At 38.6% G+C, this 71,376-nt stretch overlaps 5 protein-coding genes and 1 pseudogene across 12 annotated transcripts; 2 read left to right on the forward strand and 4 right to left on the reverse strand.

The window, feature by feature from the left end:
• Positions 1-506: 506 nt before the first annotated feature.
• On the reverse strand, positions 507-8,400 carry LOC120108040 (diacylglycerol lipase-alpha-like). Its single transcript, XM_039121575.1, has 5 exons — positions 6,277-8,400; positions 5,121-5,179; positions 3,692-3,820; positions 1,988-2,123; positions 507-608 (listed from the first exon to the last, which is right to left on the reverse strand). The coding sequence occupies exons 1-5, from the start codon at positions 6,979-6,981 to the stop codon at positions 507-509; spliced, it is 1,131 nt and encodes a 376-aa protein (XP_038977503.1). The 5' UTR covers positions 6,982-8,400.
• Positions 8,401-10,745: 2,345 nt separating this feature from the next.
• On the reverse strand, positions 10,746-18,244 carry LOC103717418 (cactin-like). 4 transcript variants are annotated; one of them, XM_008805794.4, is made up of 4 exons: positions 16,822-18,244; positions 16,392-16,531; positions 12,697-12,827; positions 10,746-10,927 (listed from the first exon to the last, which is right to left on the reverse strand). In XM_008805794.4, the coding sequence occupies exons 1-2, from the start codon at positions 18,071-18,073 to the stop codon at positions 16,482-16,484; spliced, it is 1,302 nt and encodes a 433-aa protein (XP_008804016.1). In that variant the 5' UTR covers positions 18,074-18,244; the 3' UTR covers positions 10,746-10,927; positions 12,697-12,827; positions 16,392-16,481. The 4 variants fall into 4 exon arrangements, with proteins under 4 accessions (XP_008804016.1, XP_026664357.1, XP_026664358.1 ...); XM_026808556.2 differs by having other exon boundaries at positions 16,392-16,522; positions 16,822-18,243; XM_026808557.2 differs by having other exon boundaries at positions 16,392-16,510; positions 16,822-18,240.
• Positions 18,245-18,665: 421 nt separating this feature from the next.
• On the reverse strand, positions 18,666-31,066 carry LOC103717419. 3 transcript variants are annotated; one of them, XM_008805795.3, is made up of 10 exons: positions 30,641-31,066; positions 27,859-27,945; positions 26,374-27,569; positions 22,478-22,566; positions 21,821-21,924; positions 21,600-21,699; positions 21,439-21,514; positions 21,222-21,336; positions 20,606-21,137; positions 18,666-19,449 (listed from the first exon to the last, which is right to left on the reverse strand). In XM_008805795.3, the coding sequence occupies exons 1-10, from the start codon at positions 30,906-30,908 to the stop codon at positions 18,876-18,878; spliced, it is 3,141 nt and encodes a 1,046-aa protein (XP_008804017.2). In that variant the 5' UTR covers positions 30,909-31,066; the 3' UTR covers positions 18,666-18,875. The 3 variants fall into 3 exon arrangements, with proteins under 3 accessions (XP_008804017.2, XP_008804019.2, XP_008804018.2); XM_008805797.4 differs by having other exon boundaries at positions 27,859-27,956; positions 30,641-30,866; XM_008805796.4 differs by having other exon boundaries at positions 27,859-27,959; positions 30,641-30,866.
• A 4,992-nt stretch (positions 31,067-36,058) lies between these two features.
• LOC120108038 (receptor-like protein EIX2) lies at positions 36,059-38,614 on the forward strand. The gene is made up of 2 exons (XM_039121570.1): positions 36,059-36,778; positions 37,865-38,614. The coding sequence occupies exons 1-2, from the start codon at positions 36,059-36,061 to the stop codon at positions 38,612-38,614; spliced, it is 1,470 nt and encodes a 489-aa protein (XP_038977498.1).
• Positions 38,615-55,821: 17,207 nt separating this feature from the next.
• On the reverse strand, positions 55,822-58,649 carry LOC120108039 (annotated as a pseudogene).
• A 1,569-nt stretch (positions 58,650-60,218) lies between these two features.
• On the forward strand, positions 60,219-68,361 carry LOC103718653 (S-adenosylmethionine carrier 1, chloroplastic/mitochondrial-like). Of its 3 annotated transcripts, XM_039121571.1 has the most exons (10): positions 60,226-60,631; positions 61,310-62,071; positions 62,505-62,582; positions 62,681-62,799; positions 62,895-63,019; positions 63,633-63,732; positions 63,896-63,973; positions 65,007-65,090; positions 66,923-67,008; positions 67,223-67,817. In XM_039121571.1, exons 2-10 carry the CDS (start codon positions 61,366-61,368, stop codon positions 67,398-67,400), a joined length of 1,554 nt encoding a protein of 517 aa, XP_038977499.1. In that variant the 5' UTR covers positions 60,226-60,631; positions 61,310-61,365; the 3' UTR covers positions 67,401-67,817. The 3 variants fall into 3 exon arrangements, with proteins under 3 accessions (XP_038977500.1, XP_038977499.1, XP_038977501.1); XM_039121572.1 differs by lacking the exon at positions 66,923-67,008 and having other exon boundaries at positions 60,219-60,631; positions 67,223-68,361; XM_039121573.1 differs by lacking the exon at positions 60,226-60,631 and having other exon boundaries at positions 61,712-61,796; positions 61,883-62,582.
• Positions 68,362-71,376: the final 3,015 nt, after the last annotated feature.

A 71,376-nucleotide genomic window follows, 5' to 3' on the forward strand; every position in this document is an offset into this window, starting at 1 on the left:
GTTTTATGAGGATACAAAAATAAATATAAATTTAAGAGAATATTCACACAAATTTAAATTTAGAAGGGTATTTATATAAAAAAAAACCTTAGATTTTTTATCTATAAATGTAACTAAAATAACTGTCGTATAAATTATTTTTTTATTTCTATTTGGAGTATGGACCCCAGCTGCTCATGAATAGCTTATCTGTTGAATAGCCCTGATGTACACTTCTTTTTCTATTTGCTCAACAGCAGCAAAACCATAACAAGAATAAGACATTCAACAGAATAATCTTACAAAAGACAATGGTGTAACTCATCTGCGAGGCACCATTTGTCAGACTCATCCCTCTCGAAGACCTTTCGATCACCGATCCCAGCTTTAGCCTGCGTCGGGTCGCTGCTAGTTGAGACTGGGAGACTCCTCAGCCATGCTGGTAGAGTTCTTCTTGTCAAAGGTAACCATATGGTGATGGTGTGTAAGCATCTGGACCTCATACGTACGGCTCGTTGAGTGCAGCCTCATGCTCCTTGTTGTGCTCTTTGCAAGCGTCCTTTGCCGCTCCATCCTCTGCTGTGTGGGAATCTCCATGCTCCGCTCCCTCCCTCAGCAATCAACTGCAGCTAGCAAAAAAACAATGCTGGGTCTTATCAAACGATGCACACAGAATCAATCTTTAGTGGATTTATCTGATTGCTGTGATTTCATATAAGGAGATAATGAGCTATGAAGAACTAAAAAGTTTTTGATGAATGAAGTTCATCAGTTCCAAATCAGAGTTGGATAGAATGAATAGCAAGTTCCAAACAACATGATATTGGAATACAATGGAAACTGACAGTTTAAACTTAAAATGCGCCGATATGGATTTAATGCTGATGCTATGGGACTGTTTGGAGCCTTGTAGTTTAAAATTGCATGGCAACATAATTTCTATTGCAACTTAAAATTGCGGTTAGTTTACTTACAAGGAAGCTCACAAGGAGAATTTTGAGGAAAAAAGAGGACCTCTGACAAGCATCCGTCAAGCACCTTTCAAGCAAAATGCCTGGTCGGGGCACTCAAACTTACAAGAAGATAAGGGTGCTACAGACGAAGAGATTGGTGTTGAAGTCGTCAATGGCAAGGGTCTGGGCATGGACCTAGGTACCCATGGGGAGGGGAGTGACAATTGGTGCAAGCTTTGAGGAAGGTGGAGAAGTTGAATGAGAAGGACGGTAAGATGGACCCATGGCAGTGTTAGAAATAGAGGAGGTGGTCGGTAGTAGAGGAGTGGAGGAGAGGGCAAGGGAAGATAGAAATGCCTTTTTTTTTTCTTAATTAAAATAGCATCAAGTGGCTGCAACTCATTCTGTGGCCATTTTGACTATGAGTCAACCTTACCACACGATAATCTTGAGTTGCAGCCCAACGAGCAACTCAACTTACTGCACAATTTGAGCTACAGGCTTCCAAACTAGTGGACTGACCTGCACCTAAAACTTGAGCTGCATGCCGCTCCACATACAGCACTCCAAACAGCTCCTATGAGAAAGTCCAATTTACAGGTTTGGAGTAGACTTGAAAGTTATGGCTAAGACTCAAGCATCATCAAAAAAATTTTATTATGAAGGCTGGCAATATTTAAAAATTAGCTAGGTATAGACACGATGACATCTCGAAAAGTTAGATCCTGACATTATGTGTTGTACTCAGCATGCACAATGCAATAGAGATACGCTATGTAATAATATTGTGCGTCTCGCACACGATATTGTGTTTACAATGTAATACTAAGATACGCTAGGAACACATTAACTACAGTCCTGATTGCTAATCCTCTAGAACTGTAGCTTAATTGCAAAGTCCCTGCTGTCTTAACAGAATCGTTGAACTCATTATATTGGCTTTAAGAATTTTATTTATTTATTTATAGTATTCTATAGCGAAGGGATTTGTGCTTTCTGACTTATTGGAAGAAAAGAAAATTTCATGAGCAGAAGAGGAGCAGTTCAGGACTTACATCCAAGGCCCTTTGGGATTCTCTCTCTATCCAAATGATGGCATGGTCAGTAGTGGCATTGCAGGAAAGAACAATGTGCTCGAACCTCCCATCCACTGGCACCGCAGTTCTAACGACTGGCGGAAATCTTCCACACCTGTGATCAGCGACCAACAAAAGATTATTCTTTTAGAGGAACAAAGTCCCGAATCTCTAAGCAGAACCAAACTGAAAACGCCTACTCTATTGCAGACCTAATTATTTTAAATTTTCTTTTTTTTCCCACTTCTGAGAAGAATATCTTGAGAAATATAGACATGCATAGGGACCAGCCACCAGAGTATTATGCAGGTGAGTTTCCAATTAAAAAGGCACACGAAGCAGCATTGATCCTAAGGCCTAAGCTTTTCACTTGGTGAGCTGGCTGCTGGTATTCAGGAGAAGGACATTGATTTAGCTTATCTGATGAAATGTTCTGTTTATTTACAAGACTTGGACCAGGAAAGAGAAGAGAAGATTCCCAAAAGAGGGGGGAAAAAAGAAGCGAAATAGAACAGCAAATATAATGAAACTTCCATGAAAAGCCATTCAAACTGGGCTAGGATTACCTACTCTTGTTTAAGATGTCAGGAGTTAACCACGAGATACGCAAGGATGATTGACTATATTAGAAGCAAATATGTGGAATCCTCTCCTTCCAAACACTCATCCCCTCTGGATATTTTTCTTTTTTTTCTCTTTTTTTTTTTCTTTTCAAGAAGCAACTTGATCTCTCCTGGGAATTCCAGGCATCATTTTTACAATTTCCTACAAAGAATAGCCATTTTGTTAATCCATCCATCCAATAACATTCAGTTGTCCTCAAAGATCACCCAAATTCTCACCAGTCCACGAATATTCTCCATTTTTATCAGTTTCATGACACAGTCTTCAAGATGATTTTGATGATTGGTTGATTTCTAAAGAGGTAAAAGACAACCAATCAAAGCTAGATCACTATCACTGATAGAGAAATATCCAAAACCAACTCGACACAGCTCATCATGGACTGGACCATGGTTCATCGGTAGTTTTATTTTCCCAAGTTTCAATAATTAGCCTTCCAACATGTTTGGATTGACTTGATGAAATTGAGTGCTCTTGTGGGAACTAAACGAAATGAGAATCAATGGAACTTACGTAACATTAAGGCTGCCAACGTGACAAGGGTCAAAATGTTGGATAATCTACAAGGTGTGCTGTTAAATGCATGTTATAGAGATAGGAAGAGTAGCAGAAACTAAAGGAGGGATAAGTACGTCAAAAGATGTGACAACAGAGGTCAAAATGATGTTATGTAATGAAGACTAAAGGAGGCCCCTGTAAGATAAGGGATACTGATTTATGCAGTAAGGCCAAAACAGATAGCCAAGAAATATTGTAGTGGCTTGGTCTGCTTAAATTACTTGTGGGTTTAGCTACTGATAGCAAGAAATGATTTAAAGGAAAAATACAGTGAAAATTAGGATAAGGCATGTAAGGAATGACATTCCTCTAATAATGGTCATGTGTTGTATTTGTATATAATTATTTTTCTTTAACTTCCAGCTTTTGACACCTTTAGATGCCATCTTTTTCTTCCTTTTCTTTCCCTGAATGATTCACACCTTTTCCCTCATTTTCATATTGTCAAAGATGCTGTAAATCATTTGCAGGTAGAATAGAAGTGAATGGACAAACTCATACCTGAAGGGCTTCCTCTCAACAATGTGATAGAGCCGACCTGGTGCGTAGAGCCGCCTGGGATCTCTTAACTTGACATACTCAGGTATGCAGGTGTCTTTCATGCATCTTAGACATAGCTGGCATGGCAAACTGTTAACAGAAGATTACATCAGCCACTCTGAAAGCATATTAGGAATTGTCAATCTGTAAGTTGAACTCGAATAAAAATAAGTACAAAGTTCTAGTAGTTGGTTTCTACAAAAAGAACCTGTATTTTGCTATGACATCATTGTGTGGAAAATAAGATACAAACACTCTGAAGAACAAACAGAAAAGGCAATAATCATGTAGCATATGACAGTGTGTCATGTATCTGGAGAAGTGCAAGGGTTGTCAACTTCTCATGAATCTTGAATTCTTGATGATCATATCTGAATCTTACCCCTCACCCTTTGTCAGAATCCAAATTCCTATGTTTGACTTAAGGTCTTTCTAATCCAAACCTAAGAATCTAATTCGTACAATATAAAATTGTTTGTGAGGTATATATTTAAACAGATCATTTTAGGAATCAATCATAATATTAGCACTTAGCCCTTGTTTCAGCCATATCAAGTCAGATTCATGAGAATCACAAGTCATTACTATCAAGGGTCACCACGGTATTACTTGAAGTTTTCGAGCCATTTTTCTCTAATTCCATCCTTGTTAGCTTGGGTCTCTCCATCCTCTTTCTAGACCCCTCAACACATATTTTTTACTAGCCTTTCTCAAATATTTGATGCACATACCGTACCATTCCAGTTGGTTTCTACACCACCAACGCCAATTCCAAGCCCATATTACAAAGGTCAATGGTTTAATAATAGACTGACAGTAACTTGTATAAAGATGCTTGAACTTGAAATTAATTTTGATCCGGTTCATACTTTAGGGATAGTCATGATGCAAATAACTATTCATATTGATAACCAATTTACAGTCCCAACTGGATATGAACCTGGGTCCAGATACAGCAATCTGTATGTGGTTTTGATTTGGATACTGATTCTAAAAAACATATCAGACATTTATGATCAAACTGGAATTTGAGCTGATTAAAGATTTATGAATAGCAAGCTTCTTCAACAATCAAGCATGTAAACAATTAAAACTGTATAGAAGTTATTACAACTGAGAATAGTGGGAATTTTTACTGAAGACCTTCAGTATTGAAGTATCATAATTTCTGAAATTTCACATTAGACTTCCCAAACAAGTATATCTTAATTATGAAAATGAGAAAGCAGTTGAGAATCTTCTCAGGGATAAAACCTACTATGCAGGTCAGCAAGAGTTTGAGTCTAAAAACTTTGTTCATTTCTACTTCAACACCAACTATGCTTTCCAGTGGAATCAACATTCACAAAGAGTGGTCTTATGAAAAAAAAAGATTAGTCCTCCACTTTACCAGAAGAGTGATTTGAAAATATCCTCCAAAGGAGTAGCTGTCCGAGGCAAAAAATCATCCTGCAAACATAATAATCATGAACAGTAACACAACAATACAACTGAAGAAACATTTCTGGTAGATAAGAAGACAGCATAGTTTCAACAAACTCATTACAACTATCATGAGCAAACATGGAATTTAGTTTAAGGATATTGCAAAATTGACAAGGATTACCTTGCTATTATTTACTCTTCCATGAAATAAAAGCCCAGCACCCTAGTAGATATTTTACAATTTTAAGAACGTATAATAGCATATAAGGCTACTACATAATTGCCAATGTGCTTGCGTCAATTATGCTTGCCATATGAATTCATATAATATTGATCATCCAGTTGTTCGTGTCATGAAGATAGTTGTCAATTGTCACAGAAAACCACATCCTCATGGATCCCAAATCTCTTGGCTCATTGTATAACTCAAATTAGTACTACTTATAATTTAGCACACATGTTCTAATTCCCCTGGCATCCATTATTGTATATATATGGTTACGATGTCATGAAACATTTTCAATTTAAATGCATAGATAAGCAGAAGTAAAGAAATACACAAATAATAAAATCAGAAAATTTATGAAAAAAGGTAAAGTTTAGAATATGGACATTGTGTTTTGTATTTGATAATCACCAAACTTCGGTAAGAGCAAACAACAACATTGAGCAAATCAAGGTGAAAACATCTACTATAACTCAATGTCACCATATTGTTTGTGTGAAGCATAAACTGCATGATGCAATAGTTTGATGTACGTTATATTGGTCTCTTAATCTACGCATGACATTGTCAGTGAAACATTAAATACAAAATCATCTCCTCATTCCAATGTTGGTGAAAACAAAGAAAGACCATTCTAAATGCCTTTCATCAAAAGCATAACCTATATGCATGAGATATCATGTCATGAGCATCTTCAAGTGATTGCCTCCCACCGTCCCTCATTTTATATAGCCTCACTGTGTGCCTCAAAGCAATTTTGCAGAGCTTGCCCTCGAGACATAAGGCAATTTGAGCATCAAATAAGCCTTTTTACACAATTCTCCACTTTCCTAGGATGTACATAACAGAGCAATAGCCAATAACAAGGAAGTTTTATAAAGAAAGCAAATCTTGCCTGAAGAACAACCGAGTTGATAACATCTGCATATCTAACAGCCAAGTTAAGTGACATGCACCTCGCAGGTGCAATTGCGAAACACCTGATCCTCTTCCTCTCCACATTTCCCAGCCTTTCCCTGTTCTGAACTGCAACCATAGCGAGCATTGCAGCCACACCAGAACCCAAAGAATGCCCTGTCAACGTAAGAGCATAATTTGGATTCTTTTCCAACAAATCCCTCAGAAAATCGCATTCGGCATCAAACAGCCACTCTGCAGCCTCCAATAGCCCATTATGAACATAGCCACCATCAAATTTCCTCTTCCCGAGCCTATTATCCAACAGCATCGCATAATCGCTCTCCTTAGCCATGTGTAGGCCTCTTATAGCAAGGGTAACTTCAGCATGGTCGTGATCGAGGTATATCAAGTAAGTCGGCGCGCGGCCATGGGTGTCCTCATAGGTCTTGCGGTGAACGACCCACCGGGGATTGATGCCATAGCCACCTGGAGGGGCCCATTGAGGGTGATCAAGATCATCCTCATACACAGCAAGGATGAGGCGGCAGAGCCGAGGCACAGGCTCAAATTCATCAGCAGATGCCAGTCCCCAGGTCTCGCTGTCATGGCCAGCGCTGTAGAGGCAGCGTTGCCACGCCCAGCGAGCACAAGCAAGGCAGTACACACACTCAAGCACAGGGATGCAGCAAGCAAGCGACATTGGAGGGCGAGACTAGGAATGGCGGCGCATTGTGATAGCAACTGGAAATTAGGTGGTGACACTGCATTGGCTGGGAACAGAAGGGAATGCGACTAGGTGGGCCATTTAAGAGGTACTTCTCAATGGGGTCTTCAGGAAAATATAGGACTTCTTTTCTGATGAAAGAAGGAATTTGGAAAGATTATAATTGAAGACATAAAATAGAGGGGGAGTTCCTTCCCGGGTACAATTGCGCCTTTGAGCAAAAATCAAAAAGTTGGGATTTTTCTAAAGAAAAGTGCGTGTAAAGAGTTTTGAGTAGGATTGGAACTAGAAGGGAGGATATTAACTATTCAGAGAACTGGGAGTAGCAGGATTTGGTTTTGGGATGGCAGATGAGGGCCTGATGATGTAAAAGAGCAAGAAATCAAAGTTTTCCCAAACAGGGAAGAATCTGATAAAAAGCTGCAGGCTGGGCTCTGAGAGACCGAAGCTGAAACAACATAGAAATAAATCGGCCCTCTTTAGATTGGAGTACAAGGTCATGGAACCTGGAGTATACGAAGAGAGGGCAGGATGAGACTTACAGATGAGAGTTCTTTGAGGTAAGGAGAGAGCCAGTGCAAACTTCAAGCGCCAGGATATCTCCGTAGAAGACCACTAAACTCTATCTCTTCGATCCACTCGGAGTGAAAAGATGAAGACTTTCCAGCAAAAGAGGCAGGATTGGACGCAGAAAGAGACGCGAAGAGAAAGAAATTGTAGTAAGAGATCAGAATATATCGATTGAGGTCGGTAGATGTTTTGATTTCTCCGGGACTCTCAGATAGAAGTAAGGAAGGAGAACTCCAGGAGCTAGCTGGCAACGGAGGGTTCGGGGCAGGAGAGCAATGGAATTGGACTCCGCGAGGGAAGAAAAAGAAACACGAGGTCAAGAAGAAAGCCACCTACAAGTCAGAGAACAAGGCGGACAGCCTTATTGGGTCGGGTCTGCTGAGAATCTAAGCTAGATTCTAGGAGCATGGAGTTCGGCCGAGGACGGCCCCTGGTCACCCGATTGAGATATCGGGCTGTAGGTTTCATGTCTAGGTGGATCCAATTGGAAACCACATCCTGAATTATGGACTCAAATAATAGGTGGGGCGGCAGACATTTGGCTCATGTTTTGTTAAAATTGAGCATAGAATCTGGATCAAGACCTTTGATATTAAGGTCTAATGGCTCATTACTGTAGAATTAGAGTGGGATGGGTCGAGCTCTTGTTGTAATGAGGTGACCTAGAATGTTGTCCTAGTTTACCAGTCTTGACCTGTTTAATAGGTTTAGTAGGCTGGTTGCATTTTATATAAGGTAAAATTTCCATATTTAAGATTAAGTTTCTAGCTTATAAGAGTTTGGCAAGTGCATCGCATGCGAGAAATACCAAAGACGGCTGCGGTATTTATGTAACCTAATAAATGCAATATCCAACTTAGGTTCGCTTCTATTGCATCTTTTACTTCGTAACAATTGAAGTAGGATATGCTAATTTAAGATGGGAGGGACCTCAACAACAAAGAGATGACCACTAGACAAAGAATCGTGAAGGCAGAACTCCGAAATTTGGTTTTAATATTAGAATAAATTTGGAGGTCAAGGAAGAGAGATTAAGCAGGCTGATGAAGGTTTGCGCGTAGAAGAGCTTTTATCCACTAATCTACTCTGAAACCAAATCAAAATATATGTTTTGGGTATAAAAAACAAACTCAAGAAGCTATTAGGTTGGGTTTGTTCTTCTTGGGTTTGTTTTCAACATTAGATCCGTAGCATACTATGCGGGGTTTGAATTTAGATAGATCCATACCTGAAAGCGCCAAACCTAATTCAATATATAGAAAAATTTACATACATATTCAGATGGATAAATATATACAAATATACTTGCATAATGTCTGTATCTGTCAATTTTTCTTTTTAATTATATAAAAAAAACAAGAGAAAGTCGTGGAACCATGATCTATCTTGTTCTACCAGATTCTAATCCATATCATTTATGGTAGTGCTTTTTCCTTTTAGATAACTTCTCTTAGATATATATATATATATATATATATATATATATATATATATATTACGTCATTATTTTTTTGTGTTTCACAACTTATGGGATAGCAGTTTAGATGTGTTAAATAATTTAGAAAATATTTCAAAAAGTATACTTGTGAATACTGTTTTCTATTTGAAAGTTGGTTCAGTCCCTAATCTTTTTGCATCCAAAATATTCGTTATGGACGTATAGTTTTTATTGGATTTAGGCTTGGGTTCGGATCTGATAAATTTTGAGGTTGGGTATGGATATGGCCTATTTCTCACCCCAACAGCTGACACGGCTATGTTGGACTTTGCTGTTCTATGGCGAGATTCCTCTTCAATTATACAGTGACAATGAGATATAGAGCAGTTTCGCTAGCACTACCATCTAAACATAAAGAACCCTTCACTACAATAATAACAACATTACTTCTTTAAGTTATAATTTTCTAAATATGAAAATATTTTTGCTAGAATTTGAAAAATATTGCTTTATGAAGATAAACTTTAAAAATATTACAGTTAGATTATTTGCTGTTATTTAGTCTATAGCTTAAAGGAAGGAGTTTGAAACCATTCTAATGGCCTTCGTTAAAACCTTAACCAGAACTGCTGATTCCTAAGCTATAAACAATATAATCATCTTAACATGCTCATTGTACGATGGTTAGAACAGGAAAAGTGCCCCACAAGGCACAATGCAGACCACTGGGCTAGCTCTGGACTCATCTCATCGTCAAAACAACTGGTAGTTACCATATTAACTAATTGGTTGGTTATCAAACGGTTCGATCAGAGACAGCATTGCTTTCTAACAACTAATCTTGTCGAATAGTTTGATAACTATCATATAGCTATTAGATTTGCTGGTAGCAACATGTTGACTCATTATTTTATGTCTAAGAGTTCCAAGCTCAGTCTGCTTGCTACTTTAAAGGGCAGCCATCTACAATTTGAGTTTCCAACATCCCCCACATCTGATGCAGGTCTGCAGAAAGCATGGATGGTTTCTACAATTATACTCTTCCATCCAATTAAAAATTTTCTGCTATCGTTAATGTAACTTAATATATTAACCTGTTTCCTCACTGCTTCTCTATTTTTCTAGTGTGCTCATTTAAATGGGGAGGTTCCAAGGGAAGTTTATGTAAAGAAGGCAATAAAAAGTTAAGCAGCACCTGGACAAACTACCCACCATAGGAATAGCAATTTATGATTTGACCCATCAGTTCAATCTGGCCCACTAGACTTATTTCTAGACTTATTTATTAAATAGATTGAATTCAGATTTTGATCATTGATTCGTTTAATAATTAGGTTGGATAATAACTCGATCCATTTAACCTATTTAAAATCTATTTAACTTATTTCTAATCTCTTTTAACCCGATTCGCTTAACATATTTAACCTATTTAAATCTATTTAATCCGTTAAAAACCTATTTAACCCGTTTCACCTGACTTGACATGTTTAATAAATAGATTATGGATCGGGCTGGATTATCTGTTTAATAAATAAGTTGAATTTAGATCTAAAATTTTAATTAGTGTAATAAATATGTCGGATTCGGGTTGATGAATTTTTGACCCGATCTGTATCTAACACGACCCGTATTTGACCCTGCCCAACCTCATTTCCACCCCTACCATTATTCACCAACACCAACCCATTTCCCACAACTGCTGAAAGGACCGTAAAACTGCCATGAGTCGATCTTTTCAAACCATGTACTAAAAACCCCTTAAAAAAGATTTGCTTATATCAGTTATCTAATGAACAAGAAAAATTAACCAACAAATGGCATCTAAAACTGAATTAACAACTCAAATTGCATCATCACTAACATGAGTTTGAGTCGCTAGGTTTTACATTTTCTTTTCTCCAGCACCAAGCAGCCCTGCATACAAAAACAGTTTGTGAACTTGCATAAAGAACCAGTTTGTTTTCCCATCAAAAAATAAAGAGAAAGAGGCCAGATATCATTAGCCAGGTTATAAAGATTTCAATTGAAACAAACTGGTAAACTAAAAGTCATAACTTCCTATGTATTTCCTCAAAACTCCTTGATGTATCCAGTTTAACTGATCTCAACTTGATGAATTACAGCAGAAAAGAAAATATTATATCATTCAAGGGGTGAAACCAATGTGAAAGTACATAACTGACCAATTTAAAAATCATCAACATTTCTCCAAAAAGAAAAAAAGTCAATGCTAAAAGCCAAGAGTCCAGATTGAGAGCAGGATTAGTCTAGTCAGCTAAAATACAGCCATGAGAACTTGCCATCACTAGTTGCTAAGCATGCCAATGTAATATAGAATTTAGGGTAATTAATGAAAATAAATAACAAAAACTATCACATAGCACTTTCCTTATTTAGAAGAACTCAAGCTACCTAGTTGGACAAGCCAGCTTGATTACTTGAGCAAAATTACAATACTTTGAACTTCATTAACTTCCTAAATCATGGTTTCATCTGGGTCAAGATCCTGATATGTACTGGTATAAGCACCCATCAATATGATTTATGAAGACATCACCTGATATTTAACCGATATATCCTGACATATCTGATAGTACGAAAATAATATACTGACCCATACTATATCATCTCTCTTAAAATGAATGTATACAACAAGACTTAAATCTTGTTGAACTATATTGGCTGATATTGATATTTTGGTCATTAGGATGCTGCAAAAACAAATTATATGTGCAGAAGCACCCTATAATGACAGAAATTGAGGAGCATAGAGGTATCCGAAGGAGAATTTGAGGAGTCCACAAAAGACTGCCAACACTGACTATCCCGAAAACTAGGATGATTAACTTGAGTCCAAAGGTGATTTAACTTATCCCTAAAATTTAAGGATAATTGGTTCTGCAACCTCCTTCCATTGCTGAAAACACTAAAAGTTGACCCGTCCTGCCCTCAAATTCCTCTCCCTTCAATTTATTCTCTCACTGGATGTAGCTTACACTCTCATAACCAAGTCATGGTTCCAAACAGGGCCAAAATATTAGCTGATGTGTCTGGATATCTTGATAATGTTAAAAATTTTCCAGCCTTTCATCTTGACTGATAAAAACCACTAATTGTTTCATCTTGGTATCATTTACCCACTTGGATTACCAAGTTATCATAGTACCTAACTTTCAGAACCCAGCTGAATACACAGGCAAATACACCATCAGCTAGGTAGAATAAAGAGAAGATTCTTAGCAATAGACGTATCAAAGAACAGCCCATAAACTTAACAGACATATAGCAGGTTATAGTGGTAGCTAACCAAAGAAAGATGAACCGGAGACCGGGTCGGTTCGGCGGTAGAAAACGGTTCCGGCCAATCGACCGGAACCAGCCAGACGGAATCGGATAGTTCCATCCAGTTTGACTCGGTTCAAACCGGTACTGAACGGTATGGGTGTCGGTACCGGTTCGGCGAACCTTATAGCTAACGGCTTTTCTTTGGTACAAGATTAGTGAACATATACCCTTGTGCATAAATATAAAGGCAAGCAAGCATGCACTTAACACACGTGCATGAAGATGTGCACTTGGATGCATAGACTAGGAATTAGAAAGAAACAGACAACCAAATTCATGAGAAATGCTATTTGGACAAAACATGACATCTAGAAAAGGAAGTGATTCATTAAATATACCTTGTGTTTTTTTCTTGAGAAATAATTTTTGTGGGCCCACCATCCTTTGATGATGTTATTCCGGCCAGAGAGAACATGCCATACATGCTGTCCCATATATATGTTCACTGAGAAGCATTCGACTCATTAACCTGATAGAGAGAAAGATAGCTGCCTTGTCAGAAAGGATATGCACATGATAGAAAATATTTCTACTGTTCCCATAGTTGTGTTTCCAAAAGCAAAAATGGTTTCAAAACATGCCCGTAGGAAACAATTACATGTTCCACTAAAGAATATTTAATGTTAAAAAAGATAAATCTCAGAATCCATTTCTGCTTCTTAAACAGCAAGGACAGGGGTTTAGAAGCTACCTGAATGATGTTATTAATAGTCAAAGGCATCGCAAGACTGCTAACAGAAATAGGTTAATGAACAATCTTGTAAACTTCATTAAATTACAGTTATTTACTTCATATTTTTTCCCTTCTTTTTGATGAAAAGAAGAAGCATGATGTGATATTAATTATATATCCAACAGAAGAAGAAAACATTTCGTATTTGGAGATACAATTTACAATCATATAACATGAAACAACAGCGGAACCAAAAGGAAATGTCACATAATTGGAATGTTGGTCTTCAGACATCATAATACATGCAAGATTTAGTGTCAAACAAAACTATGATGTGATATCTTTTGCAAATTCCACAAGACAAAATAAGTAATTCAACAAACATAACATAATCTATTAACAGAAGATTCTTCAGAGAGAAAGAGTGAAACTTCTATACAGACACATATGACCACATATCATTGCATGAATATATTTTGTATAACTCACAAGACAAAGCAAAATAGTTGACATGTAGGACATCACCCATATATTATGTATGACTCACAAGACAAAGCAAAATAGTTGACATGTAAGACATCACCCATGTTGATGTCGTAATGCAACCCAACATAGCATCAAACAGAATAACAAATTTTGAAGGTCAGATGCTCCACATTGCAGAGTGATTCAGTCCCCCATATAGCCACAAGCCAATATGTCTCTGCTACTACATGACATATCACATTGATAAGGCATTTAATTTGTACAGAAATGTGGATTCATTGCACAGTGACTAGATAAAATTTATTCATTGCTTCTAATGCTATTAATTTGTAAATGCTAATCAACAAAGTTTTTAATTTATTATCAAAAGTTTTAAGGCTTATAATTTGTAATAATATGTCTACCTTCTGTACCAGCAAGTTTTATAAAACATTTATCTCTCTCCTGCTTAATCAGTATAACCAGTTGTTAAAAAAAACATTTGTCAAACAAATAGCTACGATTTATCATACGGTTATTAACAATTATTTAATTGAATCACAAAAATAGGGTACAAAGATGTACTCTTTTCTACAACAACACCCATCTTGATACTCATTGCCTAAATCCTATTTTGTAATGGCGCACACAAACTTATTGACTTTGGAGAAATAATGGTCAAAAATCTAATTTCAAACATCACTTTTTTTTTTTGAAACGACTCTTGCCACCAAATGTGATAGTGGCATGCCCTTTAGACCAAACTGCAACGACAACAGAAGATGAAGAGAGCTGTCATCATGGAGTACATGAGTTAAGGAATTAGTGTAGAGGATGAACGAGTAAGGAGACAAGACACATCCCAACAGCAGCCCAAGCATGGACATGAACCAAGATGTGGATCTACCATTAACAAGGATAAAGAAGCTTGGTTGTTCAATGCATCCCAGAACCAACACCAACACATCCATTACTTGGGAAAATGCTTCTCGCAAAGAACAGCCACCACATGGTATAGTCACTGCATGAACAATCATAGGCACACCCGATATACAACTTAATGGCCATGAATGGACCCCTATTTGGGCCTCATAAGCAATCAGCAGATTGTCAGTGCTTAGGTGATTAGCCACAAAAGCCTGCTATTCCAGAGAAACTAGAGGATGAAGATGGCGCTTCAACTGGTTGACAAGAAGCTCAGCGATGAGATTATATGTGACATTGCACAGACTTATCGGCTAATAATGGGAAGGTTCAAAAGGATCTTGATGCTCTGGGAGGAGAACAAAGTAGGTGGCCTTCTAGTCGGAAGGAATGTAGCTAGTATGGAAGTGGCTACTGCATGACAAATATCCTTACTAACAATAGACCAAAAAGCTCTGTAGAACATGACCTGAAACCCATCAGGTCTTGGTGCCCAATTAGGTGCCATGCTCCATGAAGTATCTCGAATCTCATCATCAATGACCAGTTAATTGAGCAATGGACATTATCCTCCCTGAGAATCTAATCATCAAACGGCAGGTAGATCGTATTCAACCCCGAAGTTGAAGTCCTTTAACACTAGTTCAGTTTAACTGGAGTTAGCCCTCTCACTCTGGTTAAATCAAATTAGGGTTAGTCCTTTGAACGTTCTCAAATCTAAGCAAGGATAGTCCCTTGACCTTGGTTAAGTCAAAACTGGAATCACTCTCTAACCTGATTTAAACAAATTAGACTTAGTTCTTAACCCCTTCTCAAATCCAACTAGGTTTGGTCATCTAACCTGAGTCAACTCCAAACTACAGTTAGTCCTCTAACTTTGATCAAATCCAAAAAAACGGTTAGCCCTCTGACCTTCATAAACTAATGTAAGGGTTAGGCCTCTAACCCTAGTTCAAATTCACGTAGCTTTAGCAATGCAGCGGAAAAGGGAGAAGGGGGGATTTGATCGTTGAGATTGCACTTCAAAAATTAACACTCAAATAGAAGCAAACTGGATTGAAGAACTCTTTATTTGGTGAAAGAAATTCTCTCTAAAAAATTTTATTAATACGTCAAGAGTCCCCATACAATGCATTAGATGCATATATATAGGACATAATCCCCTAACCCTAATTCAGGCATTAAACCTGCTAACGAATCGTACTTGAAATAAGACTCAACAACAAGAAAACATGCTAGAATTATTCTACTATAAATATAGAAATAAATCAAATATCGATTAATATCTGTTGACTCCTACAAAGCTTGGCATGGTCCAATTGTTCATAGTACCTTCTGGCTGTATCCTGTGCTGCATCAGTTAGTCCTCTGGCCCTCCCTAAATTCAATCTATAGTTAGTCTTCGAGCTCCAGCTAAATTCAACTTTCAACAAATCCAAGTCGAACTTATATCACCAAGCCAGACAAGTTCAGTTCAAGATGTTGATGGACCCCTATATCCCTAAACTAAATTCCATATATCTTTCACTATTGTCCACCTTTGATTTTACTTAAAGCCAAATGTAATCATATTTACTTTTATATTATTTTACTCATCGATGTAAACTTGGAGTGCTCCCCTAGTTAAAGCCAAATTTAGACACAAGTTTTATGTTATGTTATCTTCTTTTCAAAAGTTATAGATAAGGCTTGCGATCAGAGATTTGTCAACACATCTTTACTTTTGTCATGAAGGTGCTTGCCTTATCTTTCTTAATGTACTCATTTTAAATTTCAATAAAAACATTCAAATATCTATCCGATAAAATTCCCCAAAAAAGCAATAGCAATGCATCTTGATCCAAGGAATATCTAAAAATTCACCATCTTTCGTCTGTAACATATTTTAGCAAACAAGCCTAATAAATAACCTGATCAGCTAAAATGTTATAGCAAAACTAATAATGCAACATTAGAGAGGTTTACGCTTACCTAATTGGCAGAACTCAGTGAACACAAAGGGTTTGTGACAAGTTACGACCTCAATATTGTTGTTAAAGTAATGTTGCTTTCTACAGAACATCACGATGGTCCAATGATCTGATCATATCCTGCATGCAAACCTACAACCACTGCTTCACAATTAATGAGTAGAAACCTTCAAAAATGAAAACCAAGCCAAACATTTTACACAAATAAAGACAAAAAGAAGCAACCTATAGTTACCAATACAATGAACTATGATAACCTGCAAACTGCATTACTATAAATTGCAGTCCATGTATCGATCAAATGTTTACAAATATATTAACCATAAAAACTTGAAAAGGCAATTATAGAAAAGATAACATGACCATGCAACTGAAAGTTCATCATTGACAATAAGGGAATCGTTTAAAGTTGAAGTGAAGCTGCAAGATACCATGATCAAAAGTAGACTTGAATCCCCTTCTCCGTGTATAGTCCCATTCCTTGTTTATTATTCGAAATGCAACATCCTGATAAGGCGTCCTAGCATGAAACCTAAGGAGGCAAGTCTCAGTGCTGCTCCCGTCCTTTTCCACGATGTACTGTGGAGCCTTCCCAACTAACTCTGGGTAATAAATGTCAAACTTGTAGCCTTGTACGGCCTTCGGAGGAGGATGATCATGATCATAATGGACTCGGTTGTACTTGTTCCACTCATATCCACAGTGTACCCGAGCAACATACTTGGGCTTTTTCCATTGTACTGATGAATCGGGATTTACCTCTTCCATGGCTCCCACTTCTTCAGACTCTACATGATCATCAGCCAAATCATCAATATTCTCTTTTTCTGCTTCAGAAGAACCCAATCTCTTCTCTTTAGGCTTCATGCGAGAAATGTAAAACTCCTCCAGGTATCTCGTTGCTTTGTGGATCTTAATAAGCTCGGCAACAGCCTCCCAGTATTCAATCACCTCAGCTTCACCAGAACGCATCCGTGATTCGACCTCCAGCTGCATTGAATTCAATTCATCAAAGGTTTTCTTTTGCAGGAGACTCTTCACATCAACCTCCACACACGAATAAAAGCAGCAGCGATCATCTTCCTTAGTGCGAGCTTCAGTGATTTTCCAATCGCAGACCACCTGTACTGCCTCCCAGAACCGCGTATGTTCTCTGTCGATATCCAGGCGACATTCAATGTCTTCTCGAAGCTCTTCCAACTCCTTCACTGGTAGATCCTCGAAGACCGAGCTAGCATCATCAATTTCGACATCAAGATCCTCCCAACCATCGAGAATTTTACAGAGGATGTCGATGGGTTTCGGACGCCCTTCACGCAACCGAATCTCCGACCTAATCTTGCTCTGATTGAGAACAAACTCTGCCTCTTTCTTCCGCAAATCTTCGAACTCGGCATCCGAAAGCGCTCTAGCTGCGATTCTCCGTTCCCCTTCGCGCCGCGCGTTATCGGCGGCTCGATCGATCCTTGTTTTCTTGAGCTTTTCGATCTCTTGGAGTCTTTCTAAGCATCTCTTCTTCTCGGATTTCAGAGATAGGTTTAGGGTTCGGCGACCTCGAGCGAGGTCTAGATCGATTTTTTTTCTCCAGACGAACGTATGGAAGCCCTGGGATTCCAGCTTCTTGGCCACCGTGAGAGCTTTCCTCAGCACCTGCTTCTCCTCGGCAACCGCTTCCTTCGCCATCAGAGAGAGAGAGAGAGATTCACAAAGCGAATGTTTGGGCTTCGCTCCTTCCGAATCCCCTTTCCAGGCGGCGGGAGATATTATATATGATTTTTTGGAGGCGTGCTTGACTAAGTTTGCTTGGGAATCCGGATATGGACCAGGTCGGTGACCAATAAACAGTGGCTTCTCTCCTACGAGGTTTTAAAATCCTGAGCTACCGAGGTGCCATTTTAGAAAGAATTTAGGTACCCCAAAATCTTATCTGATAAATAATTTTGGGGCTAAATACCTAAAAAATTAAGCAAGAAGATCGGAAAAATTATTAAATGATCAGATACACCATAGATCTAGAATAAAATTATTTTAGGTGAATTTATTTCATCCTAAAATAAAATTATTAAATGATTCATTTTATAGGCCTAATAATTTTTCAAGGGAGAAATGGAATAACTAAACCGAGATTACTCCAAGCTGGTAATTATTATGGCCTTTAATTACTTCCAATGCTAGCAACCGTAAACATAGCTAAAAAAAATCAAATTAGCTTTTGGATTTCTGGATTGGTAATACTGGTATGCTTCTTGAAAATAGGCATACACAATGTACTGTCAAGTGAAAGTACCATGGAATTCTCATACTTTTTTATTTCCATTCACTAAATATGATGATGTTAAAGTAACAATGTTGTCAAATTTATTCAGAACCCCATATTTTTCTGGGGCATCTCTGGCTTAACACAGGTAGGCTTCCTGAAAAGGAACTAAACAACCTGAACCCTCGGCTGTTACAACAAATCCAAAAACAAAAGGGGAAGATACTCTCATGTCTTGAACTTTTGTGTGATTTTCTCAACACTTCCTTTGCAATCTTCAACAACCTTTCTTGCCCTGTCACCAATGGTTGAGCTGAACTCAGAGGCATTTATTTTCTCGACACCTTTTCTGCAATCTTCAACAACCCTTCTTGCGCTGTCGCCAACAGTTGAGCTGAACGTGGAGGCATTTTCCTGGAGCTCATCTATTGAGTTTCTAACCTTCGAGATTGCATTGTTTTGGAGCTCTGAAGCATGCTTGGAAGCCTCAGATGCTCGATGCTTCAAAGCCGAAATTAGAAAGACTATCTTTTGTATTATTTTCTCGATAACAGCTGTAGACCTAACTTTTATTTCAGCAGCCGCTGCCTTGAGCTTCTCCACCAGGCTCTCTGCTCTGGTAATTGTTTCATCACTTGGAGGCTGCTTCCCAGCAGTAAGCCATGTAATTCCAGCAGAAGCATCATCTTGGAGATCTTCATCAACTACTACTTTGATGCCATGCCGCTCCCAGCGCTCTCTGGCCTCCTCAAGAGCTCTGGCCTGCTCCCGAGCCTTTCTTGCTTCCTCCTCCGCCCATGCCCTGGTGAACAAAGATGAATTAAAACGTTTGCTCATGATGGTGGTTTCCCCAAAACAAACAAAAAAAAAAATTTCTAGCTCTTGAAAAGCTTTAAAAAAAAAAAGGCTAGAGTAGGACAAACATAGCTCAACCTCCCACCAATTAATCCTGAAGCTTTATTCCTGGAAAATGCTCTATTCATGCTTTTGCAATGCAAGAGCTAAAAAAATGCCAGTGATTAGGGGGGGAATAACAAAAAGTAGAAAGAAATAGAAATAGAAAAGAATACAGATGTTACATAAAGGAAAATGTGTAAGCTTCATGATGTCATTTCTTGCTAACAAGGACTCTCAGAAAATAGATGCAGCAAGTACTTCACCATCCATCGCGCTTATAACCCGCAAGGTCTAGACTCTTTAGTCTACACCATGTTCATTATTTTTTAATATACTATACACTCTCAGGGCAAGGAAGTGAACCAACTACAAATCAGTCACTTTTGCACCTCAAGGCCCCTTAAGCGAGATGAAGGGAACTGATTTGATAGATGTTTTCCTCTTTGGCCTGTGTCTGTAAGAATAAAAATTATTTTCTCGAGAGGTTCCAACAACTGCCACATTTTGTATCCATCAAGTGCTCTTTTCGGGGGATACTCCACATAAGTATTCATTCAAGTATTTTGCATCTTTGGTGATTTTGGCACTTCAAAAATTTGTCTCCACATGAATATTTATATCATTAAATGACACAATCGCCTCCCCTTCACCATATATTTGTTAAAGTTTCCAAATCATGTGCAGGCTATAATGCATATTTGCCAGTCTATGTGCTCGTCTCGATCATCACGTGTACAGGAAATAACTATAACCACCAACAGTTGTATAGGACTAAATTTATTCAAGAATCAGCTTCTGCATGAGAATTTCAACAAACCTAGATTTGTCATAGGGGAACAAATAAGCATTCAAAAACATGTAAAGAATACCAGACTAAAACCCATTACAAAATCTGTCATACATTCAAAAAAATGTAAACAAGGAAACTATCTAATAAACAGAAACATTAAGCAGTAATGGATTACTTCAAAAAAAAGAGAACTTAACAGAGCAAAAAAGTCATAAGATTATCATTTGACATAAAGAAAATATAACTTAACTTTTAAAATAAACATCCTTACCTGGCCATGGACAAAGCCTTTCTCTCAACTTCCAGCTCATACTGCAACTGGACAATAACCTGGTTCTCGCTTTCTGCTTCCATCCGGAGTTTGGTTATCCTATCCCTCTCGAAAGATATCTCCAGCTTGTTACTCATAAGGCTCTGTAACTGCTCCTCCACTTCATGTCTTAGCCTTGAAAGCACTTCCATTTCAGATTCAACAACAGTACGCCCTCTTATCAAAGCATTATTTTCTTCCACTCTTTCACTTCTAAGTCTTTCCAATTCGAGCCTTGCTTCTTCAGCTAATTTTTCCACAGCCTCTATCTTCTCCCTTTCCTTAGCAAGCTCCTTCTCAAAGCTTGCATGCAGATCTTGCTCGACCTGAGCAACTAAAGCAGTATGTGCATTGACAGCACTTTCCGCCAAGGATTCTGCTTCAATGCGAGCGAGTTCTTCGCTGACAACCTCAGCAGCATCACCAGTTGCAAGCGCAATAGCAGCTTGTGCTTTTGTGACAGGTTTATCAGGTTGAAAAAGTCTAATATAACCTAAGTGCACAAGGAGGCCACAAATTAGTTTATTCTTTCTTGGATTAAATGATATGAAAAACATTAGTGATGTAAAAAGATTACCAAAGGCAAGGGTAATAATGCTCTGTTCTCCAGCAGACAAGTCAGCTGCCAACGCAGGCCAAGCATCTGGGTTTATTTTATCAATGTCTATGTAGCCAGAGCACTGGTAAAGATGCTGACAATAAAAAGATATCAGGATACTGGTGCTAAAGCAATGTCAAACTAGATTCAAGAAAAATAAAGTACAAATAAACTAATAAACACTATTTCTTATTACCTTTCTGTCAACTTCTGGAAGTTGCTTCTTTTCTAAAGCCATCTTCCAACTCACAAGATCTTGGCGTGATAGAGGGCTGAAGCATAAAAATCATTTAGCCAGAAGGTCTAAAATATTTTTCAAAAAAAAAAAAAAGCTGCAGCAGGATCCATCATTATCACCTGTCAGGAGAGAAGATAACAGAATCCTGCTTTCCACTGACAGAGCCATTCAAATCAGATCTTGAAAGCTTGCTAGAGATAAGTCCAGCTTCTGCCAAGCCTGCAGCATGCAACACGACAAGAAAAACAATAACTTTTAGGAGACCAAATGGAAGAGCCTTTCCCCTGCATACAATCCTGGGATCTAATGCATTCAATAAGCACCGAGAGCAAATTCATACCTTGAATATATGGGAAATCAGGATCTTCAGGAGTGATATCATCAAATGCAAGTTCAGACACGTTCTCTATGTACATTGCAGGATAAACTTTTGAAAGTGTGTTCCTATGTAGACAACCAATAAGTTAACAACTTTCGTGACAAAAAAAAAAGAATGCTTCTTTCACCTACAATATCTGTCACGTATATAAATGTAAGATATCTTAAACAAAAAACCTCATTTCATTTATACGAGATCAGATTGGTAATCAAAATATGATCCAACAAAATTTAAAAATGTTTTATGAGAGGTTTTCAAATTGATGTCAACACTGTTGTGATTGGTCTCATATTCTTGGCCTAGTCTACTTTGGGCAAGAGAGAAGCCTACCAAGATACCTACTACACCTATTGGCTTGTAGGTACGCCACCATTGTTTGCTACACAATTTTCACCAAACCTAGCAGCAACCCTGCAACGTTCCCCTAGACTTCGAAAGAATCATAATGAAGAGTGAAAAGTACAAGGTCTCAATAAAACTGATTTCATCTAACTACAGGCTAGGAGTTAATTTGAAACAAAATATTCAGCCCAAACATGACGCATTGCAAATTAGACCTACAAAAATCATTTCTTTGTCAAAAAGTTCTACATGACTAAGAGAGGAGGGAAGATATACCTTGAAAGAGCACTGCTTGCAGATACCAACCAACGAGCATACTCACGACGAGTACACAACTCACCTGGTTGAACATCAACCTCAATAACCTGCAACAATAAAATATATTATATAAAGATAATTTCAACATACTACGTTTAAAGTGAACAAACAAGTTGATCCTTCCAGATACATCAGTATACTACAGAGAAAGGTTTCAATCTTTCAGATTTTATGCCCCTTCTTTTTAGTGTCAAAAGTATTTTCTCATTCCACTTAAAACTAAGAAAAGGTTTTAAGGATAGTTGCAAGATAGGAATAAGGTTTGATACAGTGGAACTGCCCTGAATGCAATAGAAGACTATTAGTAAGATACTAGGATTGAACCATGTATTGCAAGAGACCAGGATGAATTCATGTCCTTTAGAAATTCAACCGTGTAAATTTCTTCAAGGGATGATGGGATCAGTATAACATTTTTCTCATGAAATACTGGCAAAGGCAGCAAATAGAGGAGCTTTATTGCGAAGAAATGTAGAAATTGAAATAGCAATTTTATATATCTTTTCCAACTTCATAGTATCTATTTTAATCAAAGTAAATAACACATTGGCATATATTGGAAAAGAAAATCATTAAATTATTCTGCCCAAATTGATGATAAGATTCTGGTCTTTGGATTTACAAAAGAAAAATATGAATACACAGAAGCTGGATTTCTTTTAAGAATTGTTCTCTCTTTCCATATATACATACATAATGTTCCTGATGCATAAGTTTGTTACACCCTTTACATATCTTAAAACATATGTAGATAGAAAGTGGAATGGTCTGAATAATATCAAATCATATGTCCAAACAAATATTAGTTTTAGAAACTATTAATTTAGTAATCCTGTCAAAATTTGATTGCAAGCTTTCGGAAAACTCAGAATCTTGGTTTGAGGCATTTATGACATCATAAATCACAATAAACAGCATGGCTCATATATTTGGACGTTCAATTATGCACACCACAGAGCATAAGTAAATGCCCTATGAACAGTGAAGTCATCCCATATGTATGTGGCGAGGAAGGGAAGAGGGGGGGGGGAGGGAGAGAAAGAGAGAGAGCATAGGAGTGTTTGACCCCAAATGCTTGCATGCCGAATCAATTAAAATACCTTCAAATTGAAACCCATGCTGTTGATAATGACCTCAAATGTCTTAATATATTATTAATTAAACATTAACTTATTTTGGAGATCTCTTTATATTCCAGCATTATTCCAAGCATGAAAAAGGAACAAGCTTAGGTTTTTGCAAATAGAAAGTAGTGCTTGCAGAAGTTACAGATGTGTATATTGTAACTCAATGAATGAATGAGAAATCACTTTGGGTCAAGTGGACCCAACAAAACGGACCAAAACAAACCAAAGAAAGCACAAACAGAGTGCAATGGCCAATTAATGGGCTGTAAATGCAGGTCTGGGCCTAGTCATTATGGTGGTGGGCCAACCTGATGATTTGAACTCTGGATTAGGCCAAGCCTGGACAGCCTTTATACAAAACAAGGATGAGCCTAAGAGGCCTAGACCTAGGCCTACTTAGGCCTAGCACTAGTCCACTAGCAACGCTAAACTTTGAATAAGCTTTTACCTCCTTTGATCTAAACTGTCCACATTTAACGAATGGTTTGGATTCTCTGATCTTTTAATTATAATATACAAGTCCTTGAAAGTATTGAATGGGCATGGGTCTGCACAAAATTTACCTGGCTTTAATCTTCATCCAATATTAACTGGCCCAACTGAGACAAAATTGATCAGGGTCGTGATTTTTAAGCTTAATGTGGGGCTCAAGCCCCTCTTTTCAGGCTAGGCCTGATATCATTGCAGCATTACCTGAGCTCTTCAGCAGCCCCCTACTTCAAATTTTGGTCAGCATGTAATCAATTTAACCTTGAATATGAAGCTTGGCCCGAGATCAATGCCCCTTTGGCCCATAACAATTGCAACCCTACCTTAGAGGCTCTGATCCTTACAAATATCACTTCAAACATATTATGAAGATAAAAAGATGTCAGCAGCAGGTTCCAAGAATTCGACAAGGACTGGATGTTGTTCATGGTCCTGGAATGTGCAGAAAGAGAGAGAGAGAGAGAGAGAGAGAGAGAGAGAGAGCCATAATCAAGAACATTCTGCTCTTTGTTCTCAACAATGTTAAATCCACCTCTTTGTTGATAAATGAAGCGTTGCCAGAAACAAAAAAGGAAGAACAATTTGGTTAGGCAACTTTTCCAAAGTCAGAGACAAAATCAAGAAACCTAGTTATGTTGGCAAGGTGTGTTTGATCCTTGATGGCTCCAAGACTCCTTATTTTGATAAACTATTTATTCTTAAGATGTCCGGCCTGCCATGAGGGCATGATCTTTTTGTGGTCATTGGTAATGACCTTTCTTGCCCATTTTGTTTGTTATTGATGAGCTCTTTGTTTTTTAAGTTTGTGCGTAATTTTTGTTCGAGGGGCATGACCCTTTTACTGTTCATGGTGATTCCTTTTCTTGCTCGTTTTGAGAGTTTGGTAACACATATTACCCTCTAGTTGCATTTAATTTTTGTCTTTGCATTTCAACCATCAATGAAACTAATATATGCTTTCTTTAATTCTCTAAAAGAAAGTAAGCGAAACCTCATTTGTGCCACCGATAATGTCTTACCCAAAAAGTGGACACACAAGCATAATGCGATTAATAAATGTCAGGAATGCTAAAGCGATCTCCAGGTGACATGAAAGTAGAGATCAGCCGAAGAAACAGACCTTCCCATAATGATACAGTATAAGATTAATAAGCAAGAGAATTTCAAAGTAAAACCAACATATTGATGGCAGCAGAATTCCTCTGTCAGTCTGTCCACTCATACCAGAGCATGTAAGATACAAAATAATACTTGAAACAGAGAACCAATGCCCTTATCATGCATACATCAGAGGAAACAGCAGCAAGGGCAGTGTTATTATTAAGAAGTTGGATATGAAAAGCCAGCACTAAGAAGAAAGCATCGCCTCATAGAAGAAATAAATTGATAATGATTTAAGAGAACAGAAATATGCGACGAAGGATAGTGTATACATGTATCAAATGCACACATATAGACACACACATATTCACATGTGCATGGTTGTGTGTGTGTAGAGGGAAAGTTGGACTACACAATAAACTTTAATTTTTTTAAAAAAAATATTTAACGATTCAAAACCAATGGTAGGCCACCCAAAGTGAAGATCCAAATCATTGAACATGACCTACACCAAAAAAAAAAAGATAAGGAAAAAAGAAAAAAAATCCTAAAAATAAAAAATCATGTGTTTTGTTGTCTTTAACCTAAGCATCAAGTGGCTGAAAATGGATGGTTTTAACAACATGATATTATAGGTTGATATGTTCTAATCACAAAAACCTATTGAATTTAAATTTATCCATGTTCTCAAATGTATAAAATCATGATCAATGAAGTGGATTTTGAATTATGTGTCCTATCATGTATTTTAGCATACTAGCTCAGTAAACATGTAGGTTTTATTCAAGGCATTTTTAGAGATGAAGATCAATATCAATTGCATGGAGCTTCAATTTGGATATCCCATCATGGATTTTGAAATGTAGTCCAGCCAATATACAAAATCACACACAAACACACAATATATAAGAGAGAGAAAGAGAGGGAGACTTCCATAACAATGCCAATGCATGCAGCTGCAGTAAAAGTTTCTCAAACAAAAAGAACTAATCCTCTTTGCAACAATAGCAGACAACAAGAAAATATAATGTTTTCTCAAGAAATCTGACATAGCTTGTGTGAAGTAAATATCAGAAGAATACATAACATAAAAACAGAAGCTCTGCAGTGATCGCTACTAACTAATAATAGACGTACCTTAAGAACTTGCAGTGCTGCCAGTGCCTGCCCCTGAACCTGGTCAACTACTGCAGGAACTAAAACTTTTCCAGGAGGCACCTGTAGAGCTGCAGGGATAAGAGATGGAGCAGGTATACCAGCATGGGACCAAGATTTCTCAGGCAATAGTGACTCAGACAGTGAGCCCTTTTCAATTTGATTATGACTGTTCAAATCAGGTTCATTTTCATTAGGATCTGAAGATACTGATATAGAATGTGCTAAAGATGTTGTGATTTCATTTGATTTATGCCCTTCTGGAGAACTGATAGAATCATGTGAAAGCATCAGTTCTTCACTCTGATCAAAATCTGGTCTAATGACTGTTTCCAATATAGTAGTTTCATTTATGTCATGTACTAGTGGATGTGAAATGCTAGCAGCAGCAGGATGCTGCAGCAAACCATTCTGCTCAATATCTTGATCCTGTGACACAGAGTCCGCATTCTCCGTAACACCCTTAACTCTAACTTGGGAATCTACAAGATCAACTGACTCTGGTAAGATGAGATTGGATGTTGATTTTTCACTGGGAAGTTTGCTTTCAAACTCACTTGTGAAATCCAATGGAACTTCAGAATCTACCATTTCCGCTGGACATAAATTTCCATCCTGATGAACACTTACATGATTAACCAAATGAGTATTAGAAGAAGATAAGTCAACAGTAGTGACAGTGCTTTTGTCTGCATCATGTCCAATAACCGAGTCCAGAGTGCCAGAATGTGTGGTGCTCTGTGAATCTTTCATATCAGATGTATCATATGAAAAGTCAATATCATAAGCAGACAATTCAGCTGGGCTGGTATTAGAACCAGCAGGTACAGGAATGCTATTAACATCTGGGGTGATTTCCAGAACATCTTCACTTGAAGCTAGGTGAACAGCATCAACACCGTCACCAGATGATTTTAAATCTCGCATTGGTGAAGTCCCCATTTGGTGTATATAATCAAATCTGCCCTCATCGGCATCCTCATTAAATTCCATACGAGGAAAATGGTTCTCCTTTGCTCCTGTCTCATAGTCTGAATTGCAGTAATTTATCTTACTCTCTTTGTCTGGTAACAGCAAATTAGATTCATCTCCAGCCTGATCAGCTACTGCATTCGTATCATCAGAAGTTACTAGTACTTCTTGTTCTTTTGTTAATGGCTCCATCTGCATTTTGCCACCTGCATATACCAAATAATAAAACATGTCCATGGACTGATCAATTAAGTTAGCCAAAAAAGCATGCTGGGGACTTCACATCTTAATGAAGAATCATGTAGCAATAAGAGAAAAGCCTTATAGCTTAAAAATACATTAAAGCCACACATCATCACTACAGAAACATGCATTCAAACAAATTGCTCATAGATAGCTTAACTAATCCTTCATAATGTCTCCATAATGAGGCAAACAAATAATCATCTAAAATTTAAAAGTCATTGTAAACAGTGGTATATTAATCTCACATACCAGAAGAACTCTTACTGTGAAGAGATAATATTGCAAATGTAATGCCAGCAGCAAAGAAAACTCCAGCCAGTCCTGCTCCTAGAATCCCTGAAAATAAACTACTAGAATAGTGTCATCAGTACTCCAAAAACCTTAAATCTGAAAACATTGAAGAATGAACAAAAAAGAAATAGGTTAGTGATTATTTTCCATTTCAAGGAAAAGCAAGAGTATTACCTCCAAATTTATGATAAACAGATTTAACCTTTCAATATTTTAGAGGCATGCATTGATTTGATTTCGCTAAATCACCATGCTATATGTAAAAATTCACATAATATTTATTTAAAAAATATTTCTGTTCTGTTAGATACATAAGTATAGAAGGCATGAACGGCAGATAACTATATCGTCTAGAACAATTCACCATGAAAATACATAATTAGATTGTTGGATTATAGTTAGCACTGTAAGTGAGAGATCCAAAAAGTTTCCGATGATAATTTTGAAGCAAATTAAGCTGATTTTAATACATGAATTTAATTAAAGCAGGTCATCAGATTAACAAATTTGTCTTTTAAGGGCAATGAAAAATAATAATAAGATTTTCTATAATCTTAAATTCCATGAGATTATACATTCACGACATTTATCAAGCAAGCAAAAGCACTTTTGCAAAAAGCTATTCAGACATGTACTAAATTATCTCTACTTGCACGAGTACGAAAAGCAGTGTACCAGAGATAATACTGTTTCCAAGTAGAATATCACAAACAAGTTCCTGAATACCATCAACATATCTATTGAACTTGACTTCCTACGTATCTATGGGTGATATAGTATTTACCCAACAAGGCTTAATCTGGATCCCGTTTGCTTAGCACAAAGGCTTTCTGAAAACTCAATACAGGATGTTGGTCTTAAGCTAGCAATGCAACAAATTACTAAGACTCCCTTGGAAGATTCCTTTTCCACTCACAGGGCAAGCAAATTCTTGAACAAGTAACAATTGTATTATAGACTTCATCAATCAAGTAACTATGGCATTGACCACTATCTTGGAAGGATAAGCTTAAAATATAAAAAAAGCATCCAATTATTTGGGATACAAGAAGTTCAAAGTATTCGCAATATCTTTCACTCAAATCTTCTCACTAAGGGTCCTTTGCATATTAGCTACTTGGTGGGACAAACAATGCACGGAAAAGATGCACATCCAAAAGATCATAGATGTACTATGCAAAATGAGTTTTGTTACAATAAGATTTATAACACATATTAGTTATTTATACATCTCAAAAGTAAAACTCAGTTTACAATTCTTGATTAAGTGTAAGAGTTCGGAGATGGATCAAAGGTAGTGACAACTTAATTTGGAAATGCATGTATCTACATGTTCACCTAAAGAAAAACCCTTCAACTAAGAGGTATATAGGGGTCGGTTCTAGATGGCAAGGTTTCAGGCTGCAGTATTGCATGCTTGATGCTGTCATGATTTTTCAAGAAGAAAAATAGGACATACACGATGAGAGCAAAATGGCTACAAAAATTATGTGGCTGGTAATGAAACTGAATATTGCTTCAACAATTAGATGTGTGGTAATTAGCTTCATTCTCTCCAACTATACCGAGCAAGGTTTTAGATATGGGTACCGTATCTCATATCATTTTTCCATTAGAATGTTATGATATCAATATGGTACCTTCATATCGAAACTAATATATTCCCAAAAATTGAACATCGGTACTGGTGCAGTACTCCCGATACGGATTGGTATGGACCAGTATGGTTGGTAAGTACCATTACAATTGTTTCGGCATCTAGCAACCACACCAGCTCGTGTTTCATGCAAGAATGATATGGTACTTATCGTACCATCCCGTTTCAATGGTTTTTGAAACCATGATATCAAGTCCTAGTCATTTACGATTACAAACATAGGAATGCTCCCTTCAATTTGCACACCAACAAGTTGTATTAGAAACAATCGAATGCTATTGTTTTACTGGCCCAATGTCCTCAAGTTTAAGCAGCAGTACCAGAAAAAAGGGGTGTTCCATGTGAGTAAAAGACAAATATAGGCAAAGTGAACAATTATAAAATGATGCCAATCCAATACCCGGATGTTCCACAATTCATGCTCAATGCTTTGATGGGAAAAGATGAGGCAGCAAAGTTGCATGTTTTATTGAATTCTCTCTCTTTCCTTTTCTTTCTACCCCTCTGGCAACAGATTTCGTTTTCGTCACCGGAACCATCCCGGTCCACCACCGGGACGGCTCGATACAACCGGAACTGCCTGGTTCGGGACGGTTCCGCCGAGCTTGGTAGCGAGAAATAAAATAATTTTCTATTTTACATGGTTTAGCCATTCAATATGCCAATCCATCATTAATCATAAAATCATGGTACAAGACTACTCCTTTATGCTTGCTCATGTCCCAAACTCTAAACATGCAGTACAAGTCATATATGTACCTAAAACGTTTTGTAATTATTTCTTTTCGACTAAGTAGTCATTTGCATCAATATGAATTCCAAACTTATGCGTCCATCATCACGTTCTCATTTTAAAAGTGTCTATAATCCTTAAAATAAGTTTCTACCTCGATAGAAATCCAATATAATCTGATTTCTAAATTTTTCTTCTTCCCCTTCGTCTCTCTTTGTTGAATATACGGCGTTTTCACTGGGTTTTCACTCCGAGATACATTAGATACAGCCCAGAAAACGAAAAGATTAAAACTTTACGATCTTTAACACTGAAAGTATACTATCTAAAGAAGAAAAGTCACTCCTTACCTCCAAATCGTCCCTTTTTCTGCGAGTCCTCGCCGCCACTCTCGGCGTCTGACCATCCGGCGAAAGAATCCAGCGATCCACTGGAGCTGTTCCATGAACCGCCTTTACCTCCATCTCTCGCCGCCGCATCGGCGGCGAACACCAGACGGATGCGGAGATTGGACGGGCGGAATGGGATCCGGAGGAAGATCGAAGAGGATTCCCTACACCTGAGACCGAATCGGAGCTGGAGAGAGTTGGGAAAAGAAGGAGTCCTCAAAGACGCCATTTTTACCCCCCTCAATCCGAAATATCAGTAGAGGAGAGCAACGAGGGTTTGCTTTCTAGGGCTTGTTCGACGACGACGACGACGGAGGAAAAGAAGATAATTCTTTGTGGGGCAATAATAAGAAAGAAGACTCCGAAAAAGAAAGAAAAATGGTGGGATCTACTCTTCGTCGATATCCCAAGTGACGGCCATATACTGCAACTTGAGCGGGTTGGATCGGGTTGACGTAAACCTGATCTTAACCCAATCTCTAGATGAAGGCCGAAAACCAATCTATCCAATATGGATCGAGTATTAGTATATTTATATTTATATTTAAAAAATACAATTTAACATGCATATAGTAATTAACATGCAAATAATAATAATAATAATAATAATAATATCTTTATTTGTTTTATTTTTTTTGACTAAGACGGATGTATCATACCTGACGAGTACGGATACATCCAATAAAATTAAAAAACAAAATACCTCGAAGTGCCAAAGGCAGCTCCCCATCTTCAGTTCGTAGGGTACTGTCGGAGTGACTGGCTACATAATTAGCTACTCAGTCCGCAGCCCCATTTGCTTTACGAAAAACATGTTTGACCTGGAAGATCCATCCGTCCCTTACCAATGCCCAGATATCTCGGAGCAAAGGGTGGACGCAACCATTATCCCTTTGGCCCCCTAAATCCAGCTGATAATCGTGGCCAAGTCTCCCTCTAGGATAATGGAGCTGGCCTGTAAAACACACCGGGCATGATGAAAGCCTGCCCAAACGGCCTTAAGCTCCGCACCTGAAATCGATATGTCGAAGAGTTGACTGCCCCCTGCATCCACGACCCTGACAGATAAGTCTCGAATAACGAAACCCACACCGCCCCACATACCTCCATCCAAAACGGACCCATCGAAGTTGACCTTGAGAAAACTCGGGGGTGAGGCTCTCAGGTGAAAAACACCGTACGAGATGCTGCCGAAGCAAAATGGAAACTCCAGATGTCCCGAGCTGTCAAGATCAATATGATGTGACTGAGCTCTGCCGCCTGCACATGGGTACTCTCCACCACAAGTCTCAGTGACATACTACGCTCGCCAAAGGTACGAGCATTCCTAACTAGCCAAATCGAGTAGGACGTGCAAATCGCTCAGGCTGCCTCCTGACGAAGCAGTGGAGACTCCGAACATCGGCGCATGGCTTGTAAAAACTAGTCCCTCCAACCCCGAACTTCTCGCGGGATCCCTGCCAGTCACCAAGTCACCCTAGCCCATGTGCACTGAAACAATGCATAGTCCACCATCTCGTCCACACCACAATCCCCACGTACCAGGAAAATTTTCAGTCCTCGTCCACTAAGATATCTATATTTGTTTAATTAGATATAATACATATTAGATGTCAAAATATGAATATAAATATAAACTAGAAAGTTTAATTTTGTTCTCATAATAAAAAATACATGAAGTAAAAGATAAATTGAGCCATTAGTATATCAATATAATCATTTATTTCTCTTAAGAATTCATAAGAAATACATAAAATCGAATAGGATTACGGCTAGGATGGAATATTTGGATACGGATTAGAAATTTGTCTATTCTTATCCGTGTCTTCTTTTTTGATGGACATGAATATTAGTTGAATAATCGAATTTGCATTCGTATATGAATAGATTCAAATATGAAAACGATTGTGGAGAGATATTATTTGGTCCACTTTCACCCCCAATATAACTTTGGCTTAGAATTTTTATACTCCAAACCAAATAAATTTTATTATAAATCCAAATTTGAGTTGGATCGGATTAGCTAGATCAAGTTAGATTAGTCAGATTAAGTTGAACTAAGCTATATTAATTGAATTAAATAGGATTGGATAGGAATTCTAAGATAGAAACTTTATTGAATTAATATATTTCGAACCGAGATTTCAATCATTCATAAATTTCAATGATATACTTACACATAATTTAATAAGATAGAAGATACAAGTGTATAAACATATAGGTAGTCTATATGAAATATAAATATGAATTATTTGTTTATGTATCGAGTTAGATTAAGCCATGTTAGTTTTGGTCAGGTCTGAGTTGGGTTAGTGTTGAGTTTGAATTAGGCTGAAGGTTAACCTAAGCAAACCCCCCTTGAGATCAAGTTGAAATTTTTGAGTACGAACCCAACCCAAGTTGCATCCTTATCGCCGGATTTATAATGCTATAACAGTCATGGTAACGATTTAAGATCACATGGTATTAGTATATTATATTTTTGTAATTATTTTTGGTACGCTTCTTTCTAAGATAAATTGTAAGCCTATTTTATTTATGTTATCAGTATTTTTTGTGGTTTCAGATAAATGTATTGCAACTTAATCAGTTCCGTCTCTTCATTTGGCGATTTGAAACAATATCATATTTTTTAAAAAGAAGAGCATCAAATTGTCACAATGGCTGTTACAAGGGTCAAATACTTACTGATCTAGTGATAACAAAAAAAAAATATTCTCTATTATGGTGAATAGTGATTAACATCAGCAACAGTTATTAATAATTAATAATATATCACTATCTATATCACTACCTGAGCAGTTTTAACAAACAATAAAACAACTAATAAGGATTTCATTGAGGTCCATTATATTGTGTATTTTTAAGCAATAAAGTTGCTCAATATCTTGATGATGAGACCATACTTCACAGACTTTATCATGATATTTTCTGAGCCCCTTTTATTTAAAAAAAGATGCAAATATCATAAAAACAAAGTGGACTCGACCCATTAACTATCAGTTTCTAGCTGAATAGGGTCTGGCTCGGGAACACTGCAGCTCAAGTTTCTAATTAATCTTGAAACAATCGATGCTATTTGGCAAGGTAAATTTTAGAGCTACAGCTCATTATAGGATAATAGTTGAGTAGTTTAATTTAGATCGGGGATATGAACCTGAACGATGGATCAAAATTTTGGAATTTAAATGTGATATATATTGAAAAGTTGCTATTGGGAACTGGCATCAAAGCTTACATGGCCTAAACCAAGGAATAAATGTCCCATTGAACATAGCAAAGATATTGGTCCTAGGTTAGGTCATTCCAAAAGAGTTTTCACACCCACCAGAGGAATTCGTTTTTCAGTATTGTTTGATTGGACCATGAGTTAACCTGGCCTTCTTTTCTAACCGCAGGACTTTGTGGTACGGTCGGACCTCCCACAGTTGGGTGAGTAATGGGTCTAACCGACTCGTACCACAATTGGAGTTTGGTGTCGAGTAGGGAAACAGCCTCGTACACCCCCACAAAAGATCGTGGTTGCTGACGTCTTAGATGCTGCCATGGCCCAGCCACATCAGTAACTTAATTAAAAATAAAAAATTTTCCATCCTCCCTTTTGTCCTCTACGCGCCATATCTCGCAGACTTTCTTGGCAACCGATGTTGGTATTGGTCTCTTCTGTGCCATCATCCCCAATGACACTGCTCCATCTCCTCGAGTTAGATTATCCAGTAGTGGTAGCAGTAGACAAGTGATGAGGGGTGTAGCCATTAAAAGGCAATTATGATAGCAACGATAATTTTATATCGGTAGCAACAATCACAGCAACAGAAGATTTTCAAGCTATCATGCGTGGTGGAGATTAAAATTGGCGCTCCCTTTTATGCTAGATGAAACATATCTCGCTATGGCCTTGTCGTCTTAAAGAGATACGAATTAAAAATTGGATTAAGAATAACAAAAATATAACTAAATAAAATTTTTTAAAAAATGTAATCTTTAATACAAAGAAAAACATCAATTAATAAATATAGAAAATTAAAAACAAATAATGTAGAAAAATTATAAATCATAATAATCAAATAAAAATATGAAATTAGAATAAAAAACTAAAATATAATTAAAATAAAATTAAATAAAATAAAAACTATAAATTATATGTGTGTGTGGGTGTTCATGTATGTATGTATCGATTCTATATTTAATTCTTGTTATAATTTTTCATTCCTAAAATCCAAACGTAGTGTTAAAGATGAGCCAGGTGATCATAATTTTTTGTTTTTTTTTTGATACTACAGTTGGCAAGAGATGCGTGTCCCATCCCACAAATCACTATCCCTGCATCTGAACCAAGACATTCTAGGTGGTGCCAACCCATACGGGGAACAATGGAGAAGACTGTTATGTTTGGGTGGCCAAAAATAGCTTAGTCATTCACTTTTCCTTGGGGAGTCAAGAAATTGAAGTTTTATCTGCTCATTGTGTTGTAATCTTTACGTAGCTGATAGATTTAATAGCCTGTGCACGATCTTTTGTGATTATTGCTAAGGAAATTTTTCATACAGCTTATTTCTTATATATAATTTGACAAGAACAACTTGTGCAAAATCTTTTGTGGTACTCGACTGTCAAGGAGACAGATTTTTGTTTTTGGCGTGCAAGGGAGGCAAATTAGCTTAAAAGTACCAAAATATGCTATTTGTTTTGCGTGCCTCTGACGCGGCATGGTCAAGTCAACATAATAAATTTTGAGGCTTTGTAATGAAATTTAATTTTTAATTTATTAAATGGCTCTTTGAAACTTCTTGTTGTAACTGCAGGAGAGCAATTAAATGACACTTTGAAACTATATTCAAGAAGACCAACACAAAACTTCTTTAAATTAGACCCGCCGACTTCTTCCCTACAGCATAGGGAACATTGATCCTGCCTACTTCTTCCCAACGGCATAGGGGACATTCTTGTCCGCTGCTAGTTGCATTGACTTGAGAATACTTTTTCTTTTTTTATTCCAGATGTTGGTCTATTTTTTTTGTCTGTTGTCACTATTTACATGACAAAGGATCACTTAAAAGGATCCCATTCTCGTCTCCCTCTGAACTCAGTTGTCTCAACAAGCTATCCTCCCTTTGCCCCTTCGCATAGGGAGATCTCATGGCTTCAACCAATACTTCCATTCCTCTTGTTTATGCCATCTGGATCGCGTTCCTCCTTTTCTGTGGATCCGTGCAACTATGCCTCTGTTTCAGTGAAAATAGTTCCGAGTCAGGAGGCTGCATAGAGAGGGAAAGGAAGGCTCTTCTTAGCATACGAAAGGGCATCTATAATGCCCACAAATGACTCTCTTGGAATGGAAAAGACTGCTGCAGATGGAGAGGAATTCGATGCGACACCATGACCGGACATGTCGTAAAGCTTGACCTCCACTACCCTTACCCATATGACGGACGTCGTCCTGATAAAAGTGAGGTAAGTCCTTCACTACACTTGGGACATCTGAATTATTTGGATTTGAGCATGAACAATTTTAGTGGTGCCCCAATCCCTGACTTCATTGGATCTCTTGCCAAGTTGGAGTATCTAATCCTCTCTAATGCTGGGTTTGGTGGAACAATCCCTCACCAACTCGGGAACCTCTCAAACTTGCTCTATCTTGATCTCGCTTCAAACCTTCACTACTCTTCGGATGTTGACAATCTTGGCTGGTTACCATCGATCCGTTTCCTGCAGCATCTTGACATGAGTAATGTCAACCTCTCAAAAGCATCCAACTGGATTCATGTGATCAATATGCTCCCTTCTCTTTCTGTCTTGCGTCTGTTTCGTGCTACTCTTCCTAGCCTTCCCTCTACACTACCCCATGTTAATTTGCAACAGAACAATCTTAGCGGTCCTTTGCCCAATCAGATTGGAGCACTCCAAAGTTTGGGCTATCTTGATCTTGGTTTAAATTTATTGGATGGTTCAATTCCTGCATCACTGGGGAAGTTATCTGCCCTATATTATCTGAATCTCGCAGCAAATTCCTTGGCAGGTGCACTGACTGAAGCCCACTTCGCCAACCTCACAAGCTTATCAAGTTTGGATCTGTCTTATAACTTATTGACAGTAAATGTGAGTCAAGATTGGCTTCCTCCATTTAAAGCACGCTAGCTACATCATCATGACGTCTTGTCCACTAGGGCCCAAATTCCCTCCATGGCTTCGGAACCAAACTGATTTGACTTTACTGGACCTATCTAGTGCAGGAATATCAGAAAATTTCCTTGATTGGTTTTCGGACATGCGTCCGCCTATGTACTTTCTTAATGTTTCTCATAATCATATGAAAGGAAAGCCACCTAGCTTTGAACTGTTAATCAAAATAATAACATGCTAAGATTTAGAATCACAACAATAGTGTATTCAAGTTTGAGAGATACCTGCGGAAGACATATTAAAATACGATTCTTCAATCACCTGAAGTAATAGCCGCTGGATCTTTCCTTCCTTGCTCCTCACAAAAAATAGCCGTCAATGGGGCAAGCTATCAACCATATGGAGAGGAGAGGGAGACCTAGCCTTTATATAGGAAACATAGAGGAGCCTTCCCATTAAAGGCTCCAAAACTCTGTTTGGATTTTCTGGCCTACATACCAAAATTACCACAATAAATAGGACTCAATCCTATACATCCAAGATGCACCAAAGCCCATAAAATAAAATGATCACACATCATATTGGGCTTAACCATAGTACCATTCTGAGCCATACGTCTAACCCGTTTTATAAAACAAAAATATACAATTAGTGGAAGCCCATATTTTGAAATTATTCTAACATGAACCTCTACCCCCCACCCCAATTCCAGGATTAATAGATCTATCCAACAATTTATTCTCTGGACCTATTCTGCCAACCTTGGGTGGTGGTGTCGACCATCTTGGCATTCTGCTTCTTGTACATAACAGGTTCAATGGCAGCATTCCATCAGCATTTTGTGAGGCAAATAGTCTAAAAGTTCTCAATCTTGCCGATAATGATTTATCAGGAGTTGTCCCCAACTGTTGGAACAATTCATCTCTTTTGGGAGTCATTGATTTCTCAGATAACAAATTGTCAGGAGGCATTCCTAGCTCAATGGGATCTCTCAGTCGACTCATGTCACTGCATTTGAGAGACAACAACTTTTCTGGTAAAATTTCTTTGTCCTTGCAACAGTGCAAGCTGCTGACTACTATTGATCTTGGCAATAATAAGTTGTCAGGTAGAATACCTGAATGGATTGGAGGGAGCCTCTTATCATTAAGGGTTCTCCGTCCGCGATCAAATATGTTAGATGGTAATATTCCTTGGCAACTGTCACTCCTTTCTTCTCTTCAGGTGTTGGATCTTGCTGATAACAAGCTTTCTGGAACTTTGCCACTATCATTTGGTAATTTCATAGCCATGATTATGATACAAAATGGGGGCAAACTTGCTCTTTTTGAAAATATGGCCTCCTATTACATTGAAAATATCCAGATAAACACGAAAGGTTCGGAACTCATGTTCACTAGTGTGTTCTCACTTGTGACAAGCTTAGACCTCTCCGACAACAATATTTTTGGGGAGATTCCTGAGGAGTTGACAAACTTTCATGGGCTTCATTCCTTGAACTTATCGGGGAATCATTTGACAGAAAGGATTCCGATCAATATTGGTGCCATGGGGCAATTGGAGCCACTTGATCTGTCGATGAACAACCTATCAAGCATAATTCCTACAAGCATCGCATATTTGAATTTTTTGGAGCACCTGAATTTGCCCTACAACAATCTATCAAGAAGGATTCCATCTGGCAACCAACTCCAAATCTTGAATGATCCATCCATCTACATTAGCAATCAATATCTTTGTGGACTGCCACTGCCAGAAAAATACCCCGGCGATGAACCTGCAGAATGTCCAATAGAAAAAAAAACAGGATGAAAATGGTTCAAAAATGATATAGCTTTATGTTGGCTTAAGTCCGGAATTTGTGGTTGGCTTCTGGGGATTTTTTGGCACAGTGATGCTCAAAAAGAGCACAAGGTATGCTTATATCCGATTCATTGACAAGATATGTGATTGGATTTATATGGCTGTAATAATAAATTTTGCTAGGCCAAAGTCCAAAAGGAACCGAGGACACAGAGGACGTAGGTAAGCAGTTGCAAAGTTGTAATGCTTCCTCACTATGTATGGTTCTGGTTGACTTGATGTTTCTATCATGCATCATGCATGAAAGATTAGTAGAAATATGGACTATTAGAATAAATAGAAATGCTTGGAAACTATTTAAATGGTTTAGTTATTAAGGACTTAAAAGCTGTAATTGAGTGAATTGCTTAAGCAAAATACTCCTAGAAGCCTTTCTATGCTGAAACTTTTCTTTCGATGCTTTTATCAATGCCAATGATAGGTGTAGCATCCTCACTGTTTTGCTTGGAAAAAAATATTTGGATGCTTTATTCTTATCATCGTTTTTAAATAATTTATGTGCAATGATATGGAATTGGAAAATATAAACATATATATTTTTGCATATTTTTTTATTTTTTTCTTTAAGATTCTTAGGCAAAAGGGACAAAGCCCCTAAGAACATTTTTCCAAACCTCACTCCCACGACATCAACCATTATGAATTGATTAATTCTTCTTGGTAGATCTTGACTCTCAAAAAGTATGCTTGACACCATTTTGGGCTCTTGACACACACACAGGGCAATGCTAGTCTCTACAGACGCACACAACGTTGTCAGGATTGTATCACTTCTTGTTCTAATTTTAGAAATCCGATCCATGTAGTTCAAGTTTGGATCAAAGGGATTAGAAAAGTATGAGTTGATCAAGATGTTGTGATATGTGTCTTAGATTTGTGTTGAGTTTATTGTTTAAGTTGAGGAGAGAAGTGGAGAGGAAAGAAAGGGATGATATGGTGCTTGAAGAGGGGTTTGAAAATTTGATTATTGATAAAAAAAAAGCCTTGGATCAAGCAAATCTATTAGAATTATTACAACAGGATGGACTTCAATCTTACAGGCATAGGAGACTATACCCGGACTTCTATCTAGATCCATTTTGGATGGTCTTGCTTTCAATCTCTCCTTGATCTCCTCAATTTTGCACACCCACATCCCAGCTGCAACATGCCAAGATGTAAGTTAAAATCTTTATGTGGCTTGCTTTAGAGCTAAATACAAAAGAAATTCTATCATAAAAAGGTTGGAGTTAAGGATCCAATTGCATCCCAGGGATCTATTAGCGCATTTGAGTCAAGGACGATACCCTTTAGTCAAGGATTTGAAGGAAATACTTGAAACAAGTTAACTGAGGACCTCACCAGAAAAGGAAGGTGTCATTACACTCTTCTCGTTTATATCCTGATATCCTCACCAAATTAAAGGTTTAATTCCAATCGAATCCAATTAGATCCAATTACAAATACTACGATCGACCTATGATTTCTCCATGCTTGCTATAGTATCTTCTAGTCCACATGGATCATACACCAGATATGCTCTGATACCATTTCTAGCAATGTAGAAGCTAGCTTACCTTAACTAAGCAAAACTAAATGAAATAAATTTGCTATGGAAGCTTGCAACCTTGAGATTGTTAATAATTTTGTTCTAATATATGCATGGGGGCCTCTCTTTACTCTTTAGCATCAAATGGAACAACCCATAGGGATGGTATATCGCACGACATAGTCATTCATTTGGTTGTAGTGTTCCTAAAGTTCCACAGTTGTCCCACATGTTATGCCGGATTGGCACACTATTGTAGCGAGGGGCAAGTACGAAGGTAGGATTCTGGCAATTGCGACAGCCTCGACCTCATTGGTGAATACTCCAGCCCTTTTTTTTTGACAGTTCAGTGAAAGCTATTGCTAGTTCTATAGAGTCCTTGACCATCCCAATCACTGAGTAAATAACCAACATAGTGAAAATTGGGTCCCTCAATTTATGCAATGAGTTAATTCTTTGAATTGTATATCTCTATTTTGTCCCCTTTTTTTTCTTTTTTCTTTATGTACAGACATTTGATTGCTGATTCCAAATAATTCAGATAAGACTAGATGGTTATAATTATGGTCACAATTCTCCTAATTGTCACAAAGAAGTACACTACATTATTGTAACCAAATCATGTGCAAAAGAAGCAGCCTAATGAAACTATGCTTTCAAGTTGCTATTAGACATTTTGTGCAAACTTGCTTAAGAAGACTTCATTTAGCGAAGCATGGAGTGAAACCATTAGACCTAATTCAAGAAATTAAAGAAAATGAATATAAATGGAGAGGGACAACATTTAATTTAGGTGACATGATCTAATCTTATCAGCCTTCCATATTCATGAGAAGAATATCTAGAGTCCATCACTCGGATATCTGATTCTAATTGAGCAAGAATTAAGAGCCGTGCACAATGAAAAGTTGAGTTTGATTCAACATGTGTTGCCCAGATAAACAACCCAAGAGGGGGGGGGGGTGAATTGGGTTTTAAAATAATTATTACAATTATTTGATTTGCGAAATACTAATTAACACTTTTTGCAAGTTGATTAATTAGATGCTATGTGCTGTGAATGAAATGAAAGTAAGAGAGATACACAAACAATCACAAACACAAGGATTTTATAGTGGTTCGGAGCTAACCCTTGCTCCTACGTCCACTCCCCAAACCTCACTTGGAAATTCACTATAACCCCTCGGATTACAGCCGGTTGTTTTACAAGCTCATAACCAAACTTGTTGTTTTACGAGGTCACAACGAACTCGGTCGGTTTTTCCAGGCTCACCGACTAGAACCACCCCGATTGTTTTTCCGGGATCACAATCGAACCCTTACACCGTTGGTTTCAACCTAGGCTCACCAACAAACCTATACACCCTTGATTCAATTCCCTGATTGAATCAAGTAAAGACCAAATGGAAAGAACAAAGACAAACAGAAAAATAGAGCTTCTGAAAAGCAGATATACAGCGATATAACTAAGAGAGAAGTTTAGAGCCCTCAAACACGTTTGAGTTGGAGTAGAGAAGGGCTTCTGGAACTTTCTGTCTCCTCTTGAATGTCTGGAAGACTTGAAGGCTGGAGGAGACTTCTTTAATGCTGGGAAGAGTCGGTTGAATGGAGTTAATGGTGCTCTTCCTTCTTTTCCGTTGAAAAAATCGTTTGCAGATGAAGGATTCTTGTTTTCTTTGAGTGGAATGTTGCTTCTCTCCTTTGCTACAATCTTCTGTGGCTATTTAAGCCATTCCCCACGAAAACTAGCCGTTAGACTCACTTTACTAGCCGTTCTGCACACTCTGCACATCCTGACAATGTGTCCGTTGGGGTCGAAGTCGACTCGCGCGATCTGGAGTCGACTCGGCTGTAGCGGGAGTCGACTCATGCTTTTTTGGAGTCGGCTCGGCAACTGTTCCGGATTTAAATTAAAGTGAGCTTCTCGACTGGGAGTCGACTCGACTTAACCCGGAGTCGACTCGCCAAAACCTGGAGCTGACCTGGCATTTTTGGAGTCGGCTCATCCCATGAAATCCACAGAGCTATTCTTCAACTTGGCCCACTCGAGTCGACTCGGAAATACTGGGAGTCGACTCGGCGCTCAGAGCCCGAACTCCCGATCTTCTGTCTTTTGGCTCGTCCAGTCTTGGAGTCGACTCGAGCTGTTCCGGAGTCGACTCGGCTCTCAGTTTCCGAAACACAGCCTTCTGTCTTTTTGGTGTAGCGCTGCCTTGGAGTCGACTCGAGCTGTCTTGGAGTCGACTCGCGTCTCAGAGACAACAATTCGGTCTTCTGTCTTTTTGGGGTCGCACTGTCTCGGAGTCGACTCGGGCATTGCGGGAGTCGACTCGGATCTCAGTGTCCGAAAACTGCTTTCTGACTTTTGCCTAGTATAACACTGAGAGTCGACTCTAGCTTTCTTTGGAGTCGACCTGCCAACCATCGGAGTCGACTCGCGTTCCTCAGGAGTCGACTCGGCTCTCAGGGTCGAAAATTGCTCTCTAACTTTTTGTCTGTAACTCCCTGGAGTCGACTCATACTACTCCAGAGTCGACTCGGCAAGCTTCGGAGTCGACTCGCACTCTTCAGGAGTCGACTCGTTGACAGGTTTTGAATTGAGTCTTTCTGTTCATCTGTCTGTTCTCAGTCGGAGTCGACTCGTAATGTTCCGGATTCGACTCGAGCCTGTGCCAGTGCTTCTGATACGCTTGGAGTCGACTCGTAATATCCCGGAGTCGACTCGAGTCTCAGACTTTGGTTCAACTTGACTTCTTAACTTATCCAAAATATCTTGAACCAAGTCTAGACGCACTTAACCATAAATTTATAAGATTTTCACTGAAACACTAGATTGAATTCATTAGTAAGCATAAGATATACTCAAATGCTTTGATCTCATCAAAATCAAATAGGGTTATGATCAATCACTCCACACTCTCCCCCTTTTTGATGATGACAAAACATTGAGTATATGTAAAGTGAATTGCTCAACAAACAAGGAGAATTATAGTAAAATTTTAAAATGAATTCAAATGTCTGGTTATTTAATTTATCCAAACCTGAAAGGTGTGAAACAATAAATTTTGAAGTTAAGGCTCCCCCTTTCATTTGAAATTATATAAGCCTTCATATCATGCAATCAATTGTTTGGCTTATATGTCTTTAATGATTTTGCTTTCTTAAAAGTTCAGATTCTCCCCCTCAACATATGCATTCAACTTGTTTTGATTTTTTGAATTTTCTTTTAATGCATTGAAGCTTTTGAACTTAAATTTTTGGTTTTTAGAGGAAAAATCTGTCACTTTGTTCTTGAGTAGGATTCAACTAATCTCCGAATATCCCTTGAATAGATTCTGGAGATTACTCCATTAGGAGCCCCAACAGAGAGATAATGAGCCTCGAGGTATCAAATCCACTTAGAACAAATTATTGTGTATTTTAAAAGTTTTTCTTTTTATGGATTTTCATTGATTCCTATTTCCTTTTACATATCTATTAAATATATTTCTCCTCCTTTTGTCATTGCATCAAAAAGGAAGTAAGCAGAACACACAAGCAAGCGGAGATCAATTTGCACAATTTTGAAGAAATTTGTCTACTCATTGTATTGATGTATATGTAAGTACATTTGTGAATACAATAAGTAAAGCAGAAAATATATGTCAAAATAAAACAAAATCAGCTAGGGTCTCCTCGAGGATGTGGCTCCTCCTCTCAATCTGTTTTGCTCCATGAGGAGACCGACCCCGTCCACAACATTCCCTAGCTGGGAGATAATGGCCGAGGTGGCCCTGCTATGTGTCGTGGAGAGCTCGGTCAGAGTCTCCTGAAGTGTGTCCAGCTTGGCGATCAGCACATTCGCCAAGCACTCGGCCCCCTGACTAGTAGTCCTCATATCGTGTCGGATGTCATTGCGCATCTTCCGAGTGTTGCTCGTGACATCGCTCATGTTGGAGAACTGGCTTGTATCAGGCTCCTGACGTTGAAGATCTCCTACCTCAGATGAGCCGTCATCTCGGTCACGGCTGATAAGGAGGGAACCAATGCAGAGGAGGGTGCAGGGGCTGGACCTCGGAGCTCCCTCAGCAGGTCGTCCCGAAGATCTCTAACAATCTCCTGCCGCAACTCCCGGAGCTGCTCAGGAGAAATCCGAACCCCATGGGCTGAGTAGGTGGAGCTGAGGAGGAGGGTCCGACTGAGGTGGTGGGAGCTGAGGTGGAGGGAAAGGTAGGAAAGTCTGAATCAGGATCTGGACTGGGGGAATGTCTGGTAGTAGGTGTGGAGGAAGATGGTTTCCTGACCCAAGTTCCCTCCACCTTACGAAACTCCATCCTGTGTAGGGTTCCCTCACGCATGCGATCTGTCCATCGCAATGCGCGAGAGGGTTCCCCCTCAGGAATAGGAATCTCGGACTCCCTAAAAATAAGTGTGTACATCATCCCATAAAGGAGGGTGAGCCTAGGTCTATCTAGTGGCTCACATAAGTATCTATAGATCATCTTGGGGAAGTTGATAGGGGTGTCTTGGAGAATGTAGTACATGAGGGCTAGGTCCCTCTCAGACACAAAATCAAATCGGCCGGTCTTAGGGAACAATGATCTAGAAATGATGCTCAGGAGGAGCCGCATCTCAACAGAAAGTGAGCTAGCGGACACCTCATCTAAGGGGGACTGGGGTGGACTCCCTAAAATGGTCGTAAGGGCCTCAGTCCTATCTTCGGGGTGTGTAGGAGATACCCCTACTTGGGGAAGATGGAGGATTTGAGCTATGAAATCCTCGGAAATAAATAATGGGACACCGGCTACGGTTCCTTCTATCCCACCATTGCCCCTACGCACAGTTCCATAAAACTCCCTAACTAGACCTGGGTATGTGGGGAGATCTAAGGAACAAAAGAACTCTAAACCCTGGGCCCTCAACCTCTCCCCTATGGTGAAGCCCTCCCGGGAGAGATAGTCAAAGTCGACGTATCTCCCGATGGAGACCGCCTTCCCGGCGCACGGTCGTGAGGGAACCGCCCTCGGCGGGGAACGAGCCGGAGGTTGTGGCCTCACGGGATCGTTCCGAGCTTTGGAACGTCGCTCGGCACCGGTCGCGGGTTGGGGCCTCTTCCGGCTCGGGACAACTGACTTATGGGGCATGGTTGACCTAGGGATGAGGAAAACACCTAAGGGACGGAAGAAGGTCGACGGAAAAGCCCTAAGGACGGTCGGAGACATTGTCGGAGTCGGCTCTAGGGTTTGTGAACAGTGGCGGCGGTGAATAGAAGTATTGATTAAACGCTTGGATTAGGGTTAAAAACTCGGATCCCGACCGCGAGTCGACTCCTGTAAGTCTCGAGTCGACTCGACCTCGAGTCGACTCCAAAATATGCACGAGTCGACTCCCCTTATGCGCCTATTGACCTCGAGTCGACTCCCGAATATATGCGAGTCGACTCCCTTATGCTGCCATTGATCTCAAGTCGACTCCCGTACATGTGCGAGTCGACTCTCCCTTACGAGCCGACTCTGAAACTTACTTGAGTCGTCTCAAACTCTGGCACGTACCTAAAAATCATGCTATTTTCGTGCCGAATGAGGGAAATTCACTAAGTTATGATCTGATTTGATGATCATAGATAAGAAACTCTATATTTTGCACAATCTAATCATCAAAATCAATGAGCTAGAAGAGAATATCACTAGGATGGATCAATCACTCCTAATCCTCTCCTAAGCACACTAAATCTCTCTTCACTCAAGGGTTTTGTGAAGATATCAGCTAATTGATCATCAGTGCAAACAAATTGAAGTGTCACATCACCATTCATTACATGATCTCTTATGAAGTGATGTCTTATCTCAATATGTTTACTTCTTGAATGCTGAATTGGATTTTTAGTTAGATTAATGGCACTTGTATTATCACAATTAATGGAAATTTTATCTTGTTTAATGCCATAATCTTCCAATTGTTGTTTGATCCACATGATTTGAGCACAACAACTCCCGGCTGCAACATATTCAGCTTCAGCAGTAGATAATGCAACCGAGTTTTGTTTCTTGCTAAACCATGAGATTAAGTTTTCTCCTAGGAATTGACATGACTCGCTGGTGCTTTTTCTATCAAGTTTACATCCAGCAAAGTCTGAATCTGTATATCCTATTAAGTTCAGACTAGATTCTTTAGAATACCATAGACCTATATTTTTTGTTCCTATTAGGTATTTAAAGATTCTCTTGACTGCAATTAGATGAGATTCCTTAGGATTAGACTGATATCTAGCACACATGCAAACACTAAACATGATATCAGGTCTACTTGCAGTGAGATACAATAAAGATCCTATCATACCTCTATATAACTTTTGATCTACAGATTTACCTGATTTATCTTGATCTAATTTGCATGATGAGCTCATGGGTGTGCTGATTGACTTGTTTCCTTCCATATCAAACTTCTTAAGCATCTCCTTGATGTATTTGGCTTGATTGATGAAGATGCCTTCTTCAGATTGTTTGATTTGAAGCCCGAGAAAATAGTTCAGCTCTCCCATCATACTCATCTCAAACTCACTCTGCATCAAGTCAGCAAATTCTTCGCAGAGGCGATTGTTAGTAGCACCGAAAATAATATCATCAACATAAATCTGCACTAATAACATATCTTTGTTTTTCTTCTTTAGAAACAATGTTGTATCTACATTTCCCCTAGAGAACTTATGTTCTAGTAAGAATTTGCTAAGCCTCTCATACCATGCTCTAGGTGCTTGTTTCAAACCATAAAGTGCTTTGTTCAGTTTATACACATGATTAGGGTATTGATGATTTTCAAAATCAGGAGGTTGTTCTACATACACCTCCTTATTAATATACCCATTTAAAAATGCACTTTTTACATCCATTTGAAATAATTTGAAATTCTTAGAGCATGCAAATGCTAATAATAATCTAATTGCTTTGAGTCTAGCTACAGGTGCAAAGGTTTCATCAAAATCTATACCTTCTTCTTGATTATACCCCTTTGCTACTAGTCTTGCCTTATTCCTTATTACAATTCCATTTTCATCAAGTTTGTTTTTATATATCCATTTGGTACCTATGATTGAATATTCAGAAGGTCTTTCAACTAGATTCCATACCTTGTTTCTAGTAAATTGATTTAATTCTTCTTGCATTGCATTTATCCAATTTACATCTTTTTCAGCTTCTTCTATGTGTTTGGGCTCAAAATGTGAGACGAAAGCTAGATGATTGTTTAAGTTCCTAAGAGATGCTCTAGTTCTAACAGGTTGAGATGGATCATCTAGAATTAATTCCTTAGGATGCCCGTGAGCAAACCTCCAAGCCTTAGTCAGCCCATGATCCATAATAGCCTCTTGGCTTGATGATGCACCTCCAATTAATTTTTGATTATCATCTTGTAATGTCATCTCATCTATCTTTTCTTCAAGAATTTCAGCATCATCATCAAGATTAACTCTCTTACTAGATGAGGTATCACTAGAATCATCAAAAACAACATGTATGGATTCTTCTATAACTAGGGTTCTTTTATTAAAGACTCTATAGGCTTTACTAGTTGTAGAGTACCCCAAGAATATACCCTCATCAGATTTAGAGTTAAATTTTCCTAGATTATCTTTCCCATTATTATGAACAAAACACCTACATCCAAAAACATGAAAGTAATTTACCTTTGGTTTTCTGTTTTTCCAAAGTTCATAAGGTGTTTTCTTTATAATGGGTCTCAATAAAACTCTATTTAATATATGACATGAAGTATTGATGGCTTCTCCCCAAAAGTACTTAGGGAGGTTACTTTCACACAACATAGTTCTAGCCATTTTCTCTAGAGTTCTATTTTTCCTCTCCACAACTCCATTTTGTTGTGGTGTCCTAGGTGCAGAAAAATTATGAGTTATTTTCTTTTTACTACAAAACTCATCAAATAAATGATTTTCAAATTTGGTACTATGGTCACTTCTAATAGCTATGACTGAAGTATCTCTAGCATTGGTTACTTCCTTATGAAATTTCTTAAACACTGAAAATGCTTGATCTTTATGAACTAAGAACATGACCCAAGTGTATCTAGAAAAATCATCTACAATAACTAGACCAAATTTATTTCCACCTAGACTTGTGGTTCTAGTTGGTCCGAATAGATCCATGTGTAGTAGTTCTAGAGGTCTAGAGGTAGAGACACACTTTATGGATTTAAAGGAGTTCCTTGATTGTTTGCCATATTGACAAGCTTCACATATTTTATTCTTTTCAAACTTTAGTTTTGGCAAACCTATCACAGAATCTCTTTTAACTAGTTTAGATATTGTGTCCATGCTTGCATGCCCTAACTTACGGTACCATAACCAACTAGCATCATTATCCTTAGTTTCATTAACAACTAAACATGGGTTATGTTTGGCAAGATCCTCAAGGTCTACAACATACACATTTCCACGTCTTATTCCTTTAAAAACTAAACTATTGTCACTTGAGTTGGTTATGATGCATAGTGATGGTTTGAACAAAACATCAAAACCTTTATCACACAATTGACTAATGCTAAGTAAATTATGCTTAAGACCATCAACATATCGAACATTATCAATAAAAGTTGAAGGAGTAATTTGTACCTTACCTATAACAATGATGTGACCTTGGTTATTGTCTCCAAACGTCACAGCACCTCCCTTCTTAGCTTCAAGGGTGAAAAATTGATCATTGTCACCCGTCATGTGTCTTGAGCAGCCACTATCCAAGTACCAACAATTTTTGTTGTCCTTGGCTGCAAGACACTCCTACACAAGCAAATCATACAGTTTTAGGTACCCAAGTTTTCTTGGGTCCTTCATGGTTAGTAATATTGGTTCCTTTTGGAACCCAAACCCTTTTAATTTTTCTTTTGATTTTTCCTTTTCTAAAATCACATACATTTGCTTTGTGTCCTAATGTTCCACAGCAAAAACATGTTATTTTCTTAGTTTTGTTTTCTCCTGCTTTAACAAAGAAATTACTAAGGAGTTTTTGCCTATTGTTAGGTTTATACCCTAAACCAGCTCTATTGAATACAGCTCGTTGACTACTAAGTATCATCTCTAATTTTTCTGAGCTATATGTAAATCGTTCTACAAAAGGCTTGTATTTTTCAAGATCTAGTGTCAATTTTTGTTTTTCTGTTTTTAGATCATTTAGTTCTTTTGTGAGACTCTCATTTAAAATATATTTATTATTTTTAAGTTCTAATATTTCTTTGTTCAGCCTTTCATTATCTTTAGTTAAGGTATTATTCTTTTGTATCAAGATTTGGTTGCTTGTTTTAAGTTCTGCATTTTCTTTAATAAGAACATCTTTATCCTTAACTAATGTATCATACTTACGGAGATGTGTTTGGTTAGTTACTTTTAATTCTTTGTTTTTAAGGTTTATTGTCTTGTATTCATCCATTAATTCATTGAAAGCATCATATAATTCATCGAAAGTAAAATCTAAATGTGTTCCGGATATTACCTCATTGTCGTTAGCCATAAAACAAATGTTGGCCTTTTCTTCTTGCTCCTCATCCGATGATGATGAAGATGTATCGGAGTCCGATAGGGTGGAGACGAGGACTTTCTTTTTCTTGTGCTTGCTCCCCTTCTTCAGCAAAGGACACTCAGCTCTGAAGTGCCCCGGCTTCTTACACTCATAACATCCGATCCCCTCATTTTCTCTTTTCTTACCTTTATCCTTGTGATAGGAACCTGAGGGGCCTCTCCTTTGATGTGAAGATTTCTTTCGGTTGATGAATCTTCTGAATTTTCTTACAAGGAGAGCCTCATCATCATCTCCCTCATTATCTTCCTCTTCACTGCTACTGCTGCAAGACAAGTCTTTGTTAGTAGACACCGATTTTAATGCTATTACCTTTTTCTTGTGAGAGGACTCCTCTTCATTATGTTGTTTCATGGTGAGCTCGTGCGTCATTAGAGATCCAAGAAGCTCCTCAAGTGGAAGCTTGTTCAAGTCCTTGGCTTCTTGGATAGCTGTCACTTTGGCTTCCCATAACCTTGGTAGATAGCGAAGAATCTTCCTGACAAGCTCACTGTTAGTATAATTTTTGCCAAGACTTTTTAGGCCATTGGCAATGTCAGTAAATCTAGTGAACATGCAAGTGATTGTTTCATTAGAATCCATCTTAAATAGTTCATACTTATGAACCAATATATTTATTTTGGATTCTTTGACTTGATTCGTGCCCTCATGGGTCACTTCAAGTCTATCCCAAATCTCTTTTGCAGAATTGCAAGTAGAGACCCTATTGAATTCATTCCTATCTAATGTACAGTAAAGCACATTCATTGCTTTGGCATTGAGTTGTGCCTTCCTCATGTCATGGTCATCCCAATCCTTTTCAAGTTTGGGTACAGTGACACCCTCTACATAGATGGATGGGATGTATGGTCCATTTAATATAATGGTCCACATCTCATAGTCTTGGGCTTGGATAAATATTCTCATCCTAGCCTTCCAATATGAATAGTCGGATCCATTAAAGAATGGGGGTCTTTGGGTGGATTGGCCCTCAATGTGGGAAGATCCAAATGGGGTTGTCATTTTGATCTTTTACTCTTTGGGTAAAAGAGTTCCTGCTCTGATACCACTTGTTGCCCAGATAAACAACCCAAGAGGGGGGGGGGGTGAATTGGGTTTTAAAATAATTATTACAATTATTTGATTTGCGAAATACTAATTAACACTTTTTGCAAGTTGATTAATTAGATGCTATGTGCTGTGAATGAAATGAAAGTAAGAGAGATACACAAACAATCACAAACACAAGGATTTTATAGTGGTTCGGAGCTAACCCTTGCTCCTACGTCCACTCCCCAAACCTCACTTGGGAATTCACTATAACCCCTCGGATTACAGCCGGTTGTTTTACAAGCTCACAACCAAACTTGTTGTTTTACGAGGTCACAACGAACTCAGTCGGTTTTCCCAGGCTCACCGACTAGAACCACCCCGATTGTTTTTCCGGGATCATAATCGAACCCTTACACCGTTGGTTTCAACCTAGGCTCACCAACAAACCTATACACCCTTGATTCAATCCCCTGATTGAATTAAGTAAAGACCAAATGGAAAGAACAAAGACAAACAGAAAAATAGAGCTTCTGAAAAGCAGATATACAGCGATATAACTAAGAGAGAAGTTTAGAGCCCTCAAACACGTTTGAGTTGGAGTAGAGAAGGGCTTCTGGAACTTTCTGTCTCCTCTTGAATGTCTGAAAGACTTGAAGGCTGGAGGAGACTTCTTTAAAGCTGGGAAGAGTCGGTTGAATGGAGTTAATGGTGCTCTTCCTTCTTTTCCGTTGAAAAAATCGTTTGCAGATGAAGGATTCTTGTTTTCTTTGAGTGGAATGTTGCTTCTCTCCTTTGCTACAGTCCTCTGTGGCTATTTAGCCATTCCCCACGGAAACTAGCCGTTAGACTCACTTTACTAGCCATTCTGCACACTCTGCACATCCTGACAATGTGTCCGTTGGGGTCGGAGTCGACTCGCGCGATCTGGAGTCGACTCGGCTGTAGCGGGAGTCGACTCATGCTTTTTTGGAGTCGGCTCGGCAACTGTTCCGGATTTGAATTAAAGTGAGCTTCTCGACTGGGAGTCGACTCGACTTAACCCGGAGTCGACTAGCCAAAACCTGGAGCTGACCTGGCATTTTTGGAGTCGGCTCATCCCATGAAATCCACAGAGCTATTCTTCAACTTGGCCCACTCGAGTCGACTCGGAAATACTGGGAGTCGACTCGGCGCTCAGAGCCCGAACTCCCGATCTTCTATCTTTTGGCTCGTCCAGTCTTGGAGTCGACTCGAGCTGTTCCGGAGTCGACTCGGCTCTCAGTTTCCGAAACACAGCCTTCTGTCTTTTTGGTGTAGCACTGCCTTGGAGTCGACTCGAGCTGTCTTGGAGTCGACTCGCGTCTCAGAGACAACAATTCGGTCTTCTGTCTTTTTGGGGTCGCGCTGTCTCGGAGTCGACTCGGGCATTGCGGGAGTCGACTCGGATCTCAGTGTCCGAAAACTGCTCTCTGACTTTTGCCTAGTATAACACTGAGAGTCGACTCTAGCTTTCTTTGGAGTCGACCTGCCAACCATCGGAGTCGACTCGCGTTCCTCAGGAGTCGACTCGGCTCTCAGGGTCGAAAATTGCTCTCTAACTTTTTGTCTGTAACTCCCTGGAGTCGACTCATACTACTCCAGAGTCGACTCGGCAAGCTTCGGAGTTGACTCGCGCTCTTCAGGAGTCGACTCGTTGACAGGTTTTGAATTGAGTCTTTCTGTTCATCTGTCTGTTCTCAGTCGGAGTCGACTCGTAATGTTCCGGATTCGACTCGAGCCTGTGCCAGTGCTTCTGATATGCTTGGAGTCGACTCGTAATATCCCGGAGTTGACTCGAGTCTCAGACTTTGGTTCAACTTGACTTCTTAACTTATCCAAAATATCTTGAACCAAGTCTAGACGCACTTAACCATAAATTTATAAGATTTTCACTGAAACACTAGATTGAATTCATTAGTAAGCATAAGATATACTCAAATGCTTTGATCTCATCAAAATCAAATAGGGTTATGATCAATCACTCCACAACATGCACCTCATAAATGACTTAAATATATTTTCTTATAATCACATGCCAATCTTAGATGAATTAAAGATTGGGTTCTAGTAAAACTAAGATAGGAAAATTTAAATATTTGAAGGTCAGAGGACATTCTGGTGCAAGGCCACGAACCTAGGATGCCTAATAGATCAAAAGTTGGTTCACTAAAATTAATGCACGGCTGTGCCAAAATGAAGCTGGATTATTACTCTCCATCCATGCTAACTCATGGCTATCGCCCCCACTTCATCCACAATGTAATAAGCTTTTGCTGTAGTCCAAATTCATAGGCAGCTATGCTTTCCATGTGAGGTAATTACAATTATATATACATCCCTTCAAACAAAATATGCAAAAACATGATTATAGTAAAAAATTATAGATCATCCATGAGAGGATCCATACGGGCATTTTTTTTTAGTCCTACATTAGTTATGTGCTAGAGAAATCATGAGTACTTAAACAAGACTAAGAAACTCAAAATAATACCTTTCAGCTAGCTTTTTTTTCTTACAAGATCATGGATTATTACAAAATGATATCAGACTAAACCTAACTCATGGCCTGTACAGATTAGGAAACACTGGAGCATAGTTTCTTCTGGAACCACAGACCGATCATAGTATTGTGATTGAATTTAAGCCTAGAAAAAATGTTAGAGCTTAAATGAGAAGAGTATGTAAGGATCCACACCGGCGTATGCTTAATTCACATCGATTATGCACTGGGAAGAACTTGGATAATGATACCGAGACTAAGGAATATAAAAGAATTACATGCTGGCTAGCCTATGTGGGTAAGGTCCTAGGTTGTCAAAATCCGCTTCCGATCATTATTTAATTTATCAGAGATGTGAAAGTGTGTAACTGATAGAGTACATAGAAGACCCGATTGATATCTAGGTGAATTGAGCAATGATTACTAATGAGTGATTGGAACCAATACTCATTTAAGTAACAATAAGTCCTTTCAAAACTATCCTAGAAAAGTGGGTTAATTTATCAAAAATTTCTTCCTCAAAGAGAACCCACTATTGAAGGCAGACGAAATTGGTATGTACAAAATGCTTGTCTAATTATAGAGAATTTGCATTTACAAAGTTGTTTTTAGGTTGCTTGTCTACTTATTTTATATTTACGAAAAATTCCTCCAATCAGAAGACATAAAAAATTGGTATGGTTCAAGAGAATCGGTGTGATACACACAAAGTAATTGAGCACAAACTTGCCTAGACGGTAGCGAGTGGGCTTGGAAAAACTTTTCACGTGCACTGGTGGGCACCCTAAAGTATTTTCCTTTATTTTGAGCTTATACTATGTAGCTGCATTGGTAAGTCGCATATACCAAAAATATAGGCATAATAATATTACCAAAGATGGGCATCCATGTTAATATGGTGAAAACTGACTTAGATACTAAGTCATTAGTGTTTGGGTCATGAGTGAACAATTCTGCTGTGGGTGAAACATGGATTAATCCATTGGCCTATGGAATCATTTGTACAGTATAATAATGAATATTTAAAAGTAATAAAAATTTTAAAAATATAAAAAATGAATAAATATAAAAGTTACGACAATCATAATTGAATTAGTTATTACATATGTAATATCCATGATCCACATAAAAAATAATAAAATATCCATACCATAAAAATGATAGATTCTTGCAATTTATTTTATAGAAGAATAAATAAAAAGATATCTATTAGTATCTTTTACTAAATATATCTCTCACCGGATTTAGGCTTAGCATACCAAAGACCAACTTGGCTAAAGATTTGGGTTGCCAAGATACTGGTCATACTACAGGCCTTCAGTCAGATTAAATTTGCATTAAAAATATATTTTAAAATTTAAGATATAAAAATAGAATTAATATAAAATATGTATATTTTATAATTTTCTATTTTGATTCTACTTTTTAAATCACATTGATCGACATTCTATGCTACTCTTTGAAGATAGCATAAACAGAAAATAATCATGAATTATTTAATTTTAAAACCTATGAAATTATTTATAGTATGGAAAAAATATGTGAAACTTATTGATTTTGTATGTTTCATTCTCTTCCAAAAGATTGAAATGATTATATTTTTTATACAATTTATTTGATTATGAAATATGGGATGTGAGCTTGATGAACCCTTGATATGGGTTACAGCATTTCCAGTAGCTGATTGGATGAGCAAATATAGGATGCGAGCTTGATTAACCGTCACTCTAGGTTGTAGCAATCCCTGCAGCTGTTAGTATTGCTTCATGATGCTTTCGATTGTTAGTTTGCTTCTCTACTGATGCCTGTTAATGCTCTTTTGTAAGAGTTTAAGGGGTTGCCTCCCATTCCTAAAAAAAGACTTTAGGTTTTTCTTCCTGAAAACCTGCTAATTTTTTGATGGATCCGAATGCATTTCCAAATCCTTTAAGAAATCAGATAGGCCAGAGGTTGGTTTGCTGGTTTTCCAGCTGGTCCAATTAGGGGTGGCAATCGGGTCGGGTTGAACATAAACGGGTCGGGTCATATATAGGTCGGGTCAGAAAATCATAAACCTGAACCCGACCTGTTTATTAAATAGATCAGAAATTGCAACCTGAACCTGACCTGTTTAATAAACAGGTAACCCGACCCGACCCGTTTAACCTGTTTAATAAACAGGTCACCTGTTTGCCCAACCCGACCCGACCCGTTTAACTTGTTTAGTCTAACCCATGCTGAACCGACCTGTTTAACCTGTTTATCCAACCCGACCCGACCTGTTTAACCTGTTTGTCTAAAGCTATCGGTAATTAAGAAAATAAGTTAAAAAAATGGTTGCTCGGCGATCACTAAAGCTGAAAACCACAATCTACTCTGTTCCAGTTTGACTTACTCAATGATCATGTCCGTCGGAGTCTGGCTTTCATATGCCAGTAACTGACAACCAAGAGATAGCAGCAAATCGTCCATCCCATCAGATCAAGACATCATCAATTCACGGACATCCACAAAATGTCCATACCGAGAAAATAGGGCATAGAGAACGACCACTCGATATATTAAGAAAGAATAGCACTCAAGGCTATACAGGAATGATATCCAAATTACGAAGTCAATCCGATCCCAGTTCCCAAACAGGCAAGAAAATATTAGAATGAAAATACTCATTCACAAGGGGGAACACTTAACCACAATTCATCAACCAAGCACTAGTTTTTTATGTAGTAGCAAATGATATCACTATACTCAAAAGCACCAGTTTGAGTGGGAGAGGGAGGTGCAGTGATCTCATATCCGCTCATACTAGCATTTGAAGCCATGGCAAATGGACAAAATTATGATGAGGATTAATGCAATGATGATGCCCAAGACGATCAGTTTTATCTTCATGTTCTGAAACCACATCTTCCTTCTCATCTTTGTTCCTTGCTGCCTGAAATCTTGAGCCTGCAAACCCCAAACACAAGAAAACAATTTAATGTTGAACAGCCTTGAGGGAAAAAATAATCACCAAAAAAAGAAATTGAATGCAAACCATCCCTGTCCACGAATGGTACTGCCAGAAGCAAATCCAAGAAAACATCCAGATGCCCACTAAGGGTTGGTGAACGTAAGTTACAGACCTGATAGCGAAGGTTTTCAGTTTTGTCGACAAGCAACTCGATTTTCTCCCCACGATCAAGAACCTGAAAAGATGTTCTCAAGGAATTAATTATGCTACTTGTCAAGGAAAAAGGAATTACTGGCAACATTCCATAATTAAGGACAACAAAATCATTAAAATAATCACAAGTTAAACCATTAAAAGAGATACCATGATGTACCTTTTCAATATTTTCCATCATAACTCCTTGAACTTCTGAGACCTGCGCTTTCACTTTCGCCAGTTTGCTTATTTCCTCAGGGACGTCAGGGTGATCCACACAATACTGCATGTGCTCATTCAGTTTTGGCCTGAAATTTTAGTGAATATTTTTTTAACGTTAGTCAATAATTTTGCCATCAAAAGAAACATAAAATCACAGCAGTATCTTTGAATGGTTAGGAAGGAAAAAATATACCCAAACTCTCGGTTGAGGCCGTTAGTTGCAGCAGTTGCAGCTTTTCCTCCTCCATATCTTTTGATGAAATCATCCTTAATCCTCTCCAGGAAGGCAATGGGAATTTGTCTGCCTGCTAACTCAACTGCAACTACACAATATGCTGCAATATCCCAGATGGATTTTACCCACTAATAATGAGTGCATAATGGTAAAGAACTTTTATATTCATGTTCTCAGTTTAAATATGCAAAATTCTCCTGACAGATTATCCAGCATAATTAAATAGCACTGTGCTTTTTCGATTTAAAGAAACTATTAAAGCATGAACCGAGACCACAATATATCCTTCATGTAAGGTATGGAAGGACGATAAAGGCAATATAAGAAACTATACAAGAAAGACCACTGATAACAATGAAGAAGAAAAAGCTTACTGACCATTTTATACAGAAAAATGCACATGCATGATATGATGTGAAACAAAAGAGAATATAAGGTCAACTGGAAACACAACAGTGTAATTTACAACTGAACTCATCTTCCAGCAAAAAAACCAGTCATACTTCATCCGATCAAACTATAATGCTTATTAAAGAGAGAAATTTACAGGGCTTAAATGATGTCAGAAGTAACTAGTAAGGCAAAAGCCACAGAGCCACCCAATGTCAGAAGCACTGGAGTCTGGAACATACACAAGCTACCCACGAGTCAAATCAATATCAATGTGGGTGCTCCGTGCTCCTCATTTCCATTTCCAAAACAAAACAGACCCAACGAAGACAGTTGAAAACCTTTAGTCAGAGCATCAAGAACACCACTGGACTCTAGATACTTCCTGAAAGCCTCCTTCTTTGCTTCCCTTTCCTGCACAAAACATCATCTACTTAGGCACACACTTTGAAACGAATTATTTAAGATAATGATCCATTTCCAAAACAAAGTTGTTAGCGTCTTGGTCATAGAAGCTGCTTTGGAAAACAGTGCACTTCTCACTTCTCAGACTGCTTTATATTCTTTCTTCTAAGACCCTTTCCATATGCAGTAGCAAACAAACAAAAAATATTCAGCTTATAAACTGTCTACATGATTATCCAAAGAGATAGATGCATGGTTGGAAATAGCTAAGTGATTGCAATTGCTTTTCTGCTATCATCCTGTTAAAAAGAAAAACAAAACGACATGTTTCAATGCTGTTTGGAAGGGAAATGGAAAGAAAATAAGTTAAAAAAATACCACAGAGTAAGGCAAAAGCCACAGAGCCACCCAATGTCAGAAGCACTGGAACATACACAAGCTACCCACGAGTCAAATCAATATCAATGTGGGTGCCCCGTGCTCCTCATTTCCAAAAGAAAAACAAAACGACATGTTTCAATGCTTCTCTGCTATCATCCTGTTTCAATGTCAGTAGATACTTCTAAGTGATTGCAATTGCTTCTCTGCTATCATCCTGTTAAAAAGAAAAACAAAACGACATGTTTCAATGCTGTTTGGAAGGGAAATGGAAAGAAATAGAAGTATCTACTGTACGAATAGTTGTGTACGACATCATGCGACAATAGATATTTTTAGAATAAGGGCTAAGCACTATTAGACATGTTAGCAATTCAATCGAAAGATTCGAAACAAACCAAGCTTGGTAGCCAGGCAATGTGGACTGCAATCGTGGGTCCCTATAAACCAGAAAGAGACAGACAATGAGACCAAAAACAGAAACAGCAAAAGGAGTTGCATTTCTAATCAAGAGCCCAGTAGCCAGAAAGAGGTTACGCCAATACCCTCCAATGTTCATCACAAAACGCAGCGAGAAACCTATACTCATGATTTATTTCTCAATGGGGGCATCAAGATTTCTCACAAACCAAACTAAATACTTCCATATCGCGCCAAGAATGCCACATAACGCTACGAACTATCCCCCTGCTCTTCTTGAAACAGTTGATCACAGGAAAAAATGGCCCCCTCTAAAGAAAAAAAACAATAGACTCCAAGAATCCAAGATAAATAACGGGCCCTTATCTGAAACAAGAAACCGCTAAAAAACCGAACCCATAGCGTCAGGAGACGGAGAAAAAAGGAAGGAAGAATTTGTACCAAAGCTCCCAACGAGAAGAAGAACAGACGTAGTACTTGTGCTCACATGGCGGTTGCCGAAGAGAATCTTGACGGAGTACTTGTGCGGGGCGGAAGTGGTGGTGCTCTCGTCGCCCCTCTCTTCCGACTACTCTGCAGAGATACTACTGCGAGGAGGAGGAGCCGAGGACGCCTGCACTGCACGAGGAGGCGGAAGTAGCCGGCACGGGGGAGGAGAGGGCGGAGGTCCGGAGGAGGGGGGAAGAGGGACAGGCAAAGAACTCGGGCGGCGGCGGCGCTAGAGCTAACCCTAAGGTCCCTAACCCTAAAGAGAATGTGGAGTGATGGTCTGATGGAGTCCCTAACCCTAAAGAGAAGCGGGGAGCTGGACCGACGCGGGGAGCTGGGCCGAGCGGTGAGTTGGGCCGAGCGGTAGCCTGTAGGCCTTGTGGATTGTGAGCCTGTGGTCTTTATTTCCTTATCTATCAGCCCAAAAATTAAACAGGTTATACGGGTTAAACGGGTCAGACATCTAAAACCCGTATCCGACCCAATTACTAAACAGGTTAAATGGGTCGACCTGTTTACGACCCGAATCCATTTAGGCCAAACCCAAACCTGTTTATGGTGGGTCGAACACGAGTCGGGTTGGCGGGTCGGTCATTTTTTGCCACCCCTAGGTCCAATGTGGCAGTAATAACCATGGGACTTAGACAAGCCCTCGGTATAGCTAAGATCAAAACTTAATTCTAAAAATAAAATAATAAAATATATTTATAATTTTTTTAATAAGGATGCTATTATGTTTGTCTAATAAACTGAATTTTTTGGTGTTAAATATGGTGGGGTGGGCAGGGGGTTTATTAGAGCCTAAATATTAACTCTGGGAACGATGCTCAAGAAAAAAAAAATCTTCAGTTTTAATAATTCTATAAAATTGGACTAAAAATACTATAAAATTCAAAACTTGGGTCGTCTGTATCAACTAAATATGAACCGGTCTAAATTCAAAATTTTATTTTATAATTTTTTTCCATACAGTCCAAAGTCTACGACTTGGGTTTCGATTTAAACAAATTTTTAGAAAATGCAAGCTAAATATACTAAAAGGGTTGATTTCTATAAAATTTTTAGTTTAATTCTATAAAAAGATCTAAATAAGCTCGGCATTTGTACAAGTTTAGAAAAAAATTCGGCAGAGATAAAATATTTTTTTTTATAATAAAAAGCAGCTGCAGCAACTTCCCATTGACGCGAAGCCAAGCCACTTTCTCAGGGCTTGCCCTCCGCTTACCGTACCCCCGTGCTTAATAATCCAAAAGGCGCGATCCCTCTCTACAAAACGACCCTTCTACGGCTCCATCATTCGTTTTCAAAAAAGAAAACACTCTCTAAAAAAACGTTTACACAAAGTAGCCGAGGCTGGGTCCTCTCCACGAAGAAAATGTTCCAGATTTCAGTCGAGATCTACCGCAGCTGAAGAGAGTGAGATTGGATGGTGAAAATAATGATTTTTGGAGAGTTTTGGAACCGGGAACGATGCTCCCTCGAGAGAATCTCCTCTTCGAACGATATATAAGAGGAGGCAGATGGAGGACCTCGAAGAGCACCCAAGCCCGCTGTAGAGAAGCCCTTGTCCTCCTCCGTTTAGAGCAGGCTCCTCTCCTTCGAATCCCTTTGAAGTATAAATCCCATCGATCTAGAGCTAGGGTTTGTGATTTCTTGGAAAAGGTATTGTCTTGAATGTGAATTGATGAATATCCTTGGAAGAAATCTGTGCTTCATTTTACACCGATAATTGCACTTTCTACTATGTCGGATCTGCAGTTAAATATCAAAATATGAACTTATGATCGGATGATATGTTGTGTTTGAGTGAGTAGTGTTGGGGAATTTCGATGCTGGGTTATGCAGAATTCCTGTTTGATGCAAGAGCTGCGAGAGGAACGGAGTGTTTGATTTAATCTCGCTGTTTCTGGTTTATGTGTAGTTGCGTATTTGTTAGGCTTCATTCGAATTTGTGAGCTTGCGTACTGATTTGACTTGGGTAATTTGCTTCCTGTATTCAAGTCTGCTAGAAATAAAACCTCCAGTTAATTAGTTCTATCATTCAACTGAATCACCTCTGCGGTACTCTTCATTACACTGCTATTTGTGATGTAATTACTTAGGAAAATAATAAAATTTTCCTATACCTTTTTCAGACAATATGATCACCGTTTTGTATGCATTTATTGATATTGGTATTAGCTATGCAGGCTTTTTACTCGTATATCTTCAAATGCCTAAATTATCAAGAGTTATATTAGAATGCATGCTCCATTTTATAGTGCTGTAACTATTTCTTTGCTATTAAATATTAACTCTTGTGCTTTTCTGAGTTGTTGAAGTGTTTGTAATTCTTTTCAGCGTATATATTGCTACTCTTTAGCAGTCAAGGACACTTCTATATAGGTTTTCTGAAAATGACTTCCCAGTGCTGGCCTTCAAAAAGCAATAGATCTTCAACCAGATATTGGTGGGTTCCAATGGAAGTGCAATCCTTTGAGCCAAATACATTTTTCCTCAAGGAGGATGTCTCTATTTCTCGTGCAAAAAGCAATGCACAATCTGAAACCAAAGCTCCTAGCAACAGAGTAAGTACAGCGAAGTTTATATCAGCAGTTGCAGGGATCTGGGATTATGTTGGTCAGCCAGCAATTTTTCATGCCAATGGAAGTTTGAAATACCACGACATTTGTCAGAAGGATAATCTTATATGCTATTCTGATGGCCAAACAAAGCATAAATCTAGATCTGCCAATGGAGAAAATTTCTGCAATAATCTCACATCCAGTAACTCTTTCTCATCATCTGCAAAGTCAAACTTTGAAGATCTGAAAACAATTAAGAAAAGGTTGTTGTTTGCTTCATGCAATAAGAATGTCAGTAATTCTTTCATCTGTAAAAATGTCCAGGTCAGTGATTCTCATTTGCTTGTAGACTCTTATGGAATCGATAAGGTGGCAAGCCAAGAGGTTTCCAATGATCTGGCACACCCATATGAAAGTACAACTAGGGAGAAAGTTCTGACCAAACCCACTAGCAATGGATCGGATGGAACAGATGATAACTGCACCATTGCAGAAAGAAATTCTTTGGCTGACTTATCTGCTAATCGGAGTGAAGGAGGTAATATCGCAACTGAATGTGAAGATGTTTCTAGTGGTAATGTTGTGAATTTAGTAGAAAATGTTCTACAAACTCATGGTTCTCATTATTCAACTTATACATTTCAACCATTGAAAACCACGAAAGAGGCAATCATTGTTTTAAGAAATCCAAGTTCAACTGATTGCACACTTGGACAGTGCCAACAAGAAACAGACTCTTTATGTGCCGTCATTGAATCCTCAGGCGAAATTTCTGCTTCCAAGGATTGTAATGTTCATGATAATAGTACAAAATTACATGACAAGCTTGTTCATGAGCAAGAGCCTTCTCTAAAAGCATTGGTTATCCATACAAAATAAAATTCAAATTGCCTTTTCCAAGAATAGACATGCCATGGCAGGAGCACTGGCTGGAACATTGGTTAGCCTTTGTCTTCATCCTGTTGATACAGTTAAGACCATCATTCAGGCTAATGGCATGGGTCAAAAATCATCTTATCTCATTGTTAGGAGAATTATATCTGAAAAAGGTAAAATTTGAGTGCATATGCTTAGGATGTTCATTTGTTGCTATTACTTGAAGAATGTGATGGGAACCCTTCTAAAAATGTGCTTCGAATTTGTTTAGGCATGCTGGGACTTTACCGTGGAATTGCTAGCAATATTGCTTCTTCAGCGCCAATATCTGCAATTTATACTTTCACATATGAATCAGTTAAGGGAGATCTGCTGCCTCTTCTGCCAAAGGTGATTTTTGGTCCTTGCATCTGTGAGATGTCATTATTTGTGGCAGGTACTCTTTCTATTTGCCTTCGTTGGCCTTACTGGTCTTCGTTATACAGGAATACCATTCCTTGGCACATTGCATTGCTGGTGGCTGTTCAAGTATAGCGACCTCTTTTGTCTTTACTCCTAGTGAACGCATTAAGCAGCAGATGCAAGTGGGTTTACAGTATCAGAACTGCTGGTAATCTTTTATTGTATATTCCATTTCATCTCAAGTTTGAGAGTGTTTATTTAAATTCTTTTGTTGGTATTTTTCTCTTACAACCAAGAGCTATTACGGAATAAGTTATACTTAAGTTATAAGACACCTGGTTTGGCAACAAAACCAAGCATTATTTTTATTTTTTAAGCACCTTGAATTTGAGGGTAAATGACACTGGTTAGACTCCAGGTGCATCTATCGCTTCTCCCAAGCATAGCCTTCACATGCATAGAGTATGAACTTTGATGAGCATTGAGTTCTTTGCAGCCATATTTTGTAATTTGCTAGCAACATCAGCATAAGATATCCTGTTGATCCAACCATGGGGTGGATCAGGGTAACCAGTGTTCAACTAATTTTTAAGCTAGCCACTCACCCAGAAGAGAAGCTGTTGTTGATCCTATCAAAAAATTAATAATTCTTGATAAAATTTTCAAGACATGTTTCGGACTTTGCAAAGTTTAACTATCACATATGTTACCTGCAGAAATTTAATCAGCATTATAAATTTCTCTCAGAAATCATACTTCCTGTAAATTCTTTGTATAGCGTATGCCAGTTCTTCAATCTCTCAAAAGAAAGCTTTTTGCAGGAATGCTATGATTGGATGTCTTGAAAAAGGTGGTGTGTCTTCATTATATGCTGGATGGGGTGCAGTCCTTTGCAGGAACATCCCACACTCTATCATTAAAGTATTTTGCTTTACTTAAGTTTGTTATTACTTAACTTTCAAACATGTGATAACTATAGTGAGTCTGTGTTTTTTTGTTGCTCTGTCTGCTTTTAAATACATACGGTGTTTTAAAAGGCTCATACATTTCCAGTGCTTACATATATAAATCCATCTGCATGCAGTTCTATACCTATGAAAGCCTGAAGCAGTTGGTCTTGGGATCAGCAAAGCCTGATGCTAGTCTCAACACATTGCAAACGGTTAGTTCTCTGTCCATCTTCCTGCAGTGAGCACTATACTGTCAGGTATTGGACCTGCCAACATTATCATTATTAACAGCCATCAATTATGGTTTGTTTTAAAGAAAAGTTTTTGTAATTGTGTATTCTGAGAAATGTGTACTAAACTGCAGTTCTCTCTGTGAGCTAATGCTCAACCTGCCTTCATTTTGTGGGACTGGACATCTCATATATGCAGTTAAGTGATAGGGGAATAATGCTATTCACTAATAATCTAGTTATGTAAACCTCTTCTTAGGCATTCCAGAACTGCTTGTGCAGTGGTTAGAACAATAACTTACACATAGTATCAAAAATGTATACCAAACCATATTATTTGTGTGTGGGAGCATGTTTATATATATTAGCAAAGGATTCAGCATGTTATAGTTTTAAGTTTGCCACTAGTGTTGAGTTTTAACTTCTGTCATTGGAGTTCTAAAATAGCTAGCTACCGTACTAGTTTCAAATTAAGACAGGTGGGCATCCTGTGTTGTTGTTGCTCTGTTCTGTATGCATGTTTTCGGTAGCCTGGTTTATATTTAAGGATTTTTTCTGAAGAGCCTATGCACTGCCAATTAAGAAGGTCTGGATAATGTGTGACAATATGCTGTTGCCGCTGCTATTACTTCTGTGGATGCTGCTATTGCTGCTATTATTATTGTATGCTAGCCAAATCAGGTATGCTGATTATGCTTTAATAGATCATGTGTCATGAGAATCTCTGTGTGGGCATCCACATGTGCAAGGATTTCTTGATCACATATCAGCAGAAGCCAGAGTTTTCTGTTAGGGTTAATGGTTATGAAAGTTTGCAACAATTAGTGAGCATCTAGTACCGACCTACTAAGGCTATTATCTTGTCTTGATCTTATGTACAAATGCGATCCATTTCAAGCCAATGAATTTTATACTTTATATGTTTCTTTTTATGTAGTATCTAAGGATGATTACATGCAGTATTAGACATTAAATAAGCACACACGAATTGAATAGAATGATTGTATCTTTGCAGCTAGTATGCGGTGGCCTTGCTGGATCTACCGCGGCTTTGTTCACGACTCCTTTTGATGTAGTGAAGACAAGACTACAGACACAAGTGAGTTTCCATGCTTGCATTAGTGATGACTTCAAGAGAGATGATAAACAATTTAACGCTGTCCTTATAGAATTCAATTATCCCGAGTAGAGAAATTTTGATTAATAATTCCTGCATTTTGCCTTTGAACCATAACAGTTAAGCCTCACCTTATCCATTTTGACCAGGCATCATCTATTATTTAAATTTATTGTGCTGTTCTGATGCAGTAAGATGCATGAATTTTTCTTTGCATGTCTCCTTTTCAGGATTTGCGGTTCAAGAATGTCTTGAATTTCAACTTATAAAATAAAAAAGATAATGAATATTCAACTATCATTAGATATTAGACATTTATATGAGAATCATCTTTCGGCTTTAGCTTGCTTTTCAAGTCATATATGTCAAAATTTGGCCACAATTTTAAGACCCCTATTAATCTGGGAACGAACTAATCTAGAGTTCTATTCTTTTAGTTGAGGACACACACAAAAAACTGCTAAGGGTGGGCATATCGTATATAAGCATCGTTCTAATTGTTACTTGTCAAATATTGCGTGTATAATGCCTTCTGAAGGTATAATGTACTATCACATGAACTTGTTAATATTTGGAAACTCTAGTATATTGTGTCATTCATATCAAATAAACCTAGACATTTTTGGGCTGGGCCAGGTTCATTTCAGGTCATAATGCAAGGTCAAGAACCAAATAGTTGGAAGGAGCCTAAACTAGCTGACCTTGCACCTACTTTAATATAGCCGAAATCCAGCCTGATTATTAAACAGTTAAACCATAAGCATGAGGTAGGATGAGCCCTGCATGGCCTAACCCTAGGTTCAACACTCAAAGGCAACCTTCATTTCATGGCTGCCTTGAGAGAGATACGGGGGTTGAGGAGGGGGAGGGGCTAGGCCTATATGGGTAGAGGGGATGTTTGGGAAAGAGAAAAGAGGAAGGTTGGGGTTGTGATTTAGTTTTGGGAAAGAGAGGAGTCATGGATCAGCGATTAGGTACTGGAGGGTGTAATTGAGAGTGGGGCGGGGGAGTGGAGAGGAGAGCCATGAGACGGAGATTAAGGGAGATAGAGAGGGGACACAGCATACCTTGGGTGCAATGGTAGTCACTGACATGTGATGCGTCTATGGAGGCAGAGGAGGGAAGAGATGAAGGGATAGAGGAAAGAGAGGGAAAGCTGCTAAAGTGGGAGGAGAGGGGACATGGGTGAAGGAATAAAGGAAGCAATTTTAGGGTTGAAACTAAGGACAATATTAGGAATTATTGATACATTTATCATATATAAACTTTTTGGGCAGGCAAGCCAAGCCCAGGTACACTTAATCCAGCTCGTGCCTAACCCTGACCCAAAATTAACTCAGGCAAAAAATTGTGAGGCCAATAAAACTTGGCAGGCCGATATTTCTTGTGCAGACCTGCGAGAATCTGGCCAGGTGGGCTGGACAAAAAATGCTAGATAAGTTAGATTATATTCGGTAGATGTATTATTTGCGATTAGTTAATTAGATTTGATAAATGTACTATTTGTAGTTTTGAGAGCAAAATCATAAAATATTTAATGCAAGGGAGGTATTCTTGATTACAAAAGTCATAATGAGGCCAGGGCTTCCCTTTGAGTCCCAATTAAATGAATGCTTGATGCAATTAACTAAAATGAATACTGGAAGTACCTGATAAGTAACTAAACAACTGCAAGAAAGCAATTTGTTGAAGCTGATGGCTTGAATATCATCAATTTTGGGAATATGAGATCAGATACTTTTTTTATGTCTTGTAACCACTTACATGTGTGAGCTTAGAGAGTTCTGTACTTTTAATGAGAAATTATTATCTAGGCTCCTGGAACTCTTGGAAGGTACAATGGGGTTCTTCATGCGCTTCAAGAAATAGCTAGGGAAGAAGGTTTGCAAGGTCTTTACAAGTGAGTGTAATTTCATCATCTCTCTGTCATATAGTTACTTTAAATGAATCCATGTTTTTCCCCTCAAAAATCCATGCAATCATTCCTCTGTTGACAATTGAACAACCAATTCACTTATGCTCTAAGCATGTAATTATGCTTCTAATCTTCAGTATTGAGATTACTTCACCTAAATTTTGCTATAAGCTGATATTTTCTCTTTTTCCGTGTTCAGGGGCTTGACTCCGAGGTTGGCTATGTATGTTTCTCAAGGAGCCATCTTCTTTGCGTCATATGAGTTTCTCAAAGCAGTTTTTGCTTTGGAAGTTCCACAACCACCTTCCCAAGTCACCGAGATCAAACAAAAAGCAGATGATCTTGCACCATCAAAAATGCACAAACTGCATTCATAAGTACAGTTTGAGCACATATTTGAAAGTTCATATGAAGTTATTTTTTCAAAGAAAGAAAGTCATAGATATACCAACTTAAGAAAGCATCTACAGGAGCACTGTCTGTTGGAAGAACAAAGCTCAAGTTAGATTTTGCAATCCCATTTATTTCCAACCAACATATTTTAATTTTCTTTGAGGTTTTTGAGGTTTTGTTCTGCTAATGCTCCTTTTGTTTCTCTAGAATTCTTTTCATCACAAACTAAATATCTTGTTGACAATTCAGAGTTACAACCACACTTCAACTGGATAAAGGCAGGATATTAGCCATCCCACCCCCCCACAATAAAAAAAATCCGGAAAGGAAAAACATTACATTCTCTTGGGGAAGATGAACAGTTTGCTCCATTAATTTGGATTCTTGTATGTCCTCTTGTTTCTGTTTGTTTCTTCATCCTGAATTAATGCTACATGGGTATACTTCTGCAACCATGGATGCAAACTGCCTCAAGCATCAGATCCAACAGCATTTCAAGCAGCATTCTAAACATCATGGAGCCTTTCTATTCTCCAGAGATTTCAAGATTCTTATCAAGCAGCAGAAAATGTCATCTGGATGTTATCTTTACATGATTGTATGTTTGCTTGATCTCTTTGTGGTGGATCTTGAAGAGCTAGGAAACCGAACCCACGATATTTTGCTATGCTAGCCGCAAAAGCAGGAGGACCAGTTCAAAAGATAACAGAAGTGGAGGCTATAGCTAATTCTAAGGGGGATTAGTTGACCATGTGAACGTTGCTTGAGTTTAGGAAGGGAGTTTATTGAGTTTGTTGAGTCAGTTGAGTCTGTTTAGGAGTCTAAGTAGCCGTTGGGCTTACTTATTATAAATAAGTCTTTGGACAGTCGGATAGGGCATTGAATTTGATTGTAATTGTAGTTTTGTCTTCAGCCCAAATTAGAGAAATCTATTGTATTTTAGTATTTCAGCTTGTGTCAGTTGTTAGTTTTCAACAAATCTGGTATTAGAGCACATGGGAACTAATAAGGAGCGATTGGACAGGCTGGAGCTCGAATTGCAGGACGTGCGCGATGGCTTGCAGCAATCGATGATTGAATCTAAGGAAACACGAGCTCAGATGCCAGGAGTGGAGGATAAGTTGAAGGAGGTCCTCAACTCCTTATTTGGCTTTCATGTGTCCTGGGAAAAATCATCTCAACACCATGGCAAGAAGAGTTCATTGTCTCAAGAAGAGTCCAACAGAAGGCTTCCATTATTCCACCCCCACAAGATTCATTAAGATGGATTTTCCAAAATTTTTTGGTAGTGATCCAATAGAGTGGCTTAGCAGAGCTTCTCAATACTTCGACTTTCAGGAAACTGTGGAGGAGCAGAAGGTCGCTTTAGTATCCTTCCACCTAGAGGGAGAAGCAAACCAGTGGTGACAATGGCTCCAGAGAGCCAAAAAAATGAAGGAGTGGAAATTACCTGGGGTTTATTCGAGCGTGAAATCATGACTCGTTTTGGTCCCACAGAGTATGAGTTCTTTGATGAAGCACTCTCCAGAGTGAAGCAAACGGGTACCGTCAGGGACTGCCAACGTGAGTTTGAAAGGTCGGCTAACAAAGTGACTGGGTGGCCTCAATCGGCTCTTGTTGGAACCTATGTCGGAGGCCTACACGATGACATCACAGATAAAGTACAAATGGCTAAACCAAAGATTCTCCGTGAGGCTATCGAAGTAGCCTGAATGAAAGACGACCAGCTCATGAGGAAACAAGAACGACTGGAAGTGATGCGGGTTACTTCCCCAGCACGATTTCTCACAGATCCATCACCTGCGGCGACGTCTACAACATCAAAACAAGTCGTTGGCTCTCCAGTTAAGCGCATATCATGGGAAGAGATGGAGAGAAGGAGAGAGATAGGTCTGTGCTTCAATTGTAATAATCGATTCACCCCTGGCTATAAATGTAAAACTTCACAGCTCTTCTTGATCGAAGGAGGAGAGGACGAGGAAGGCGAAACCAGCAACAACGTTCCCAAATCTATTCGAATAATCAAAGAATTGGAATAGGAAGGAGTAGAGGAGCAAGCCGAGATCACCCTCCACGCTTTTTCGGGTTGGAAGGGGCCACATATAATGAAGTTGTAGTCATTTATAGGCAAACACCCAGTTACGATGTTGGTAGACAGCGGCTCTAGCCACAATTTTGTGAGTCACCGAGTTGCTCGACACCTTCACTTACCAGTTACTTCAACCGATAGTTTCAATGCGAGAATTGCAGATGGAGGCCACCTATCTTGCCAAGAAAAGCATTGAAGCCGTACCATTGGAGATCCAAGGTTTTTCTTTTGCTGTCACTTTTTTTTTTTCTCTTCCACTACAAGGATTGGATATTGTATTGGGCGTGCAATAGTTGGTAGAATTGGATCCTATACTATGTGATTGGCACAACATGACAATGAGATTTAATTGGCAAGGGGAGTCTCAAGTACTTCATGGTCAAAAGGATCCCTCTTCAATGGCAATTACTTTACGGTCTCTTGAGAAAGATATTGATGGTGGGGGCGCCTTATTCGCATTATTGGTCAAGGAAGTCGAACACACAAAGGTGAGTGCCCCACAAATGCCAACCGATATAGATAAAATATTAAAAGAGTTTGCGGCGATTTTTGAGGAACCACGTTCTTTGCCTCCCTTTAGAGAAGTTGACCATTGAATTCCATTGTGAGAAGGGGTTTTGGCTATCAATGTGCGCCCTTACACATACACGCACTTCCAAAAGAATAAGATTGAATGGCAAGTAATAGAGATGCTCGAGAAAGGGATCATCCGTCCTAGCCGCAGCCCGGTTTCCTCACCAGTCTTACTGATTAAGAAAAAGGATGGATCTTGGCATTTTTGTACTGATTATATGGCATTAAACAAAGCGACGATCAAAGATTGCTTTCCCATTCCAACAATAGATGACCTGCTCGATGAATTGCACGACGCCAAGTATTTCACCAAGCTTGACCTTAGAGCCAGATACCACCAAATCCGAGTCCATCCTGAAGATGTGCACAAGACGGCATTCTGAACACAGTGGGCATTTTGAATATCTTGTTATTGTAATGCGCCTTCAACATTTCAATCCACCATAAATTCCATCTTCAAGTTACTCTTACGTAAGTTCGTCCTTGTATTTTTTGATGATATTTTAGTGTATAGTCGCTCTTGGGAGATGCATTTGGAACACATTAGAGTGGTTTTTAAAATTTTGCAAGATCAGCAATTTTTTCTTAAACGCTCTAAATGTGCGTTCAGACAAGAGAAGGTGGATTATTTGGGACATCTAATTTCTAAGGAAGGAGTGCATGTGGATGAAAGCAAGATCACTGCTATGAAGAATTGGCCTAGGCCCACCAATGTGACCGAACTCCGGAGATTCTTGGGGCTTACGGGGTACTACCATAAGTTTGTACGCAACTATGGAATTATTGCATCACCTCTAACATAATTATTAAAGAAAGGACAATTCCACTGGGATGAAAAAGCAATGAAAGCTTTCAAAGAGCTCAAATCCGCCATGTCCACAACCCCGGTATTGTCTATTCCTAATTTTAATGAAATTTTTGTAATAGAAGCCGATGCTTCAGATGCAGGTATTGGAGCTGTACTATCCCAACAAGGTTGACCAATGTCATTTTTAAGCAGAGTTTTGGGACCAAGAAAGACAGCCCGGCCCATTTATTCAAAGGAGATGCTTGCCATACTTGAAGCCATTCGGTGTTGGAGGCTCTATCTCTTGGGCAGAAAATTTCGGATCCTAATGGATCAACGCAGCCTAAAGTTCTTCTTAGAGCAATGTGTAGCTAACCCAGAGCAACAAAAATGGGTCACCAAGTTGCTGGGCTACGAATATGAGATATTGTATAGACCGGGCAAAGAGATCAGTGCAGCAGATTCACTATCGACGGAAGTGGGGTCACCAACATTGTGGGCAATTTCTGAG

This window comes from Phoenix dactylifera, unplaced genomic scaffold (assembly GCF_009389715.1).
Source record: "Phoenix dactylifera cultivar Barhee BC4 unplaced genomic scaffold, palm_55x_up_171113_PBpolish2nd_filt_p 001145F, whole genome shotgun sequence".
In the NCBI taxonomy this organism is placed as follows: Eukaryota; Viridiplantae; Streptophyta; class Magnoliopsida; order Arecales; family Arecaceae; genus Phoenix; species Phoenix dactylifera.

Coding starts and splice junctions, on each gene's coding strand:
- LOC120108040 (XM_039121575.1), bottom strand. CDS start 6,981: ATGTCGCTTGCTTGCTGCATCCCTGTGCTTGAGTGTGTGTACTGCCTT. Junction 5,180..6,276: donor TCAACTCGGTTGTTCTTCAG/GCAAGATTTGCT, acceptor TTATGTTTGCAG/GATGATTTTTTGCCTCGGAC. Junction 2,124..3,691: donor GTTGAGAGGAAGCCCTTCAG/GTATGAGTTTGT, acceptor CGCTGATCACAG/GTGTGGAAGATTTCCGCCAG.
- LOC103717418 (XM_008805794.4), bottom strand. CDS start 18,073: ATGGCGAAGGAAGCGGTTGCCGAGGAGAAGCAGGTGCTGAGGAAAGCT. Junction 16,532..16,821: donor CAAGTCTACTTTTGATCATG/GTATCTTGCAGC, acceptor ATTGTGAAGCAG/TGGTTGTAGGTTTGCATGCA.
- LOC103717419 (XM_008805795.3), bottom strand. CDS start 30,908: ATGGCGTCTTTGAGGACTCCTTCTTTTCCCAACTCTCTCCAGCTCCGA. Junction 21,925..22,477: donor GCAAGCAGTGCTCTTTCAAG/GTATATCTTCCC, acceptor TTGTCTACATAG/GAACACACTTTCAAAAGTTT. Junction 21,700..21,820: donor TGATTTCCCATATATTCAAG/GTATGAATTTGC, acceptor TGCATGCTGCAG/GCTTGGCAGAAGCTGGACTT.
- LOC120108038 (XM_039121570.1), top strand. CDS start 36,059: ATGACCGGACATGTCGTAAAGCTTGACCTCCACTACCCTTACCCATAT. Junction 36,779..37,864: donor ATAACTTATTGACAGTAAAT/GTGAGTCAAGAT, acceptor TCCTTGCAACAG/TGCAAGCTGCTGACTACTAT.
- LOC103718653 (XM_039121571.1), top strand. CDS start 61,366: ATGACTTCCCAGTGCTGGCCTTCAAAAAGCAATAGATCTTCAACCAGA. Junction 62,800..62,894: donor TGCTGCCTCTTCTGCCAAAG/GTGATTTTTGGT, acceptor TTCGTTATACAG/GAATACCATTCCTTGGCACA. Junction 63,020..63,632: donor TTACAGTATCAGAACTGCTG/GTAATCTTTTAT, acceptor AGCTTTTTGCAG/GAATGCTATGATTGGATGTC.